Raw genomic sequence first — 72,089 nt, 5'->3', positions numbered from 1 at the left:
TTGGAGCATTTACTGAATATAAGGAAGTTGCAGAAGGAAGGAGTCTTAGAAATCTGTGTAGGTGTTTGCATGAGTTTTTCACCAAATTGTAAGCTGTGATTTGACAGAGCAAGGCTCCAGAAAGCTTGGCAGAGAACATAATTGAGGGGAAAAGGTGGGCTGGAGGTTGAATACAGATTCTGGAATTCATACAGTACTAGGACATACTGGAATTTCAACAAGAGGGAAAGGAAAGATCCTTTGAAATCCTTTGACATTGATTTTAAACCTTAGAAGGACCACACCACTGGAATAAGAGTATGTGGTGTGGTTTTGGTTTCATGAAATTAAGATTCAGTGTCGTGTGCTACTTGGGCACCTTAAAGTGAGAGTGTATTAAGAAGCCTAACCATGAGTTTCCCTGTTGCTACCAAATATGCCCCACATCTAGCAGAAAAGTCTCCCCTCACTAGTTCCCCTAACAGTGAAACCAACTGCATTCCAACTAATGGGTTTCATTTCCCTGCCAACTCATGAAATTACTCAAACAAGCCAGTCAAGTAGTCCTCTGAGAACAAGGGGGTAACCCCACCTCCTTGTTAATATAGAAGTTGCCTGCCATAACTCCTGCTTGTTCACTCTGTTCCCAAGTGCAACTCCTGTGTGTCCCTTGCTTGGCATGTGATCCTGTTTCCCCAGTCTGGGAGTACCTGTGGCCAGTATACTGTTGCCAGACTTTTATTTGCAATGTCAAGTGTCATGGTTTCACCCATCCCCATAACCTTGGGGTGGAACTCTCTCTTATGCCAATGGAGTGGATCAGAGACAATCATAAGAGACTACTGTAACACAGAAGTAAGGGCTAGTAAGCATCCACCCTAAAAAAACGCCTAAAACCAAGACAAGGATCTACCAATAAAATCAGCTGCCTGCCATGTCAAATCAGACTCTTTTTATGTAATACAGTATGACCGTGATTCTCAGTAACGTAGTGCCTACAGTGCCCATGGGCACATAAAAACAATAGACATATGAAAAATGCAAAAAATTAATCAGAGGAAAGCAAAACAATCAATGGAAAAAGTCTCAAGATGAACAGATTCTGGAATTAGAATAAAAGAACTCTAAAACAGCTGTGATAAGTATGTTCAGACACAAAGAAAAATATGGACATAAGCAGTCACACACATATGTGTATTTACGGTGTACAGATATGTAATCTAGCACCTTGGGGTACATTCCACCTTTTTCCCATTTGTTTGTTTGAACATGACTGTATGCTTTGTCAAAACTAATAGAATTGTAAACCACAAAGTATGAACTTTGTTGTATGAAAATTTTAAAAGGGGAAATAAAGTTGAGGGATCCCGTGATGGATGGCCAACTGTGAAAAAAATATTTCATCTGTATTACCAATACATGACATAATCTCACTGGGGGACATGAGGGGGAAAGGGGAAAGTAACTTTAGAAAAATGGTGTTTTAACTGGGCATTGTAAGTTTAAAGATAAAAAGAACTGCATACAAACACTGTACGTGAGTTTGTAAATGTGTTCCCGGAAGGAATATGGATTAATGACTTTGAAACTATTTTTATGCTACAAGGATAAAATGATGAGAAAATGAATTGTAGACAGTGGTATCCAGGTTTTTCACTGTCCAAGAAAGAAATTAAAAAATGAGAAATAATATTTTAAGGTAGTATAAGAAAAATATTCCTACAATTTATAATTCTAATCTAGTAAATTTCTAGGAAAAAAATAAGGTTTTTCGGGCTAAAAGAAAATGATATCAGGTACAAATTTGGACACACGCTAAGGAATGCAGAGAATTACATGAGTAAAGTAAAACTAAGTATAATTTTTCTCATTAATAATGTATTTACATGGTAATTTACTATGTAGTGCAAATCATTGTATATCCATAAAGTGAAATACTATTCATCAGTAAAAAGAATAATACATGAACCGCATAGATATATCACAATATAATCATGCTGAGAGAAAAAAGCAAGTGCAATAACAAAAAGAGCATATACTTTATGAATACATTTATGTAAAATTTTCGAAAGATGCAAACTAATCTGTAGTAACGAAACTAACTCAGTATTTGAGACAGTTTAGGTGGAGAAAGGTACTGGGGAAGGAGTACAAAAAAGCAACTTGATGGTGCTGATGATTTCATAGGTGCGTATTTATGTCAAATTTATCAAATTGGACACTGTAAAGATGTGCCATTTTTATATGTCAGTTATATCTCAAAGCAGTTAAAATTAAAATTTAGTGAACAGAGATACATGAGGTTATAAGATCATAAGCAAAGTCAGCTAACTTAACAGAGAGTGTATTAGGAGGGTAACAAAAGGTATCTGCAGTGTCTTAATAATATGTCATATGTGGGGTACAGTACAGGGATGCCAAAGGGGTTAGAGCATTGGACATTCCAGGTGGAGTTACAGGATGAACTAGGGTGAGATGTTAGAAACTACAACATGTTCATGGGCACTTCAACTATTTTTGTGTTTCTGGAATGCAGGATCTGTTGAAATGAAGTCAGAGCAAGAAAGGCTTTATTTGCTATGCTTAAATATTTTATTTTTTCTAGTCTCCACTTAAAACTCATTACCTCAAAGGTATGTCTCTGAATATCCCATTAATCAAATGGACACATCCTTCTTTGTGTCCTCACTCTTAGCTGTGCTATCTGCTACCAATGCACCTTGACTTAGTGGGAAATTATATGTTTACAATTTTGTTTCCGTTGATGATTTAAACTTTCACACCGAGGAAGTAATATCACAATTTATTTTCTTTATGCTTTGCATAGGAAGTGGCCCAGCACAGATGAATAAATATTATTTAAATGAATGGTTCTGTAGGGGAAAAATATCAAATATTGGTAATATGTTTCCTTTCTCTTTTTCATTCCAAAATTGTAAATAACTACAATACAATTTGATGCAAAGTATTAGCATGTAAGCAACAGACTTACTTGACCTATTACTGGTTATGCTTGTAATGGATCAATTCTATCAGAGAAGTTAAGCTGAAGGTTTATCCAGAAAGAAAGAGACCATAACTTAGAGAGCCAATCGGTTTCTTCAGCTTTGACTTGTTTGTGGAAGCCTAGTCACCTCTCATAAAAATGGTCTTCCAGAGTGACTACTTAGCTTATTTTTTAAATCTTCCTTAAAATTCAGAGAAAATTCAATTGTACATGGCATCCATCATTCAAAAACTATAGCATCTCATGGTAGTTATAAGGGCACAGAATATCCCATGTATCCATTAGAAGTAAGGAGCAGTGCTTTAACTATAATCAGAGGGCTGAAGAATGTTGAAGGCTGTATCCACCGGTCATATGTTATGGAGCTTAAAGAAATACTAAGCTGTATAATATTCACATTGTGACACACTTCAGTCTATTATGATAATTAATATCTTTATTTCTTTAAGTGCATTTAAATTTTTTGAAATAGTCTACTTGGCTTGTATATTCTAGTGTAAGTGACATGTATAGTTAGTATGCAAATCATAAGAAAAACACCTTTTTATTTTTTCATATTTTTAAATTTTCACTCATTAAATTTCACTCATTTATTTTCACTTATTATTTTTAATGAGGCTATCAGAATTTAAAATTACCAATGTTATTCATGTTGTATTTCTTTTTTTTAGTTTTTTTTTTTTTTTAATTGAAGCATAGTTGATTTACAATGTTGTGTTAATTTCTGGTGTATAGCATAGTGATTAATTTATACATATATATTATTTTAATGTTCTTTTTCATTTTAGGCCATTACAAAATATTGAGCATAGTTTCCTGTGCTATACAGTATAAACTTGTTGTTTATCTATTTTATACATAGTAGTTATTATCTGAAGATCTCAAACTGGTAACTGTAAGTTTGTTTTCTATATCTGTAAGTGTGTCTATGGCTTGGAAATAAATTCACTTGTGTCCTTCCTTTTTTTTTTTTTTTCTGGATTCCAATACCAACAATGGAATTTTTCTCTCTCTTCGTGGCTTCACTTAGTATGACAATCTCTAGGTCCATCCGTGTTGCTGCAAATGGCATTATTTTATTTATGGCTGAGTAGTATTCCATGTATAAATATACCACAATTTCTTTATCCAGTCATCTGTTGATGGACATTTAAGTTGCTTCCACATCTTTGCTATTGTAAATAGTGGGGTGCATGTGTCTTTTTGAATTAAGAGTTTCCTTCAGATATATACCCAGGAGTGGGATTGTTGGATCCTAGAGTTAAGTCTATTTCAGGAAAATAGACTTAACTCTAGGAAAAACATTTTTTTTAATTTCACATATTTGTCAAATTTTCAGAAAGTACAAGTGAGGCCCTCTTAGGTTTAATTTTTGTATGGTTCTAGGTTTTTAGTTGGAAAAGGTCTTAGATATCATTTTTGAACCCAACTCTTCTGATGTACTTGCCTTTACATGTAAATGATACTCTCAAGAGGCTGTCAGTTTCCTCTGTAACAATCTGAGTTTTTTGTAGACTGATAATGACGTTTGCAGAATAAGAAACATGTTTCTTTTTTATTTTTTTCATCAAACAGGCACTGCTTTGATGGCTTGAAAGACACCATAATGCATTTCAGTCTGTTTTGAATGATTAATTGTTAGATCCGATGGAAGGCACTCTCTGGCTCCTTTCTGAGATGTCTTCAGTCAGCAGGCTGATTATCACAATCACTATTTTATCCCTGTGGCTCAGAGCTTTTGAGGGTGGAGTATCTTCAGAATGCGAATTCGAATCTCTTTGGTTTTGACACTGTAGACAATTGGGTTGAGCATTGGAGGTACAAGAAAGTGCAGATAGGAGAGAAGCATGTATAGCTGAGCTGGCAGCTTCTTTTTCCCAAAGCGATGGATCATGGACAAGCTGACTAGTGGGGTATAAAATAATAGTACGGCACAAATGTGGGAAATGCAAGTGTTGAAGGATTTGAGCCGCTCAGCTTTGGAAGCAATATTCAATACTGTCTTCAGAATTAGCACATAGGAGAGGAGAATGAGTATAGCATCCATCCCCAACGTGGAGAGCATAATGAAGAGTCCAAAGGCACTGTTCACACGAGTGCTGGAACTGGCCAGCCTTAGAACATCAGGATGAACACAGTAAGAATGAGACAGAAGATTCACAGGCTGGCATTGCAGTCTTCTGAGGAGTACAGGCAGGGGCAGGTGAAGGGCAGCACTGCGGGTCACAGTGGCCAGCCCAATGGCCCTGATGCACTTGGTTGTGAGAATGGTGGCATAGCATAAGGGCTCTCGGATAGCCACCCAGCGGTCAAAAGCCATGGCCAATAGCACTGATGATTCAATGACTGAGAACGTGTGGATGAAGAAGAGTTGCATAAAGCAGGTTGCAGCTCCTACCTTCCTCTGGCCTAGGAGAAAGACAGCTGCCATGGATGGCAGTGTAGAAGCTGAGAGGCCCAAGTCAGCCATTGAGAGCATGGAGAGGAAGAGGTACATGCGGGTGTGGAGACTGGGCACAGACTTGACAACGTGCATGATGGTGATGTTGCCCAGCAAAGAGAGACCATAGATGGAGCAGATAGGAATAGCTGTCCAGCCATGAGCAGCCTCCAGTCCTGAGAGATCCATCAGTATGAAGAAGAAGCTGCTGGCATTGTTGTTGGTAGCAGTGGCCATAACTCCGAGAAGTTTGCCCTTAAAAATTTTCAAAACAGCAAAATTTTATTCTTTTGCAGCATTTTTTCTACCATTTCATCACATATGGCACCCATGGCCTGTCCCTGCAGGGTGATAGTGCTCTCCTCTTCTCAGAACTGAATCTTAGTTTTTAGACCCCCCCCCCCCCCGAAGGTAGTGCTTCCCCTCGTGGTGGTTTGCCTAGTTTACAGGAGCAAATTTGGCCTTTTAAATATAGAAAATTCCTTCCTAATATGATGATATTTTAAGGTTTAAAAATGCAAAGGGAAACCCTGTACTGAGAGCACAAGGCCATGTGCATTATCTAAATTTATTTTTGTACCATAATATAGGGTTCTAAAAAAACTGAGATATGGATAATTGTATTTAATGACTGCTTGGGAGCTAGAAAATAAAGTCCATATAAGAATGTTAATACTGTCTCTGAACTGATATTACCAGATGTATCCTTTGCCCTGAAAGACAGTCAGGATATAAAAAAATAGTATCTGTGACAAGAAGACATCAGGAAGACTGAGCTAGATTTGTATGTTGACTAGATATAAGTTCTTTCTTAATCGGCATTAAAGCTCTCTCAAATTGTTCTAAATAGCTGCTACCAACATGTGAGAGAAAGAAAATGAAGACTAGATAATATTTGTAAGTTGGAAATGCAGTATGTTCTCAGTGCCATCACACATTTACTGAGCTCTTGTTATGTGCTCAATTTCAGTAGTAAAATAACAAGCAGTGTATAGCTTATGTCTTTGAAGGTCGGGTAACCCACTGATTAACACAGAAACATTCATAAACTAGTTCATGTGGTCACTACCATGGATATATAAAATTTTATAACTGTGAATTAACATCCTGTTCTCCATGACTCACCTTTTTCATAGTCCTGGATAACTTCAAGGACAGTTACTTTTAAAAAATAAAGTAAAATGTAAAATCTGAGTACATAGAGTTCAAAAGAAACTTTGGTCACATATATAAAGTTCACACTGAATGATGATTTCCTTTGTCAACTTCTTGGGAAAATTCTCCTAACAATGAAGTTCTCAACATCTTCTGAGGTAGTCAGTTATGTGGCAGCTGTTATCAGTTAAATAATCCTCTTTATATTCTAATTATTTTTCATAAACTAACTATAATGCTGCCTTGTAAAGCCATAAGGAATACCCACAATCCCCATTTCCCATGTTAACTGTTAGTCTAAGGGAAACCAAATGAAGAAATTCTGTGAAAGGTCAACAATGGTATCAGCACCAAAACAAGCAAGGTAAATGAATACTAAAAAAATTCTGGCAGTAATTATAAGGCAAGCTAAGAAGAAAGTAGAAGTACCACCTGTAAAAAAAAAGAGGACAAGCAGATGCAGGCATATCTTATTTGAGAAAAGATGTGTTATAGAAAGAAGAAAATTGGGTTTTTGTGTGGGTACACTTATCAGGACGTGAGGGTGGGTGAGTCCTAGGAATCTATATTGTCCTAATACAAACTCTATGAATTGTGGTTACAGAGGGAGAGGTAGGTGATGAGTAGACTTTGTATCCATGAACCTGCTTCTGAAAAGTTTTATTTATAGACTTTTTACTATAGTGTTTTTTCAGCAAACAGGAAAGGCAACCCAACAAAATGTATAGACTGAAATTATCATAAATGTAGAAAATACATTGTTATTAATAAAAGTAAAACATCTAAGATCCAGCATGAATATTCCTGGAAGGATATTTAACACACTGGTATAAATAAAATAGCAAATCAACTCCTGAAACATCATAAGAGTAGGAAAGAAGATAATTTTATATTCAGAAGACGTAAGATGATATGTGACAAGCTGGTGATCAGTTCACAAACGGGGAAAGTCTTCGGGGCTACTGCGAAGGCTTTGATTTGACTCCACCTTCTAAGTATGTCAGGAAAAGAGAAACTGCTGCTCTCAGACTTTAAGCATAGACGTAGGGTGTAGATTCAGCCCATGTGTCTGATTCTGTCCAGGGAGAGGTACTGAACCATATAAAGACCCAGTCACATCAGAAATGCAATTTCCACCTTCCCAAGAAGAATGGATCCACAAAACATAAAACTGGGTGAGAAGAATCAGGGACACTTGGAATGCAGGGAATTACCTGAGACAGGAAAGCAAGGGAATAAAAACAATAGTAGGTACTGCATCTTGGAATGGTATGAACTAATTCTTTCAGCAAATTCAGTGACTATCCTGGGTTGACCACACTATCTGGACTTGCAGAGAGATAATAGGATACATGAAGCCAAATTCTGATCAAGCATAGTTATCCAAAGAACAGCACGTCACCCGAATTAGGTGTGAACATTAGTGGTGAGAAGAGAGAAGTATGCCTCAGTCATGTGGGAAGTGTTTAAGGACTCAGTAGATATAATCAGAGGTTAATAGCATTTCCCTGCTTACTTTTCCCATGCTGCCCCTGCTGAGTGTGAGCAGATGGGAATGTCATCCCTCCTGTATGAAAACTGGGCAAGATGTTTTCAGTCACGAAGTGAGCAACAAAAAATGCCATCTTTTAGTTTGAGCTTTGCTCCCCAAGAATCATAAAAAAAGTTTTTAATATTTTTCAGAGTCATCTTGTCCAACTTCTGCTAAACAGACTCTGCAACATCTCTAAAAAGAATGTGCAAGTCTGTCTTAGAAAGCCGTTCATTGTACTATGATAAGTAATGAAGGAATTCTACCTTCCTGAATTGAATCTGTGAATATTCTAAGCCTCACTTAATAACTGATTATCTAGATTTTACCTGTGTTGAAGGATTCCAGTCTGCATTCTTGTCTGAAAAAATCAGCCACTTGGATATTTTTTTTACTCCCATAATCAGAAAGGATTTTTGTATGTTTAATATTTAGTAAGGAGCAGCTATACACTTAAACGATTCATCTACATGTGGAGAAGAAACACACATTACAAAATGTCTGGATTTGCTCACAAAGAAATTCTAAAATGGTGGGAGTTACTTAGGAATGGAAGAGATGACACCTCGGGACAAAGGCCAGAGCTTGCATTGCAGGCCAAATGCACGTTTCTCTCTGGATAATGTTCCCTCTAAGTGTCTCATCATTAGAAACCAAACAGTTATGACATTTTGTTGGACAGTGTCTAATATGTGTAGAAGATAGTGTAAGTTTGACTTACAAAAGTCTTTTTTTTTTTTAAATGTACAACTTTCTGAGAAATTTTGCTACATTGCCTGTATGCTAGGAGGCTCTCGGGCTATGCAGATCTTTAAAGGTGCTAATGATGCTCCATAGCACTAAAGCCACCCAAATGGAGTCCAGGAGTTTCTTGCATGGCCCAAGAAACACTGCATTAAACTAGGTCATATCAGTTCTTCAGAGAATAAGTACAGACCTATTACGCTTATAAAAAATCTTATAGGCTAGATTCAGTAGTGTCAGTCCTTTAAATTATTTCTTTTAAGACAAGAAAGCTCCATAACTCTTCATCTTGAAAGGTTCATTGGTAAATATTTGGTGTTGCCTCTTTTACAGTGTAGTGTGAAATTTAAAAATCATATTTCCAGTTTTCTTTCTTTTCCTTCCTCTGTTCCTTTGTTTGCTTGTTCGTTGCTTTCTTCCTCCTCCCTCCCTTTCAGCCTTCCTACCTTCCTTCCCTTCCACCCATATCTAGACTAGCATGTGACTTCTCTTGACTCCCATCCTGAGTATAATACAACATGATGTGAGCTAAACTCGCTCAAGGTGTTTCTCTCACTCACCAGACCCAGGTCAGGGACACAACTTCTCTGGATGGTGGTGCAGCTAGGGATCCATGAGGCTTCCTGGCCTGAGCTCAGTGGCAAGTGAGCAGGTTTATAAAGCGCTGTTCTGGCTCTCCCTGAAGACTTACACCCAATCCCTGTAGTATAGGGTCTCAGAGAAGCATCAAATGTGCATGTGCCAGACAGAGTGGTCCAATGCTCATTTTGGTGGGTCTCTGCCAGCTCTCCAGATGACATAAGCTTAGAACACACACCCAGTTCTGCTTCAGGCTTGCTTTCTTCTGTTTCCAGACAAAGACCTTTTTAACTCTTAGAGATAGAATGTATCACATAGGTCATAGATATTCTAGACCTAGAAGCATCTGGCATGACATTTAGATCTTTGGGACATACAGTCCTTTATATCCTCCAACCCTCCTCCTCCAAATCAAGCAGTGTTTTTTCTTAAATTATAAACATCTTTTTTGAGTGAGAGTGGAGTATCTCCAGCATTAATCATAATATTAGATAATAATACAGCTCCTCCAAGATAAATTCATTTTGCACTGATCAGTCTTTGTTACAATAATATAGAGCTTACTTTCCCCTTGTGTTGTCCCTTCTGCCCTCCATCCCTCCTCAAAGTGAGTTCTTTATATTTACTGAGGAATGGATTTGAGGGGTAAGGAGATAAAAGTGTTTTATTAACAGCATATGAAATGAGGCTGGATTTTGTTTAGAAGCAAAGAGTGCTGTAAGACACAAATCTTGTGTGGAGATAGACAGGAATGTTCCAGACAAGTGAGGTAGGGACCACACTGGGCATGAAGTAGAAGAACCATCTCAGGGGTCCCACAACCATAAGCTGGTTCAGTGATTCACTAGAAACACTTATGCAGCTCAAAATAAAGTTATACTCATGGCTAAGATTTCATACAGCAAAGGACACCGTGTAGGAACAGCAGAAAAAAGGTATGCATAGAGGAAGGCTAGAGAAGTCACACACAGCCTTCCAAGTATCTCGTCTCTTTCTTCTAGGGTCACTGTAGCTACAAACCTCACAGACACATGAGAGATGTTTCTATCCAGGGAATCCTGCTTGGGTTTCTGAGTCCAGAGTTCTTAAAGGGAGCTGGTTACATCAACTGTCACATGACCAGAATATGTAGACCCCAAACCAGGCAACACATGTGATATTTGTAGTAAGTTCTAAGGTTATATGTGTGCTACAACTTGGTTCATCTTGACCTACAGCTTTGGGCATAGATAATGCTGTTATTACTCAATAACTATATGAAGATTCCAGAAGATTAGTTCTCAGAATCTGGTCAAGGACCAGCCATTGATATGACTACAGAGAACAGCAAGAACTGAATAAAACAGATCAGTTGCATTAACTTTTTTCTTATGCGGATCTTCTGTGCATTTTCAGGAGTTTGCCATGACCATACTGATCATGTGTTAGAAATGTTTTCATTCAGCATGTGTGAAACATGACTAGCTTCCAATATGACATAAAAATCATTCTAATCTTAGGTGACAAACTAGGACTGCAATTATCAATTCAAAACTAAGTGGCACTTTATGGGCCCTTAAAAAATAAGAAGAATATTTAAAGAAAAGAGTATTGCAGTAGCAATTGTAAGAGCTTGCTAGAGATAATCAGATGGTTAAATGGGAAAGTTACTCATTTCAGAGCATAGAATATATAGTCAGAGATGAACATGACAAGTTAGAAAATTATCAAAGAATAACAGACGTAGTTGTGTGCACAGACTAATCTGTAAGTGAAGAGGAGCAATGAAAAAGCTTAAACAAGTGTGCTCCATAATCATGTTTAGATTTGAAAGCTATTTACAGTTCTTCTTGGAGTTGGTTGAGAATGAAGGCAGAGAAGCCAACCAGCAGAACGGTTCAATAATCTGCTTAATTATTCAGGTCTAAATTGAGGCAGGAACAGTGGAATGTAAAAGTGAGCACTGACAGCAAAATACTAACAAAGAAAATCTACAATATTAGTAAGTGATTGGAAATTATGAGTGAGGGAGGGAGAGGACCACCTAGGAGATAATTCATACTTTTGGCTGGAGTGAAGAAGTGAATGGACATGCCATTCACACCAATGCAGAACTCAAAAGTGGGAGCATGAGGAAGTAGCACTGAGGACGGAGCAGGAGACAGGAAGTTGTATTTGGGGCTTTTGAGTTTAAGATTTCCGTGTAGCACACACAGGGAGTTATCCAGGAGTGAGGCAGTAACCTGCCTAGAATCCAGGGGAGAGGGTGAGTTTGGGATTGAGGGAAACATTTGTATTCAGGGGGCTGGCAGAAAATGCAGTAAGTAGAATTATCCAGAGAGATCAGAGAAGAACCAGAATGCAGAGATACTGGAGAAGCCAACAAAGCACAGATATTTAATAAGAAGTTAGCAGGCAATAGCATGAAGTATCAGCCAGAGGTCCAGTGATGAACAGGCAGGATTCCAAATAGGGTATTTGATTTTGGTCATTTAGAGTTCACTGGTGACCTTTGCCCAAGCAATTTCAATGGAGCAGTAGAGACAAAATATGATTGTACGTGGAGTGGAAGAGAAAACAATTTTTACTTCAGTTTAATTACAAGTAAACTATATTCTTTAAGGAGGTACACTTAAATAGTCACAATAAAAAATGAACACTATAAAAGTCAATATACTGATTTAATATAGTGACAGTGGTGAGGTTATATTCAGGAAAGCTGCAGAGGAAATTTGGATGTTGACAATTTATTATTTCCTTACTAAGGTGATATTTACATGGATTATCATTTTACAAAAATGCACATTTATCACATTTTGTCAGATTGCACGTTTATCACATGAAGTTCTCTGTATGTGTTTTATATTCCACCATAAGATATTTTAAAATGATTTGACAAGAAAAAGAGTAGAACAATTTATGCAAATGTTTTTATGTAGATTAATTGTGGGCCAAAGGGAAAAATTAGATTAAGTGCTTAGAGATGGCCATATGATTAATACAACTTTATCTGATGAAAAGTCCTAGATAAGTTTTTAAACTGTTGTGAAGGGGCTAGTGGAAAAGGGGTCACTGGAGATAATTTTTTTCTAGTTACAGAAGTGGAGTAAATTCAGCCTTGGTAAGAAAAATGTATTAATTTCCTGTTGCTGCTGATACAAATGGCCACAAACTCAGTGTCTAGAAACAACACAGTATTGTTATCTTGCAGTTCTGGAGATTAAATATCCACAATGAACCTTACTGGGCTAAAATCAAGGTACCTGTAGGACAAGCTCTTTCTGGAGACTATGGAGAAGAAACTGTTGTCTTTTTCAGATTCTCAGGAGTGTTTGCCTTCCTTGACTCATGGCCTCATTCCTCAACCTTCAGAACCATCAATGTAGTATCTTCTCTCTCTCAGACATCCTGCCTCCCTCTTATAAGAATCCTATGATTATCTCAAGCCCATTTAGTAAATTCAGGGTAATCTCATCTCAAGATCCTTAACTTAATCACATCTGCAAAGTTCCTTTTGCCATGTAGGTAACACATTCATTCTGATGTGGAGACATTTCATGGGCCAAGATTAAGCCTACTGCTGGAGGAAACTTTAGAGGCAGGATAAAAATTTGGTTGAAACAGCAGAATATAAGTCAAAAGGAATTTTATGCAGCCATATGAGAATTAAAGCCAATGGATGAGATGAGAGTCATATATACAGGAAGAGCAGGTATAATGAAATTACTCCAGAAGATCTCACCCAGAGATCAGGGCTGAGTCACAGGATGTTAAGCAGATGGGATGAATATGTAGAGTTCTAGGGACCTCTTCTATCCTACGAATGGTGATGTGCAGGGTAGAGAAAGAGGCAGGATTAGCTGGAGGAACTGAATCTCCAGAACTCCTTCTTGTATTCTGAACAACAGAGGAATGTTTACAACAATGAAAATGAATTTTTCATGTTGCATGTGACAATACAGGTGAAACTCAAAAACATATTTGTGACAAAAATACTTGGTGGTGACTTTTTGGGAAAGTGTTTAAAATAATGTTATATAGCATATATATTCTTTTTATATATGCTTATGCATATACTTGTTATACACACATACACACATATGCATTAAATATAATAAAACAAGGAAGGGAAGAACAAACAAGAAGATTAAATTTGTGTGATTACTTTTGTGACTTGACTTTGAGGTCTCTGATTTAGCAAGAAATCTTTTCCTTCATTGTAACTTGTTTTACTTAAGAAATTTGGACTCAGTTGGTGGCAAAATGTTCAATGGAACCAAGTAGAAAAATATATGCAGGTTGTTGTATCGTTTTATACATCTTTTGTATGCTTGAACTATTATGTAATAATATATAAACAAAAGAGAAAAAAGTATGGGGAGGCAGGCAAACATGAACACCTCTGATAATATTGAAATAAATGAATTCAAAAGTAGAGAAAGTTTGATCTTCTTTGAATAAAGGAGTTTAACAATACGTCTTTGATATGGGAAGGAAGAATTTGAGGGCACAGCTAGATAATAGATTCATTTACGTACGTCCTAGTGAAGAGTTGTGAACGTTTGAAATTGCTACTGTAGATTATGTAAAATGTCGTCAAGGGTTTAAAAAATATGTATTTAGGCACTGAAGGAAAAATTAAAGATAATTCATTTATACTTACTACAATATAAATATTAACATTTTTTAGTCTTAATTAGAATTCAAACACATGAGTGTAAGAGTAGGAAATATAAACATATTTAAATTGATTCCAAAGTTATGTTTAGAGTTGAAAAATATAAAACACAAGAAAGAATAAACATTGATGGCCTTTTTCTGGAGTATGTGTGATCTATAGCAAATATCAAAGACAATGAAATAACAATGGTTATCATAGACTTATAGAAGGTGAGGGTTTTGAAGGAGTGGGACTAGAGATCTCAAGGCCAAAGTCCAGATGCTGTGAAGTCAGTGAGAGCATACTTGAAAGACTGAATTTAAACATTATACATTTTTTATAAATGATGGTGGTTTTTAGAATCTGGTACTAGAAACTTTGATATATCAAAGTGTTGACATTGTAAATTTCATGGTTTTATAGTTCTTTTCAACAGCAATATTAGATGATTGTTTGTTTCTTTCATGTCATCTTCTACTTCAACATTAAGAAAACAAACCACTGTGAAAGCAAGAACTTTGTTTAATTCACAGTGTATCTCCAGCTCTTCAAAAAGTTAAGGATAAAGTAGATTCAGTAAATAGCTATCACCCTGTCAAGGGTGATACATACATAGATGGTAACAACGAGCACTTTGCTTTGCCCAGAATGAACTCTAAGACTACAAACTTCTCTGACTGAAATATATGAACCACTGGGCTAAGAAATAATGAGAAGAGTTACCTATTTCAAAGTTTATTTTACTGATAATATTGTTCAGTATATCTTCATTCAAATCATAGAGCAGAAATAGTTTTTGAGGTTATCCAACCTAATAGTCCATATAATTCAGAAGAATCAGTGGTCAAATAGAGTCTTTGCAGGCATTTGGAATATCAGCAAGCTCTTTGTTGCATGAGGCAGTCTTTCTCTGTTAGGATACTGCTCATTCATGTAATAAATGTGACTTGAGATTCTCCTGGTCCTTTTTTGATGACAAGTTTCAGAATTTTATCTCTTATCTGCTTGGTTTTCACCACGTACACAATGGGATTCATCACAGGAGGAATGAGAAAATGCATGTTGGCCATGGTCACGTAGACGTGGGCAGGAAGTTTTGGGCCAAAGCGGTGCAGAATAGAGAGGCATATCATGGGTGTGAAGAAGAGGATCACAGCAGAGAGGTGGGAAATACAGGTGTTGAGAGCTTTGAGGCGGCCACCGTGGGACGCGATGCTCAGTACAGTTTTCAGTATCAGAACGTATGAGAAGAGAATGAGAAGAAAATCAAGTCCCATGGTGGACAGTACCACAAACAGTCCAACAGTGCTATTGATCTTAGTGCTGGAGCATGAGAGCTTTAAGATATCAGGATGCAGGCAGTAGGAATGTGAAAGTACGTTGGAGTGACAGAAGCACAACCTCCTTAAGAGGATCGGGAGGGGCACCTGCACAGTCAAGGTTCGCACAAAAATTGCCAAACCAATCCTGGCAATTACACTGTTGGTGAGGATGGAGGAATAGTGCAGTGGACGAGAAATGGCCACATAGCGGTCAAAGGCCATTGCCAGTAGGATAGCAGACTCCAAATCTTGGAAAGTGTGAATGAAAAACATTTGGGTGGAGCAAACAGGGAACGTGAGCTCTCGAGCATCCAGCCAGAATATCCTCAGCATTGTGGGGAAAGTGAAGAGGGACAAACCCAGGTCAGAGACAGCTAGCATGGCCAGGAAGAGGTACATAGGCACATGGAGGGCGTGCTCCTTCCATATAAGTGTCATGATGGTCACATTGCCCACCACGGTCATCAAGAACATGGCACAGAAAGGTATGGAGATCCAGACGTGCACAGCTTCCAGCCCAGGGATGCCTGTCAGCAGGAAGGTGGAGAATATGGAGTTGGTGCTATTGGTAGGAAACATGATGCCAGGGCTGCATGCCTTTCCTAGAGTGAAATGCATTGTCAGACACAGACCTTAGAAATTGACTTGAGCATTCATATGACTACTGGTAATACTTCTTATTTTAATTCTTCTTATTTACCTGATATGTGTCTAATGAGAATAAGTGCTGTTTCCCAATACTGAGCATCTGAGCCTTTGGACTAGAAAACAGGACCTTCTTTTTCTGATCAAATTCCACAGATACTGTAATTTATGGAGAAAAATGAGAAAAAATACACTTGATATTAAGTTTACTTAAGTCATTTAATTGGTATAATGACATATTAAAAGGAGAAGCCAAAATAAATAATATACTTTAAATAAATTTCTTTTAAAAATGCATGCAAATTTATACCTATAATTTTAGTTATAGTAGTATATTGTTCTATGGTATTTCTTACTGCCTTGGTGAACATGATACAAATGAGATATTGCTACCCAAACTGAAGTTCAAGTTCACATTTTATATACTTTTTTTTTTTGCCATGAGATCAGTGTAGAAACTTAAAATAAACATTTGGAACTTTTGCATTGATTTGCTATAATAATTATGTTTGTTGAATTTAATAGTTATTATTAATATACAGTAATAAGATTGTATTTTGAATGTATTTTTATTTCATTTTTCTTACATATTTTTTAGTCGTATTTTAGAAAAATTATTCTATGATTTAAAGTTTTAAAAATGATCCTTCAGTGCATGATTTATGATTAACTATTATATGATTATTCATTGTTGAATACAAATGTTATTTTTTGTCAATTGACATAAATAAATAATATTTAGTTGTATTTGTTTCAAAAGCTAAAATCTTTAACAGATTATTTTTTAAAATCATGTTTATCTTTTTTTAGAAGTTTACAGTTTTTAATTTTAATTAAAAGGATCTAGGGACATTTTACACAGTTACTATGTATTACTGGTAGTAAATTGTCCATTTTTAGTAACAACAAAAATATTATATGATGCCTATTTTGTTGATCTAATTCAATATGATCTAATTCAATATTTTCTCAAAAATTCAATAACAATTAATTATTATTCTCTATATGCCTGGCTTTAGGCTTTATTTAAGATTAAAGCAAAGATCTAAAAAAGCACAATTAGCAATATTTACTAATGAGGTGAGAAGTCTGTTTAAGATTCAAATAAAATATACCATACATCAGAGATGAGACCAGTCATGGTCTATGTTACCCAAACTCATTTATTCAGATAAGATCAGTTGTGGATACATTGAGTCTACTTCCCTAGGCAGCAAAGTACAGATTTATTTTTTCTGAATCCATCCCTCACCATATTTTGTATTTATGAAACTAAATGGGTATTGCATACATACTCTTGTTCCCCACAAAAGATAAGCCTTACATTATTTGCATGTAAAAATTGTCCCAGTTCTCCCCAATCCTCACTCACTAATGTCATTATTTGTGTTGCTTGTGGACCATTGTAGAGATAAACACCTCAGAATCCCTATTCCCTGCTTGTAGCATGCATACAGATCTTCACTCTGGTGGCCTGAGTATTTCCCAGCTGCTCTGATTCAAATTTCCCCACAAGTCTAATCTTTGGTGAAGGTAAGATTCTTAGAAAATAAATAAAATCTTTTTTTTTTTTTTATATTTTAAAACCTCACTGCCTTGCCCTAGTACTGAGGACAAGAAACACAAGGATCCTATCCACTTGTCCCTGCTTTCTTTCACTCGGCAGGCTAGTTAGTTTTTCGAAAATCTCAACTGGAGTTAATTTAGACGATACTTTCAGAAATAATAATAAGGCAGCCACTACAGTTCTACACATTATCTTTAAAAATTAAGGAAATTGGAATTAGCCTCAGAAGATCTATTAGCTTTTTTTCTTTTTAAATCTTGACTTTTGTAAAAATATAGAAGGTGAGAGAGGGTCAAGAAAATTCATTCTTAAAAAAATTTTTTTAATTGAAGTATAGTTAATTTAGAATGTTTTGTTAGTTTCTGTTGTACAGCAGCAACATGGATGGATGATTACCATACCAAGTGACGTAAGCCAGAAAAAGAAAGACAAATACCATATGATATCATTTATATGTGGAATCTAAAAAAAAAATGACACAAATGACCTTATTTACATAATAGAAACAGACTCACAGGCATAGGAAACTTGCTTTTTGTTGGATAAGAGCATGTTCTGCTCAGATCAATCATTGTGCCCTGCAGTGTTAATGGTCTGGTGCCAGGTATCTTCTTAGTGCCTTTTCTTATTCATTGGTTTTTAAGCATTTTCAGAACCTGTATTCTGGTCTCAAAGAGTGTTTATGTTCAGGGAGAGGCTGAACTCCATGGTTAGTGTCAACACAGGTCTGGATAGTTCTGCTCGTCTCATGTTCAAGGTTGCACTAAATCTACTTCCTTTTATTTTGGTTCAGTCTAAACATCTCAGGTTCTTGAGGGAAATGAATCAGGGGTATTTTCACAGAAATACCTCTATACTCCTGTAATTCTTTGTATGACAGGCGAGAGTTTCTCTGGTAATTTATCCAAAGTATCTTTAATCTTAGTTTTGTTTGTTTGTTTTTGTTTATTTATTTTTTTCCAAATCCATGTAAACAATGTTTTTTATCTTACCTGTCATCTCAAGACAGAGTGTTTGCTAACGTCCTGCAGGGACAGCTTTCTTTTCCATGTGTCCTGGTTTGAATTTTTTTATTATTGATGCAGCTGTCTCCTGAGAAGAGTAATCTCCTGGGAAGTCCCTTATTGATTTAAAGTCTACTTTTCATTGCTTCCAAGGAATGCTCCACAAATGCCCCAAGGACTGGGTACTTTTTTGTATCAGGTGAACTGAAAACTATTCATTAAGTTTTGGAGTCATCACAGTTCACTCTGAATTTTTGTAATATAGTATCTACAATTTTAATGTAATATCTAAATTTGAGGGTTATTTATATTTTCTATCACGTATTTTATATTTCTATCACGTATTGCATTAAATTGAATTTTAATGCAATTCTCTAAAGTTAATTGCATTACAGGCATCTGTTTGAACTCTTTTTCAATTCATAGTATATGTTTTAAGACATGGAACCCAAGTGAATATATGTAGAAATTACCATAGAACTCTTAAATGATAAGCAATGTGTGTTTTCCTGTCATCATCCCACACCCTATCCGTACACATCCCACTTACTTTACATAAGCATAAACATGTAACTGAATGACAAGGGCTTTTTTTCAGTTATGATAGTTGTGCTGTTTAAAATTAAAGTATTCACATGATCTTTCAGGCTAGTAAAATACACAGATTCAATGACATTCACAAGAATGGTCAAATTGCCATGAATTCAGTTAGGAATATTGTAACTGTAGCAGGAGACTCTCCTTATGATGAGTCATGCTTGGGAATATAGAAAAGCAATTTCATATGTCTTTTATTGTTTACTTTTTTATGTATAAAGTTCTCAGATCAATTCAGTGAATTACTAGAGAAGACCCCATGGCAGGCAGTGTAGGATTCAAAGGTCATTCATGATCTAGAGCATTTTCCCCCCTAATAAAATATACTTTAAAAATAACATCAAAGTTATAATTTGCATATGTCTGAGTTTAAAACTCAAATATTCATAATTGCCCAAAACTCAACACAAATACCCATCAAATGGTGAATGAATAAACAAATCATGGTATAGCTACATATTGTAATACTATTTGGTAGTAAAAAATCAGTGAATTTTCTACACATGTAACAGCATGTATCATGCATCTTAAGAGAATAATGCAAAGTGAAGGAATCAAAATACAATAGCTATCTACTGTATATCTATTGTATATATCCACTTTTATGACATTCTGGAAAAGTATACACTATAAAGAAATAAAAGAAGTGGTTTCCAAAGTCAACACTCCATGAGGGAGTGGGTTCCTCAAAGCAGCATGTGGAACATTTTTGGTTGATTAAAATATACACATTTTGAACATCGTGATGTTCATGTGAAAGTATATGTATTTGCAGAAGGTCACAATGAGGCACCTAAAAATGGTGAGGTTTACTATATTTAGATTACATCTCACTATGCTGCTCTGAAAAAAAAAAGATAACTAACTATGAGTTTTACCACATAGTATTCCCCAGAATAATCTTAAATTCAAGTATTTTGTCACAATGGAAGCAGAATCAGAGAAAAGGCTATAAAGATACAGAGTGGTTTTGAGGGCTATTGTGAATGGGGTCCTGGTTTAGAAATTTGGATTTAATAATGTTTCCCAATCAATTACCTACGTGGACTCATTTTCTGAAAAATAATTGACTTGCCTCTATCTTATAAAGGTAGACCTGAGTTAATACTCCAGAAATAACCATTTGAATATTTTGAAATGCCTGGTTAGGCAATTTACAAAAGAAAATGCACAAAAGTCCAGCGATACATTAAAAAAAAATTCTTACCTTCACTAATCAATATAACAATATAAATTAAAGGAATAATAGTTCACTTTTTTATTTTTTGGTCTAGCATGTTAGAAAATTTAAGAGATTGACAAGTGGGAAGAAAAAGCAGACAAATCATAGTTCTGTGCATGTAAACTTATTTAACATTTTTGAAAGGAAATTTGACAGGGATGAAATATATAAAATTGATTGACTTTGGTCCAGCAATTTAACTTGAGCATTTTCTCTGATGGAAATACACAAGTGCACAAAATTATATGTGCCAAGATCGTGTGATTATTCATATTGATGAAGTATAAACAATCTAAAATTTAGGGAAATAGCTAATGCATTTTATTACATTGCTATTAAGCAATAGTAAGATCTTTTTAAAACTCAGAGGGACTTTTTATACTGCCCAAAATATGCTTTTGATAAATTCTTGAAAGAATAAAACAAGGTATGCCTTGTACTAAATCACTTTATTTTATTATCTATTCAAAAAGATAAATTTAGACAGTTTTCTGGGGAAAAGAATTGGTGTTTTTGCTCCCAAATTACAAGAAACAATTCTCTATGTTTTAAGTTTTGACAATGTGTGCGTACATATTTGTATTAAGTACTTTTAGTTAGTATTTGCTAAATAGCTTAACATTTCCTAAACAGTCCATCTCATCTAAACATAGTTCTATATATATGTTTTCACTCCAATTTGCTTTTCATACAATGAAGAAAGAAATGGTTCAGACCCACTGGGTTCCAATAAAATGAGAGCTTTTGGTTTCTCCAGTACACAAGGATGCTCTAAGATGTATCATATTTAAGATATACTCTGTTGTTTCTTAATGATCCCTTGGGGTGAAAATAATTTTAAGCCCTTGGCTGGATAGCTGGGAACTCCCAGGGCTTTTTAAATTTCAGCAGAGCTTTCCAGATACCTGGGAGACCTGCTCTTGGTTTGTAAAGTGCCATTAAATCACCAAGTCCTCGAAGTAAGGCTCTAATTCCCCACACTGAGCCATGGAGTTCAATGTATTACAGTAATCCTGCCAACAGATATATCTGACAGTAAAAAGAAATTACTAGAGTTTGTTTTAAAACAACAATGACTAAGATGAAGAACAATGGTGAGATTTAATAATAAAAGCCTCTGGTTAAACAGTATTTACTACAGTGAGGCATTATTTTCAGTTATTTCACATTAGAACCCTAGGGAGAGTAGGCACTATTAGTCTCATTTTACAAAGAGGGAAGTAAGCACGGAGAGATGACTTAGCGAATGATAAACAACTAGTGAGAACAGGACCATCATTTGAACTCAGACAATCTGGCTCCTGGCTTTTCATAACTACAATATCAACAGTAAAATAAACAGGCATTGCATATGTGATTGTCTCATCAATACTATTTCTGAATATAATACATAAGTTGTAAGGGTTGTGAAGGGTTACATTAACTCTTACGCTTAGGGCATATGTTTGAATTCCTGTGAGGCAACTGGGTAGAGATGTTTATGGGTCTTTTGAACACTTGTTCAGAAAAGGTATGTGGATAGAGTATGACAGTTTGGGAGTTAACTGGAGACTTGAGAGAATTCAAATTTCTCAGAAATTTTATATGAATCAGAACAGAAGAGAAGCAGCAGAAATGTAAGCCAATGAGAAACACAGAATTTTTAAATTTGTAAGGAAGAGGATAAATGTAGAAAGTTAGCACTCTTTGAAATAGAGAAAGAATGAAAAAGGCACTGTTGACAAAAATGGATAGAGTTAATTTTCTTTTCTGTGTAGTCTGTGAACCATTTAGTGGGAATCAGATAGGTGAATAAAATAAAATAGCCTGGTACCCATCCCAGATATAATCAACTCCTGGTAATCGGGGATCAAGTTATTTCACAAACTAGAGTGACATGTCCTTTATGAATGTGTTGAAGGGAAGGAATTGGGGTGGGGGGAATCCTAAAGAGATACATTTTAATAAGCTACAATTTTATGACTTGTAAATAATGTGTAAAATCATATAATTAGTACATGAGCCATAGTATGGAACATTTTGATCTCCCTAAAGGTTAGTTCATACCTGTTTGTAGCCAATCTCTTCATACTCCCTGCTCACCTCTGAAATCTCTGATCAACTATCACTGACTTTGTCTTTTCTAGAATTACATACAATTGAGATCATACACTATTTGGTATTTTGTGTTTGCCTTCTTTCACAGGGTATAAGTGATCCATTCATGCTGTTGCATCTCAGTAATTATGTCCTTTTAAATTTAAAGTATATGGATATTCACAGTTTGTTTATCCATTCAATATTGCATATATATTTGGATTTATTTCCTTTTCTTTTTTTGCTGTCATGAATAAAGCTATTTTGACTGTCTTTACATGGACATGAGTCTTTGTGTGGACATGTGTTTTTATTTCTTGGGCAAATTGTTAGGAGTGAAATTGTTGAATGATGCTAACTGTATGATAAGTATGTGTGTGACTTCATATGAAGTCGCCAAGCTGTTTTCCAAAGAGGCTCCACCATCTGTATGCCACCAGAGTTCCAGTTATTTCACATCCTCACCAACACATGGCACTTGTAGTCATTTTAATTCTAGCCATTCTAATGGTATCTTGTATTTCTCATTTAAATTTTCCAAATAAATGGTGATGTTGAGCATCTTTTCATGCTTACCGTCTATATAGCAAGAGAAATAATTTTGAAGTTATACATATAAACTAAATCTTGAGTTCTCCATATCCTAATTCTATAACTCTAGGTATGAACAATCTATTTACTTTTAATTTGGTTTTTGAGTTTCCTGACACATGATTTCTCTTTTATAGGGCCAAAAGCATCCTGGACTTCAGTCCTACCCACATCTTACCATGCTGGCTTTTAATAACACTGCTTCTAATTGGCCCACCTTCTCCTTCATTGGTATTCCTGGTCTGGAGGCTGCCCAATGGATCTCCATTCCTTTCTGTCTCCTCTACCTCATAGCCCTTGTGGGCAATGCTCTTCTGTTCATCCTTGTTAGAGCAGAATGGAATCTTCATGAACCTCAGTTCTGTTTTGTGGCCATGCTCGCCCTTACTGACCTAGGCCTTTCATTGTCTACCATGCCTAGTGTCTTGGCCGTCTTCTGGTTTGGTGTCCACCACATTGGCCTGGATGCCTGCTTAACCCAAACGTTCTTCATTCACACCCTCTTCTGTATAGAATTAGGTGTCCTAGTGGCCATGGCTTTTGACTGCTTGGTAGCTATCTGTGCTCCACTAAACTACACCAGGATCCTGACCCACTATACTGTTGCCTGCCTTAGTGTAGCTGTTCTCATACGAGGTGCCACCCTGCTGGCCCCTCTGCCTTTTTTCCTTAGGACCTTTCCTTTCTGTGGGGCCAGCATCCTCTCACACTCTTACTGCTACTACCCAGATATGCTGAACTTGGCCTGCGGGGATGTCACTTTTAGCAGTGCCTACGGCTTGGTTTTTGATTCTGCACATTTGCAGCAGATGTTGTCTTCATCCTAGCTTCATATGTGAAGATCTTAGGCACTATTCTGAAACTGGGGACTCAAGACAGAAACTGGAAATCACTGCATACCTGTGCCTGTCACCTATGCACAGTGCTTGTGTTTTACCTGCCCCTCATCAGCTTGGCAGTGCTGCATCATTACACCCAGAACACTTCCCCAGTTCTCTACACCACCATGAGTAATGCCTGCCTCCTCATGACACCGCTGCTCAACCCTCTTGTTTACAGCCTCTAATCTCAGCAGATCTAGGCTGCTTTGTGCAAGCGTTTTTTGGTACAACGTGTCTTTGCTGGAGAATGAAATTTTCTCTATATCAGAAGAGATAACCAATGGAAAAAAAAATGCTATTTATGATCCACTATGTGCCAAATAGAATGTTAGGCACCATGAATTAAAAAATAAAAAATACTCAGGTCTTCCTCTCAAGAAGTACCTAATCTAACCAAGGGGGAAGGAAAGGCAGAAGGCTTAAATAAATGGTTGTAATTGTGATCATGAGTGATGACTGTTTGGTAGTGGTGAGGAGAAATGGCAACAGATGCTTTTGGTTATATGTGTTGAATGAAAGTCACATTTTCCCAGCTGCTAAATTGAGGACTCTGACTCTAGACTATAAAAGATCAATGAGGGGCTGGTTTTATCAGGAAAACAATTGTCCATGTTGATTCTTAATTGTCCATGTTGTTGAAATTGAGGCATTAGAATTTTTAAATGATAAATTTATGACTATATATGTTTAATACTTCTGACTGTTTCTTGTAGTTGGAATAGTGGTTGATATCTGAATATGCCTGGTCATTAAAAAAAAAAAAAAAAGGAGCTTCCTGAAAAGAAATAATATATAAGAAGCTGAGAAATGGCTATTCTTACTCATCTTGCTACTTCATTTCAGAATTCATACTTGATTTTTGTTTATTTATTTTTTTGTTTCCTATTCCATACTGAAGTAGATATGGTGATGTCTTGAGTTCTGAAACAAGGATGCATCTCCTTTCTTTAACTTTCCAAGGGGAAAAATGAGTTAGTTTATTCTTGGGGTCAACTCTTGAAGTTAGAGTCATAAACAAATGAAGAATTGTCCTACTGGATCAGCGTAGGAAGCAAGTGAAAGAGACAGTTCCTGATGGCAGTGAATGAACATGTGGTAGCTTTAGCAAGAATTTTAAGCTACTTTAGGAAAGTTCTAAATGAACTTCTAAATGAAAGCTCAAGTAATCAATTCAAAAATACTTTTTAATATATGTCTGGCATACTTAGTAGGCATCAGAGTCATTCAGATGATGTAAATATAACATTCATATAGCTTGCATTCTACTACTGGAAATCATGGAACAGCAGCAGACCATGTAACCAAACATAATTAGTGAATCGGGGGCTTGGTTTGAGTTGTTACGTGAATTCAGAGGAAAATAAGCCCGTGAAGGCTGGGTTTACTAAGAACTTCTGCCTGCAAGATTGAAAAAATCATGAAAAGACCATGGAAACTTGAAATCTATCTCAATTTCAGAAGCATTCACTTAGTTGTGATCTGCTAGATATTCACAGGATAGAGGGAGTAAAAGTAAATAAGTAAATACATATATGGTCTTTGCTTTTGCTGAGAGCTCATTTGAGAAATGTAATGAATAGCTTCAAAACATAAAATGAAATTCTGATTCTTAAGCCATTCCTACAGTTTTTAAAGACCTGATGTAATATTTTTCTTTCTTGACTCTTTCCAGTCAAAAACCTCTTATCTCTGACATTCTTAAGCATGATTATAAAGAAGTGGGGGTCATTTCTCAGCAATTGTTCCCTTTTTTAAAAACAGCAGACAGACTTCCTTTGAGGAACTTCTTACCTCTCTCTGTAGTTTGGGTTAGACCAATAATATCAGCATTCTAAAAAGTACCTCTCCTGATCTTTCAGCTGCAGAGATTAAAAACTGAAGAAAAAAAATTTCCCCTTCACATTTTATGCTAAAGCTAGTGTGAAGGGTTCCCCATTCTGTTTGGAATACTGGAAGGACAACAAACCACTCATGGTCATCTTCTTCCCTAGTTATGTGGAAGCTAATGCCAGTCTACATTGGGGGAAAAATGAGTACAAACCAACATAAAAGCAGCTATGAGAGATTGCTTCAGAAAGAAAAAGTAACAAGACAATGTTGAGTCCTTAAGCTTGGGTCCCTGAAATCCTTTCATTGAAACTTTGACCTATTCTAGTATTTTGGTTTACTTGCTTTACTTATAAATTAAATAATGAGGCAACTTAATGGCATGTACTGTCTACTATGAGGTGGACTAGATCTTTTTAAAAATTCTGTCTTGAAGTATGGCAAATTTCTGTCTGTCTTATCTCACTCACTGGGTAGTTAATTCCCTAAACGATATCATTTTTAACTGATTCATCTGTCCCCTGATATGTGGCATATAGTGAATATCAAGAAAAGCTGTGTAAAGATGTAAAATAAAGAGAATTGTAGGGAAAGTATAAGGAATAAAGGACAGAAGGTGATAAATAAGAAGCAATATCCATGACTATCGAATCAATGAAGAAAAGATTTATGACTTAATGTCCACATAACGACTAAAAATGGGTGGGCTAGTGACATCTGCTTCCACTCTTAGATAATTAATTTTGAGGCATCATTTGTATATATAATTAATTTGATGCCTGCCCCTGATCTGCAATGACAATATTGAGCAGATAAACATATTTACTACCTTAAATATACATGATTATTTTAATTGTGTAAACCTAGTCTGCACCCTTTAAAACATTTGCAAGCACACATATTTTACATTTAAAAATATTTTAAAATATATAAAAAAGGAACTCTAAATATGTCTTTGAACTTCAGAACAACTATATTCTTTGTGATATCACATCTGAGTAGCAGAGAGTTTATTTTGCATTTATCTTTAAAACCTAGCTTGGCCTTTGTCCTTGATCATATTTTGGCTTGTAATATAATAGTTACTGTTTATTAAGCATTTACTATACACCAGACTTTGTTGTAAACATATTGCATAAGTTATGTGTAACTATTGTTTTTCTTCTTACAATGTCCTTAAAAAGTAGGTCCATTATTAACTCCTTTTCACTAATGGGAATTTCAACTATTTATTTATTTATTTATTGAAGTATAGTTGATTTACAATGTTATGTGAGTTTCAGGTGAACAGCAAAGTGATTCAGTTATACATATATATATATTACATATATGTATATTCTTTTTCAGATTCTTTTCTATATAGGTTATTACAAGATATTGAATATAGTTCCCTGTGCTATTGTTGTTGTTGTTTATCTATTTTATATATAGTGGTGTGTATATGTTAATCCTAAACTCCTGATTTATCTCTCCCCCTATTTTCCCCTTTGGTATGTTTTCTATGTCTGTGAGTCTGTTTCTGGTTTGTAGATAAGTTCATCTGTATCATTTCTTTTTTAGAATCCACATATAAGCGATACATGATATTTGTCTTTCTCTTTCTGACTTACTTTACTTAATATGATAATCTCTAAGTCCATCCATGTTTTTGTAAATGACATTATTTCATTTTTTATGGCTGAGTAACATTCCATTCTGTGTGTGTGTGTACATATATATACATATATATATACCACATCTTCTTTATCCAGTCATCTGTTGATGAATATTTAGTTTGCTTCCATGTCTTGGCTATTGTAAATAGTGCTGCTATGAACATTGAGATGCATGCAACTTTTTGAATTAAGTTTTCTTCGAATATATGCCCAGGAGTGGGATTGCTGGATCATATGGTAACTCTATTTTCAGTTTTTTAACAAATGTCCATAGTGTTCTCCATAGTGGCTGCATGAATTTATATTTCCACCAACAGTGTAGGAAGACTCCTTTCTCTCCACATCTTCTCCAGCATTTAGCATTTGTGGACTTCTTAATGATGACAATTCTGACTGGTGTGAGGTGATACCTCATTGTAGTTTTGATTTGCATTTCTCTAATAATTAGTGATACTGAGTATCTTTTCATGTGCTTGTTGACCATCTGTATGTCTTCTTTGGAGAAACATCTGTTTAGGTTTTCTGCCCATTCTTTGACTGGTTTGTTTGTTTGTTTTTGATATTAAGTTGTATGAGCTGTTTGTATATTTTGGAAATTAATCCCTTGTCAGTCTTGTCATTTGATAATATTTTCTCCCATTCCATAAGTTGTCTTTTCATTTTTTTTTATGGTTTCCTATGTTGTGCAAAAGCTTTTAAGTTTAATTAGGAACACTTATGCACAGAGAGCCTTGATCACTTTGTTCTCTGGATACATAGCAGATACATTAGAGTCCTGATTTTAGTTTAAACAGCATACTTATCTTCAACTAAATGTGAAATCCAATTTAATATACCCTGAGGAAATTAATTATTCATTACATAGATGGTAAATTTTAGATGTAGTGCTTTGTTATATTTTTCTTTAATCTCTTACTGAATTTTTGTGTTGGGGGTTAGATTAGGGTGCTTTCAGAAAAAGAGTCATAAAGCATAAACAGATTTAAATAAAAAATATAAAAATAAAACCTCTCATCTTTCATTTGGAATATTTCCCTCTGTAACATCTCAAACTCCCCAAAGATAATAAATGTCTATGTAATAATATAAATATCTTTTTTTAAAATCAGATTTGAGCCATATAGCTATTTACAAGGGGGTATTCTGTAGAAAATATTTGTAAGACTATTTGGATAGAAATGGGGCTCACAGGTAAGTGGCGTGAACTCTATGGATGAGAAACATAAAGTAAAAGCCCAGGAACGTTTAGAAATATATTTCCTGATCTAATATTTGAAGTTAAAAGGGAAGCTCATAATTCCAGAAAGATTGTAGTAAAACCATACAGCAGTGTACCAAAGGACATCAACACACAGGAAAAGAATCTCCTTCTTTCTTCAACATCCCTCATACCTTTTTTTTTTTGTACTTGAGAGCTACTTTTTTTGTTGTTGCTGTTTCTCAAAACACTCTTATCTTGAGTGGGAACAGTCTACATAGTGCACTTCTAATCTGTTTTGTTTTCACACTATAAACTAATGGGTTAAGCACAGGTGTGAGAAAAAGGAAAATGTTGGACATGGTGACATGGGGGAGAGGGGAGTTGTACCGGCCTATCCTGTGGATCAGAGCTAAGGCAATAAGTGGGACATAGAAAGTGAGGGCAGTGAGAATATGGGAAACACAAGTGTTGAGTGCCTTAAAGCGTCCCTCCCTGGAAGCAATGCTCAGGACTGTCTTCAAGATTAGAGCATAGGACAGAACAATATAGAGTCAACCTCAAAGGAGCAGAGCACCAAGGCCAGCCCATAGATAATGTTCACACGAATAGACCCACAGGGTAGCTTCATCACATCAGGGTGGAAGCAGAATGAGTGGGATAGAATGATGTTCTTACAGAAGGGAAGCCATTTGAGCAGGATGGGCAAGGGGGCCATCAGTGCCACTCCTCAAGCCACAGCAGCCAGTCCCATCTGAGTAATGTGGGAGTGGGTCAGGACTGCAGTATAGTGCAGGGGGTTGCGTATGGCCACAAAGCGGTCAAAGGCCATGGCCAGCAGCATGGCTGACTCCATGGAAGAACACGTGTGGATGAAGAACATTTGGGCCAGGCAGCTGTGGAACTCAATCTCTCGGTGGTTGAGAAGAAAGACATTAAGAACAGTGGGCAGTGCAGATGTTGACATGCCTGTGTTGGTGGCTGCTAACATGGACAAGAATACATACTGAGGCTCGTGAAGGCTGGGATTCTTGTGTACTATGTGAACGATGATGCCATTGCCCAGGATGGCAATCACATACATGATGCTCAATGGGATGGAGATCCAGGTATGAGATGCTTCCAGCCCTGGGATTCCCGAAAGAAGGAAGAAGGGTGGCTGAGAGTGGGTGCCATTGAACAGAGACATGATGGTGAGATCTGAAAAAGAGAACATGTGTAGGAAAGTCAAGCAGTAAAGTTAATTCAGGTTCATTCAATGGTTGAAGAGAGAATTTAGAGGTACAGGCAAGCTAAGTATCTGTTGTGTTTAGAGAAAATTCAATAGGGTTGAATTCAGTTTAATTCAGAAAGCCTAGGTGGATATTTTTAGGTGATTTATAACAGCCATTTTGTGGGTATATTTGTTGAGACAGTGGTAGCCACCAAACACCCCCGGATAAACTATGCCAAAAGATTTTAAACAGAAAGTTCTCATAGAACAAATGAAGGTTCACAAATCATGTGGTTAATTTAGTCAATTTAAAACATGCAGTGGGGAGCAGGAAGACGGAGGGGGTTGATTAATACACTTAAAATAGTATACAAGTGGGGAGGAAGGTCCATGGTATCTGAGTGCTAGATTATGCAATAGTAATATGTTCTGTCTCTCTGCTGATGGTGTTAGAAAGACGAGAGATGGTTTGGGCAAGGAGACCCAACAGGTGGAAGATACCTGGACCCAACACTCACACTTACTCTGCCAGACAGACAGCATCATGTAAACATGGCCACAGCTTTAATTTACCAATAAGACTGTTGGACATCTGTGAGTTTTGCCCATATCTTTTGTGCTGAGAACATGAGAGACCATAACAAAACCACAAAGGGTTTCATTAATGGGTGATTGATTTAGGTATAACATAACTGTCATTCTAGACATGGCATTATCATACCTTATGACTTTTTTTCCTATTTATTTTTATCTATAAATGACTCTTTTGTTTGTTCTATAATATATTTCACATATTCTGTATTTAACATGTCCTACAACTTACCTACAATCCACAACTTACTATAACTTATTATGTTGCTTATATCTTATAAGTTACTTGTTTGTTCTTCAAAACTGTACTTAACAAATATCATGCATCCTACCTATTTCTCAAAAAGGACTAGTTTATTCAATATCTGTGTTTAATGCATCTCATGGGTTTTGTGTATTCCATTGTCTTTTTTTTCTATACTTGAATTGAATATTTTCAAATAATACAACAAATATCCATGACTACTTCTGGGGATATAAAGCTTCTTATTTTTTTTTTTAAATAGGAACAGATTGTATAAACAAAAGAAACAATAAAAGAAGATTTATATAGACAAAACTGATCAAGGAGAAATAAAGATTAGCCATTTCTTATGACCAAACTCTTTCAAATAAGTACAATGAGAGACAGAACAATAGAAAGCTGAGTAACACAGAGGGTTGCCAAATATTTTTTGAGTACTTAATTTGTGATATGAGTGACATGCAGCTTATGATCCTTTCTCTAAAGTTCCTTGTAGAGTATGATCTATTTGGTGGAAGAAGTGTCAATTCAAAACTATGAACAAGGAAAGACATTATATTATGACCTCTCATAAATAACATAACTTTAATCAATATTTTTCCCTCAAACATTATTTTATTTGATAATGACTTCACCCCATCAAGGAGGAAGCAAGGCTTATTTTATCAAAGCCAAAACAAAAATAAAAGCAAACAAACAAGAAAAGAGCAAAGGTATGGTCATCAGAATAAGACTTATTGAGGAAGGGCACTAGAAATATTTTCATGAATTAAATGAAGAGTTGTAAAAGAGAGGGAAAGGAAAATAAGATCGAATAGGTAGAACTGAGTTTTGTTAGACACCATAAGGTCTGGTAAAGAGGGTATGGTATCATGAGGATAACTAAGTATCAGAATGCAAAGTCATTAGTATTAAAGGCAGTTTGGATTCAGTGCAAAGTTCTTGGCAACTTTTACAGCTGCTAAGAGGTCAAGTGGTGAGAACCTACACAAAAGTGTTTGATATACCAGAGAGAAACATAGGCAAGGGGATTTTTGAGGAGAGGGAGAAAAAGCAAACAAGACTCAGTTAACTAAATAAAGGGGAAGAAGCCCCCCACGTCTCATTTTACATCAAGGTTTTTAGCCTGGTTTCTTGGCTTAGAGAATGATACGAAAGGACATTTCAGACAGTTCATAGCAAGAGCTATACTTTTTCAAAGATAGAGTTGGGGAAAAAGTCTATTTTGAAAACATTTAAAGTTATTTGCTTGCATTATCTCTAATGCCTCTTGTTAGTTTGAAGCACTGGATTGGACATAGAGGTAGAACTTATGGTGAAGGGGGCATCACTCACGTGGGGATCATAGCCGTCGTCCAGGAAGCGGAATTCCCCCCTTCCCTCCTGGGTTCTTTTAGCTGTTCTAAAAACTAAATTGCCACAAAACAGATTAACAGGAAAACAATTTAGTGTGTATGGAGGTCTCCTTTATATGGGACCCAAGGAACAGCCACTGTAGGCAATTTTTATACTTTTTAGACAAAGAAACAATACATTTGTGAGGAATTAACACAGACAAAGAAACTTAGGCTTGGGTGCTTAATTAATAAAGAAACTAAATAGAGTTCGGGCTTGGAATAGTAAATTAGTAAGAAAGTAACAAGGTTTATTTATATAGTCTTCTTGGCCCTGAGTTTCCTGCCTCTGATGATAGGATGTCCATCTACCTCCTGGTTTAGGGAGGGTACCTTTCACATGGGAGATTTTTTTCCTGCTTTCAGTGGGCATTGTCTTCTTACAATGGCTGTTTCTCAAGTAAATTTAATTCAAAATAATCAATATGCCATTGTGGCAAATTTTGGGGAGGCCTGCCCTGAGCCCCAACACTATAATTTGGAATAGATGATGCCCACAATGGAAAGTTTAGTCAAGAGGATTAGGGTTGATGATGCTTAATAGATGTCCATTACAGGAACTTGGAGAAGGAAAAAGAAATAGTAATTAAGAATTGATTAATAGTAGTAAATTAAGGGGGAAAAAAAGAACTGAATAGTGAAATGTCCTAGGAATCAAAGAGTGAGAGGGTGCTTCTGCACAGCAAAGGAAACCATAAGTAAAACAAAACGACAACCTATGGAATGGGAGAAAATTTTTGCAAACGATGAAACTGACAGAAGCTTAATCTCCAGAATACATAAGCAGCTCATACGACATAATAAGAAAAAAAACAAACAACCCAATCCAAAAATAGGCAGAAGATCTAAACAAGCAATTCTCCAAGGAATACATACAAATGATCAATAGGCACATGAAAAAATGCTCAGTATCACTAATTATCAGAGAAATGCAAATCAAAACTACGATGAGGTATCACCTCACACCAGTCAGAATGGCCATCATTCAAAAGTCCACAAATGACAAATGCTGGAGAGGCTGTGGAGAAAAGGGAACCCTCCTACACTGCTGGTGGGAATGCAGTTTGGTGCAGCCACTGTGGAAAACAGTATGGAGATTCCTCAAAAGACTAGGAATAGATTTACCATATGACCCAGGAATCCCACTCCTGGGCATATATACAGAAGGAACCCTACTTCTAAAAGACACCTGCACCCCAGTGTTCATAGCAGCACTATTTACAATAGCCAAGACATGGAAACAGCCTAAATGTCCATCAGCAGATGACTGGATAAAGAAAAAGTGGTATATTTATACAATATATGGAATACTATTCAGCCATAAAAACCGACAACATAACACCATTTGCAGCAAAATGGATGCTCCTGGAGAATGTCATTCTAAGTGAAGTAAGCCAGAAACAGAAAGAAAAATACCATATGAGATTGCTCATATGTGGAATCTAAAAAAAAAAAAAAAAAAAAAAAAAAAGAATATAAATACAAAGCAGAAACAGACTCATAGACATAGAATACAAACTTGTGGTTGCCAAGGGGGCTGGGGGTGGGAAAAGACAGACTAGGATTTCAAAATTTGTAGATACTGACAGGCATATACAGAATAGATAAACAAGATTATACTGTATAGCACAGGGAAATATATACAAGATCTTGTGGTAGCTCACAGCGAAAAAAAATGTGACAATGAATATATGTATGTTCATGTATAACTGAAAAATTGTGCTCTACACTGGAATTTGACACAACATTGTAAAATGACTATAACTCAATAAAAAAATGTTAAAAAATAAAAAAGAGTGAGAGGGTTTCAGCAAATAGTCAATGGAAGAAAATGTTCTATAATTGAAGTTGGAGAGCTGAGAAATCCCCCATGTTGTAGTTGATAATTAGAAGGTTGTTGGTAAAAGCAGTTTTGGAATAGAACACCAGAAATCAGGAATGAGAGGAGGCACCTAGGATTGAATGGATAGTGAGAAACTGGTAGCAGAAAAATATAAACTATAAAATATAAATAGTAAAAACAGTACTAGAGTTTTTTGCAAGATAACAGAGATAAGAAAGGCAATTTGAACAGAGTTTAAGAGTTTAAGCTCTGAAATCAGAAATACCCAAATCAGAATCCTACTACCACCACCCCAGCAATATACTAGATTTGTGATCTTAGACCAGTGGCTGAACCAGTCTGTTCCTCTGTATTCTCTTCTGTAAAATAAATCCATGGGTTCTATCACATTGCCATTAGGGGAAGACTTTAAATGAAGAAAGCAAGCAGAGAGTGCACTGTTGGAAGTAAGGAACTGTGAGAAGGAAGTAAGGTAGATAGAGCTTAAGAAGAAAGATGATGATTTGGAAAGAGAGAACATCTTCCTTGCAAAGCCCTAGTTCTGTAAAGTCCTTCCATTGCAGAATACAAAAGAACAACTGCATTGTTATTTACCAGCTGTCATTTGTCATTCTGCACAATATACACGGACTTGCTTTCTCTTCTAGAGTATACCTGTACATTCAGAAAATACAGTGTATCGCATATTTGCCCTGGGAAAGAGTGACAAAAAGGAGACACTTAGGTATGGCATCTTATCTTCTGCAAGTCATCTTAGGGCCATGGAACAATTGTCTCTCTGAACTATTCCTGGGTCAGGGGTGGGGAAGACTTTATTGGTTGTTATAGGGAAGAAACTTCTCCATGGATCAGGCATGAGGAACAATGAGACCAAATTACCTAGTAACTCTCATCTGATACATTATCCTCAAATATCCCTGCAAAATAAAGAAAGTGATATTCTGCCTCACTTTCATAAGAGAGGGTAAATAGTACTATGGTAAACCATCTCTGTGACATTTAACATTTGGATAATTTAGTAAAACTCTTGAACTCAGTTGCTGCCATAGATAGTAAAGAATTAACAATAGGAAAAATAAAAATGTTTGGGAAACAAAAATAATGGATTAATGGGAAGCCTGTGGAAATGGAGATGTTAAAAAAAAAGAAAGAAAGAAAAGAAAGCAGAGTAGGAAGTATATCAGCCTCAGCAGTACTTCAGGGGATGGGAAGACATGCAAAGTAAAGGCGACCATGATAAACAGTCTTGATCTGGCTCAGCTAAATGAGGGAACAAACAATCTTAATGGTTTGTTTAACCCTAAACTCAGCCATCAAAAGAGTGTCTTTCTTTCCAGCTTTAACAAACCTATGCCCATCTTCCAGGAACTTCCCCTGAACTGTAATAACTTACTGCTTTCAGGTCTTCATATTTAAAGTTTAGTCAAATAAGTCCTGGGTCACATTTGGGGCCAAGACCCCTGGGAAGAGTTGCATCTGCCTGGACTCTGAATAGTGGTTGGATTTTTTATTCACGTGCTCCAGTATGTTGACACTGCTGGTGCATTTTCCAGGTGGAAAAACTTAGTTACAAAGCTGTTGGTGTGTCCACCTCCCTTGAGGATTGGCCAAGTCTTATGATGTCTTAGGAGATCTCAGAAACCGTCAGAGAATAAGGTTGGCAAGCTAAAAGTGAAGAAAATGGGCCAAAAAAAAAAAAAAAAGTCCTCTCATTTTCCTTGTATGGGATCATTTCTAGCAAAAACATTCCTCTGCAGATAATGTCAGTAGCTAGATCTACAGTAAGATTTAGTGTTGTGTCTGCATTTGTGTGTGTCTGTGAGTGGAAGGGTGTGAGGACAAGAGATTACAATTTATTATTTTAGTAAAAAATTTGTTTTTCAAGCACCTTCTTTCAAAATGTCATTATCAATCATACTCAATGTGAAAAACACTGTCACACATTTGGGACAATGAAAGTGTATAGAATAACAGTTGAGCCAGATCAATTTGAAGAGAAAATTTAAAGCATGCTAGATAGTTTTGTTTTGGATAAATTAACAAACTCAAGATTGTTGGAAGAAAATCCTCCCTGCCCCCAAAAACAAACAAACAAAACTATGCCAACTCAGTTATCAACAAGTCTTCTCTTAGAGGCATACCCACATAAAATGTTAGAACAAAAAGGGATTATAGAGACCATCATTATAGATTTCTCATTTTGTAGATACGAGACACTGAGCAGAGACATGAATTGTCCATGTTCATACGGCATGTTTATAGAGAAGTTAAGAACATAAATCCAAGTTTTTTACTGAGTTTAGTTTCGAGAGTCACTGAGAAGCAATTAAAAGCTCAGCTCCTGCTGCTGGACTGCCTGGAGTCAAAGCTCCACCAGACTTGGCCACTTATCTTTGGTGTCCTTTAACACCTCACTATGCTTTTGTGTGCTTATCTATAAAATGAGTATTTGTGAGTAATAATGCATTAATACATGTAAAGAACATAGTACATGTGGCAGTGAGTATTGTCTAAGCCTTATGACCATGGAACACAGCTGTTAACCTAAAACAATAAAACAGCCAGTTATTTTATGAGCAAAACAGGTCTATCCAGAAGCAGCAAAGAATTGCAGTTTGGAACATGAAACTGTGACAAGCCACATGCAAGTTCCATAAAGCGAAAGAGAGGAAACTTTTTATAGAGAAGGGGAAGTTGGGGGTGAGGGGTGTTGTAAACAAAAAATCCATTGGAGGAAACTGGGAATTTGAAGCAGAGGCTTTTCATTAGCTGAGTTGTAGCAGTGGCTAATTCACTGAGCTCTTGTCAGGCAAGGAGAAACTTTTTCTTCCTCCTGCTAACAATAGTAAATTAGTGTCACTTCCTGCCAGAGATGCAAGGTATGCCTCTCCCTGTTGGGATCTGTATTGACATCAAGTGATATGTTCATGAGAGGTTCCCCTTTTGCCCTTCCACTTGCATTTTTGCAAGGTTTCCCTTTATTAATTTTCTCACAGCAAAGGTTAACAATTCCCTACACAATAGTTAAGGAAACTGTTTACACCAAGGAACCACATTTCCCCAAATGACATAGATAAGCTTCAGTGATGCCTTCTTTTTTACTTGTGACAAGGCCAGACACACACCATTTAAATTCCCATTTTTAAAAAATCTCATTAATGATCAGCTGAACTGTTCTGTCTCCACTGATCAATCTTTCCTCCCTTTGCAATAATCCTTTAAAATAAATTCAGATTTGTTTTATACTTGAAAATTTCCTGGCACATATTAAGCACTACAAAAGTGTTACTTATAATTTTTACTATCTGATGTTATTATTATCAGAAAAACTGAAACTTTATAAAAGAGGCTTACAGACTTTTAACCTAAGATTTTTAATGTAAATTATGGAAAATTTAAATTATTTAAGATAACATAACTGAAGTTTTAGATGACAATTATAAAAAATAACATTTACTAGAAGCCTGGAGAATTTAAAAGTGTCTGAATCACTCAAAATCTCCCCATTTCTAACAGAATTATTATCATTCTTGGTATCACCTTTTTATAGACAGTTTATTTTAGTTTCAATCATAAATATATACTTTTAAGAACTCTTCAAATTTTTATGCTTATGAACTAAAGAATAACTATGAAATTCACATACCATTGTACCCTTTTAAAGTGCACAATTCATGGTTTTCTGTATTTCAAAACGTTAAACATACATTTTTAAGTTACCTTTAAACAAACACAGACCCCTATTGCAACAGCAATGAAGATAGGAGTTGATAGGTTTTGATGTCTGATTTTGAAGGGACAACGGATCCTGCTTTCACCATAAAGGAGATATAAACACAATAGTATGTCATCGTTGATTTGAATTATAACTGCTTGAGTTCCAACTGGAGGTCCCATTCTCAGGTGCTAAAGCAATTTGGAGAAAGGGAAGAGTTCAAATTTTCTTCATAAATACCCTCTCCCTTAAATGTAGATCAAGAGCACATCTCTCAGAACAAAAAACAAAAAACCCACAAGAATTTGAAGAAGTGTGGGATTTTTTTTTCCTTTTTTTTACCTCAGGGAAAGAGATACGTGTATGTGTGTTAACTAGGCATATTTGCTTGCCTAGCAAACAATTGTCACCTCATCAAGACCCTCTCCAAGACCCTTAACTCACAGGATCTGTCAACCCTAATCTATTATATCATGAATTTTGCTCAATCTTAATCTCTAGATTGACTTTACACTTAAAATCATTACTTTCAGATAGAGTCACATCTTATCTAGGGATTAATTTTCTCCTATAGAGTTCTAATATAACGATTACTGTGCCATTTGAAGGAGGAAGTTTTTAAAGTCCAGGTAAAACCTCCCTTTTTCTTGCACTCCACAGTTACATAATATCATGATATATTTTACTTTGCTTCAAATTTGGACATTAACTTTATCTGAGTAGATAGAATTTATTTTATGTGGAATTTCTAATTAATAATTCCTTTTTGTTGAAGAAGAAACATAAACTTCCTTTATTATAACCCTGTTGCTATCTGCCAATTGCACCCTTCATTCTATTATATTTCTTATTTTTCTTCTTTTTGAAAACAAAACAAAAATTTCTCAAGTTTATTAAGATTTGACATATAATATGTGTAAATGTAAAGTATACAATGTGTTTATTTGATATACTTATATATTGCAGAATTATTATCATAGTAGAGATAGTACCTCCATCATGTCACATAGTTATCATTTCTTTTTTTGTGGTGAGAACATTTAAAATCTACTCTAAGCAATTTTCAAGTATATAATACAGTATAGTTAACTATAATCACCATGTTTTATATTAGATCCCCAGAGCTTACTTATTTCATAATTAGAAGTTTGCACACTTTGACCAGCATTTCTCTATTTCCTCAACCCTCTAGCTCCTGTCAACCACTGTTCTACTCTATGTTTTAATCAGTTCAGCTTTTTATATAACACATCCTTGATTACTTAAGCAAATTTCCCCTACCCTTGAATATCTTGTGCACCACAGATCTTAACTGTTTGGTTTTTAGGCTATAAACCAAGGGGTTAAGGATAGGGGTCAAGAAGAGGAAGAGGCTAGCCATGGTGACATGGAGAAGAGGAGATGTGAAAGTACCAAACCTATGAATTAGAGCCAGCACAATGAGTGGCACATAAAAGATACAGACTGTGAAAATGTGGGAAACACATGTATTAAGTGCCTTAAGCTGACCATCTTTGGAGGCAATGCCCAGCACTGTTTTTAAAATCAGGATGTATGAAATGACGATGAACAGAGAGTCAACTCCAAAGGAGCAGAGGACAAGGGACATCCCATAGATGATGTTGACTCTGATAGGGCCACAAGCCAGCTTCATAACATCTGGGTGGTAGCAGTAACAGTGCAATAGAGTGACATCCTTGCAGAAGGGCAATCACTTCAGCAGAATTGGCAAAGGTGCCATCAGTACCACACCCCTAACCATGGCTGCAAGCCCTATCCCAGTAATCCGAGGAGGAGTTAAGACCCCAGCATAGTGCAGCGGGTTGCAAATAGCTACAAATCAATCAAAGGCCATGGCCAGCAGGATGGCTGACTACATGGAGGAGAAGATGTGGATGAAGAACATCTGCGTTAGGCAAGAGTGGAACTCAATCTCTCTGTGATTCAGGAGGAAGACACTAAGTACTGTGGATAGAGTTGATAAAGACAGACCGACATCTGTGGCTGCCAGCATAGACAGAAAGATGTACTGAGGCTCATGAAGGCTGGAGGTGCTTTTGATCACAAAGAGGATGGTGCCGTTCCCTAGGAGGGCAGTTAGGTACATGACACGCAGTGGGACTGAGATCCATATCTGTACAGCTTCCAGTCTAGGAATGCCTGTTAGAAGGAGAGCAGGTGGCTGGAACCAGCTACCATTTATAAGCCCCATAAAGATGTTTCTTGGCATCCAGCCTGGGTGAACTTTTAAATGTTTCTATTGGGAGAAAAATACAGATTTTAAGATAGGAGGATATAATGCATTTGACTCCTCTGGGGCAGCATTAATCCCAGCCATGTTCACATCAAGAAATTGTTCCTTAGAATGTTTCCAAGCCTTTCTGAATAACTACCTGGAGTTAGGGCAATGGACAACTGCTATCAAAGTGTAAGAGCTACTAGACTTCCTTTGGCCTAGAACACTTCAATCATTGATGAAGTGACAAAATTAAGAATTCATTTTTCATTTTTATCCCAATGCTTAGAAAAATTTCATTCTCAGTACTCTTATTTCTTATTGAATTATGTTTGTGAATACTTATATTTTTAGTCATCTTAGCCAAAACTCTGAAAGAAGTTTCTGTACTTTCCCCACATTAACAGCATACCTATAAAAATATTCAACATCTGGAAACTTGGGCATTTTTCCTATTATTTGTACCTGCAGAAATAAAGCATAGGTTATTTCAATAACCCACATAAACCCCAAGTCATTTTTAAAAATTTCATGAGATGCCATTCATTTTTATAATTAATTTCTAGGTTGTTTATTGTATTATTTTTAAATAATATGTTGATTTTTTTCTAAATGTGAGTGAGTAGTAAAATCATCAAAGTGGGTATTGTGTTACTTCTTAGCTGGTGCAAAAATAGTATCAAACATTAAGAAATAATTTCTTGAATAAAATTTTAACTATATTTCAATACACACAAATAATACACTAGGAAATAATAAACACCAATACTTTAGTAAATATCTTAAAAATAGCATAACTGGAGGAACTTGTTAGCATTTATGTCTTTAGCCTACAAAGAAGAGTAGGAAGAGATTATATATGATTGAATACAATTAAACTTAAGTGTTTTATTTAAAATTATAAGCAGAAACAAAATAGATAGATGATAGATAATATATAGTTATCCCCCCAAATTTACATCTACAATAATTTCTCTATTTATCTACTTACTGAAAATCATGAATGCACACAAATACAACCTTGAATCCAGTATCAAAAATTTTCTCCCCTTTCACATTTGTGACTCCCTTATTTTTCAGTGAAAAATCTTATACACTTTAGCTTCAATCACATTCTTCATATGATAATTTTTTTGTATGTAACCAGTCTAGCATTGCTAAGGTCCTTTGCCCAGTGCAGATGGGTTCTGACATCCTGCATAGGTTCCCTATGTGGGTGACTCCTGCCATGTGGGTGACTCCTCACCCTACTTGGATTACAACACTTTATGTCAGGCTGCCATCTCCTTTTGTGGGAACACCCTTCTCAGCTCACACAGTTTCACCCCTCATTTCAGAACACCTCCCACGAGTGTCCACTCACCCCACTCTGCTCAGGCTCTGTCTCTCATCACTAGACCTCTACTTCATTAGGACCATATTTCAAATCCAGTTTCATGCCGGGCTAACACCCTCTCGTCCATACCCATCTGAACATCCTCTATGCTCTCTTGTTCTGACATCCTGTGCTGGTCTACTCCTCACAAGGACACCCTCCTCATGACTCTCAGGGTCCAACACCCTGTTTTGATCTATTGGTCATACCCACTCCCTGACCCCACGCACACCAGCATAGATGTCTACACAGCTGTGCTTCAATCAGTGGTTTTAGGACAAAATCATTCAGGATGTGAAAGAAAATAAAAGGAAGGGAAGGAAAGGGAAACAAAAGAGAAAGAGGAAGGGAAGAGCTAACTTTGTTTATATTAAATACAGTGTTTTATTTTACTACTCATTTTTATTAGGTTGATTTTGAGTTGAAGAATAACTTTATACGCCTTGACAATCAAGCCATTGTGTGATAGATATGTTTCCAGTTTATTCTGAGAATTGCTTCCTTAAAATTGACATTTTTTTTCCTATGTTGCCTTGAGCTAAGCATGAGCCTTCATATATCTTTAGTAATACAATCAATGCTTTTTTAAGTTAGAGCTTCTGGGTTTATATCATGAAGTGAAAGGGGTTCCAATAGTTATAAAAGTATACTCTGATACAATATACTGATTTTATAGCTAACTTTATGTTCACAACTTTTATTAATATTGGTAGTAAAAATTAGTTGATGCTTTCTGTATGTCAAGCACTGCTGTAATAGTTTGCATTTTTTCTCAGTTAATCCTGACAGAATTTGTACTACTATTATTTCTACTTTACAGAGAAGGAATCTGAGGACTAGAGAGGTTAAGTAACATTAATAAATGATGGTGGAGGAATATTGACCCAGGAAGTGTGGATTCAGAATCAGCTGTTGGAGCCATTGTATTCTAGCTTCTTAGGTTGGTTGTGTCATTATAACTGCATATAATTCTCATTTTTTCTTATGGCATGATGAAAAATCTTACGTTATTCATTTAAGGATTTTTCAGATGATTAACCCACTTAACAAATCATTTAAGGATATAATACCAACTTTTTAATAAGCTAAATTCTTATAGTTAACAGTGTTAAAAATGTTCAACTAAATCTCAATAATTAGGCAGCCTTTTTTTTTTTCAAATTTTATAGTACTGTTCTCAACTTGATCATTGTTGATGTGTATGTAATAGCAAGTAGAGGTTTCCATGAAATAATCTCCTGTTTAAGGATTAAATCATGTCCTCTGAGTTAAAGAAAGCCTTTGCTAACCTTAAACAATCTTGCCATGAATAAATTCAGTCAACTCAAATTTGAATCCCTATATTGAAACCTTTTCCTTCTAAAAATTTAATTACACTAAAAGGAAAAATCAACATGAAATACTGTTATTACTGCTTAATACTTCCTTAGATCATAACACCCACTGCTGAATCTTCTGTAGCTTGTGTATCTTGTCCAAGTTTAATAATAAAATAACAGCAAAAAAAAACCAAACCCCAAAAAACCCACTGGTGTCATTGACCCACTCCTTACCTTGGTTCTTTGTAGCTTTACTGAAACTCACTAATGATTTCAAGGAAGGTTGGCTATCCAGTGAATAGACCTTGGCTTTAAGATCGTTGTCCTTCTCAATTTGGCACTCACCTAGCAAGTTCAGGGCAGCACTCCCAGCTCTCTTAAACTACCTTCAGTGAGGTTCCTAAGGGTCCCTGTTTCACATGGTTGCCATATGAAAGTGAAGGGAAATTCAGTAATTGCTGTTTCAGATACCCCTAAACATGACACATACCATTTATATTCTTAAGACAACTGTTTCATGCTAGCTCACAGCTGCCTGTAAACCAGTTTTATTCCAAATTTCTAATCTGAAACTGGACCATTTGCATTCAGTGCCTCCCTTAATATATCAGGTATTTATTAACATGTCCACGAAATCCATGACTGAAGACCAGAGGAGAGGAGAACTCTGGGCTTCATCTTCTTCTACTTTTTATTCTCCTTTAAAATTAACACCATCATTGTTCACAAGAAGGACTTTTTCCTCTTTGTATCTGGTAAGAATTTTCCTATACGACATCCACTGGATCCCTATGCTAGAACTGCTTTTACTCTAAGTGACATGCATCATACTCTTCCCTTGGAAATTAATCCACAAGACTTTACTACAGAAGGAAACAAACAATTTAGAAGAAAGAAAACATACACCAATATTCTTCAATTATCTTTCCTTAGTATTTTACCTACCTATTTAGAAGTTCAACATACCTAGACTTTCACTGAAAAGCCTGCTTGAGCTTTTGAAATTTGATGGAAATCTTCTTTAAGGACCTCCACTGTGCTAAGGAAGTTGCTCTGCTCCATTCTGTGCTTTATCCAAATACATTCATCCTAAGGTTACAGTACACATATGAAGGGATCTTTGGACTCGTTTACAAAGAAAGTAACTCATTGGAGATTTCAGTTCTTTCTCTATCTGTAATTAAACTTTAATCTGGCTTCTCAACACCAATATCTCATTTCTGACAGTGTTGAATGGCAGCAGGACACCAGCCAACGTTACACTTGTATCTGGCTTTACTATACGGAAGAATTTTACTCTCCAGGGAATTCCTGGCTCTCTCACTGGAGGCTAGTATAAATCCCATAACAGTGGTTTCCATCAGGGCCACTCCTGAGATGTGAAAGTTATGGGAAAGTATATTTAATTGGTGTAGGGTCTTGTTAGTGTAAACAATTTGATTCTAAAAATGCAATACAAAATCCATGGGTCCACATGAGGCATAGTTAATTATCAATGAAGATTTAGAATAATGAGTAGAGAAAAAGAACTTATATATTGTTTATTGTCTATATCAATGCATGAGAAGATTTTTCACAGTGTTGAAGCTCTACCTCTTTATTTTCAGGTCCAAGAACTATCTCTTTGTGTTCTTTACTATCACATGTCCTCTTCCTTGCTAATTTCATATCTTCTACCATAAGAGAAGGGAAAGGTAGTGACACAATTACAACTTTTAATATCTTGGCTCTTTAAGAATTGCTTTATATTTATGAACAATAGATCCTGCTGCCCTTTCAGTTCCATAAAACCACTAGTTACTGTTGGCTGCATCATTAGTCATGACCCCACATCATCCATTATGCTGCTGGAATATATTGGATTCCTGAAGACAAACCACATGTGGACATCAGAAAGAACCAGGGGTTGAGTTATGGCATAGGGCAGAGACAATCTCTGAGTATACCTAGGCAGTGATATTTATATAGAGATATATAGATAGATCTATTTTCACACTTATTTATCCCACTTCTTTCAAATTGGGGTCCTTCTTCTTAATCTTACAGTTCTGGGTGAGGTGGATGTGTAAAGGGGTGTTGAATCTTTGTCATATAGTGTAAATATAATCCATACACTCCTATACTCTGTGTAGTATTTCACATATAAAAAATAATAAATTGCACCTGAATACTTCCTGGCTTTAAACAAATTATTTTGATTCTATTGGAGAAGCAGTTCTTTTGATTGATCACTCTTTTTTTTTTTAATTGATAACAGAGTGTTGTCTAAGAAGAGCATGAGATTTGACAAAGGCAAACCTTCACTTAATTTTCAGCTTGATTTCTTACTATACGCACAGGTGAACTTTCAAGATGTCAATGTCCTCATCTAGTCATTGGGAAAATAATCGTATCAGGAATCACTGTGGTTTTAAAAGAACTGATACATCAGAAATGTGTTTTAAACTTGAGAAGTTCTATGGCAATGATGGTTGATCCTAAAGGCTGATTTCCTCCCATTATACATAGTGCATAGCTCCTTTCCTATACTAGACAGCAGGGGCTGAGGGTTGTATTATATATACTTATTTTTGACTCAGATTTAATAAGAAAAATGTTCTTAGAAATATTTGATGATAAATTGCTCTATTTTTCCCCCACATGGATTTTGTACTATTTTTCAGGAGATAGTAAATTCCTAAGGAGTGTGTTCCCTCAACACTAAAAGACAGACCCTCTAACTTTCACAAAAATCCATACATTTAATAAGTGGAACCTCAACAATACCCCATATTTCTATGATTTGTTTGCGTCTGTCAGAGCAGTCTCAGTATGGGTTGCTGCCAGTGATAGGGCTCTTGTTAATTCCCCAGGATTGTCTAAGAAGTACACTCTTCCCATAAGCCTATTTATCCATTCAGTGGGTCTTTCCTAGCCTTAATAAAAGGATCAGGGGCTCAGAGGACCACAGATAATTTTCTGGATTCCCCAGTTCTCTTGAGTTTTAGTTCTCCTGGTAAAGTGAAACACTGTAGAACCAGTCTCTGAGCCAGCATTGGGACCTAGATCAGGGACAGACTGCCTATCATGTGCAATGTCTGTGAGTTAACAATTGTGAAATAAAGACGGTAATAAGCACCTGGTATTCCATATTGGACGGTAAGTGACTGCTGGGTTCTGAAGGTGACCCATGTGTCTCAGATATCAGATCAGGCACACTCCTGGTCTGGAGGAAAGGACCTATGATTTTTCTCCCTGCCACCTATGCCCATATTACAGCACCTGGCCGGGGCCATGGCATAAACAGATCCACAGCTGGTGGGTGGAGGCATGTCCCCTGCCTGTGAAATAACATTTGTTATCAATGGGAATGTCTGGCTACCTGGCCAAATCATGATCTTTTGAGATAATAAAGGGTCCACTGAATGGTGGTTTATGACTCTTGAAATAGCCAATCTCTCTGAGGAAGAGTTATTTCAGAATGTGAAAGTTGGGATAATTTCAAAGTGGGAGGTCAGCAGAAGAAATAGGACTGGGATTTCATTGCCTTGACTGCAGTTACTCATAGATAAGATTTTCTGTAAGTGAAGAGAGATCCCTGATTTGTTTTTGGGGGGGGGCGGTTTAGGTTATATCTCATAGGTTTTTGTGTGGTTTTCTTTATTCACTGTCAGCTTGCCGGTTAAAAATCTCTTTGAACAATTTAGTGCAGAAGGGGTTTACCTCATGTCATCCAAAACAGAAAAGATGTTGAGACACAAAGTTAGGTGCCATGGGTGTGGAAGCCAGTTTCACAAGATGGTAAGTACTGGAATCTCAGGAGGCTCTGAGCTTTGCTTTGCTTTGCTTTGCTTTGCTTTGCTTTGCTTTTCCTTTTTTGAGTGGGGGGTAATGTTTATCTGTCTGTTTGGAACAGGGTAGAATTAGGGTAATAAAGAAAATGGAAATGAGAAAATATGACATAAATCGCAAGCTAAGGGTATAAGAAAGAAAAATACTCAAGGTTGGGAAGAAGGAGGAAAATAAATTTGAAGGAGAGCATTTAGTGAAACTCCCTTCTTGGTGAGTGATGAGCCCTGTTGGACTGCACTTGTCTGATGACATTCTGAAGTTTCTCAAATCAGTTGGCTTGCTCTTTATAGCTTCTCCTTCTGCCGTAGTTTGTGAGTCTGATCCCACAGCTGCAATGGGACGTTGCTTTGAGTGATGTAAGAGTGGGTATTAGGGAGAAAGGGAAATGATGTAAATTATAATAGAAAATACTGGGGTTCTGCATGACTTTTAGAATAGAACTGAATGACTGAAGGTGAGGAAGGAAGCCCAGACTGCAGACTGAGAGGACCATGCCATCTCTGCTTATCCTATGAATGGTTTTCAAGTTGATATCTAAACTGGTTTCTTGGGTCTGATGTACAGTTTTAATAAATGCTTGCAGCTCTTAGACCTTTTTTAATCAATGAAGCACTTTTTAAATTAATATTTTTCTTTGTAGGTAAAGGAGGAACAGTTACTCTCCATAGCTGTACATGTAACACTTTTCTTCTAAAGAGGAGTTAGTCAGTGCTCCTATATTTTTCATTTTTTCTCAAAAGCAAGAAGTAAATACTTCAGAACTGTTAAATATATAAATAAAGTAAATAAAGTTTTTTTTTTAAGTTCCTGAGGCCTGGATATTGTGAACAATGGATATTATGATATATGGATATTGTGAACAATAATACCTTTACAGATTTTATTTTAATATATTAGTACGTGTTCATTTAAAACGTGGTATCCTCATTACTTCTGAAAGGAAAGTGATCCTCATTACTTCTGAAAGGAAAGTGAATAGAGTGGGCACAAGAGAAAAAGATATGAATGAGGAAGCTCAACTGCAGACCCGCAGTCAGAGAGGAAAGAGGTTGGAAGGACCCAGGACAGAATCTCTTACCTGATTAGTGTCAGATGAAGAGGGCAAAACATCACACCCTGAACAAACCTGCTCTTTCTCTTTTGGTTCCTTGGCATCTTATTGATCTTTAAGAACCACTTGTCCATCTACTCATCATTTCCTTCAAGTGCTAGACAAACAATGCTCTCCTGTGATTAGGCCCCTTCTCTCTTTCTGTTTAATTTTTCTTGATTCTGGAAAATTGAATACCTGGTGAAGAAAAATCAGTTGACTCTGGTCATGTGTAGCCTCTTCTGCCAGGATGCCGTCAGCTCTACTAAAAATCTTTCTCTCGCCTCCATTCAGTAGCCTTCACCGCTGTTGGACAATTGTTTATTCATTCATTTCTGTTCTATACACCTTTTCCTCAATTGTATCTCTTTTGTATCTCTCTCTCTCTCCTTTTTTTTTTTTTTCACATAAGTTTTGGCACTAACTCTAATAAACATTGCCTTTTATTTTATTATAAAGATCTGGATCAAATGTGAGTCTTTTGAAAATCTCCCATATGCTCCTTATCATTTTTCTGACTCCTTTTTGCCTCAGAAGAAGCAGCAGAACACCCACAAAATAACCTGAATGATTTGTATTTTGTCATGATGGGAACTTAATCCACAAGTTGTTCACTTTCTTCCTTCAAATTCTTCTTCACTACCAGACTCTCTGACCTTAACAGACATGTTTATCTTTTTTGTTCAAAAGCAGATTTCCCAGTACCTTTTGATCCTGTTTATTACTGTTTTCTTTTCCTTCAGCCCCAGTCTTCTCAAAAGTTGCTTATTACTGCTGTTTTCAGCTGTTACACATCCAGCATCTTGCAATCTGTGGTCAGACTTCATCCTCACTAATTCCTTGCAATTGGACTAGACACTAGTGAAGACCTAATATTTTTCACTAGGTGCTAGTGAAGTTCTAATATTTTTGACACCTTACTCTCAACACAGGAAGTGGCACTGAATAATAATAATGATGATAATAACATCAACAGTGCAAATAGTAGTAAGAACAGCACTGGAAAAAAAAAAAAAACAAAACTGAGAATGTAGTAGGAAGACAGGAATATAATGGGACCAAGGAAACCAAATGAGAAGAAAGTTTAAAGAAGGGGTTGGTCAAAAGTGAGAAATGAAGTGGTATTAAAGGTATTTTACAGCAAGACAATCTAAGTTTGAATCTCTCCACTTAGTTAGATACTAGCTGTGACCCTGGACAAGTTATTCAACCTACTCCATAGTTTCCTCATGTGTGAAATGGAGAGCATACTAGTAGCCATTTTGTTGGGTGGTTATTATAAGTAAATGGTATTTTGTGAGCACCAAATTGTATAAAGTAATTAACACAGGACATAATTCATTTTTAAGTTCCTGGACATGTCTTCCTGTGGAGCTAAGTACCTCACAAGCTCTTATCACCCTGTCACATATTAGTTCACAGATTTAAATTACAGCTGTATTGTTAGCCACAGACATTGATAGCAAATAACAGTTCACAAGCACAGACCTTCTGGAGCCTTGGATAAGCTTCGGTTATAGCTCTGGGTGGGTGCTGCAGTGTTGGTGTACAAGGCAGGAGAAAAAGTCACAGGAAATACCCTCCTTAGGAGCATGCGTTAGCAGGTTCAGAATCCCCAATATCCTTTCTTCTTAAACTCAGATCCAGAATCTCATAAACATCAGTATTCTTGAAGATTAAACGAAATGGATAAAGCATGGATCACTGTCAAACACCATGCCTATTTGGCACAGTGTGAACCCTCTAGATGTTTTCTTTAAATTGATAAAATCCAAAGAGTATTCTTCAGGGATCCTCCAGGTTTACAGAGAAGCTAAAAAAATCTGGAAGTAAGATCATCCACTGGTAAGATAATAAAAATAAAAAGGGGAGTAATTTAATTAGAATTGTAGAACCAGGTTAAAGAAACAGGCTACTAGTTACAGAGGCAATGATTCTAAAGAAGGCTAGTCCATGATCCAACTGCATGTTTTTAAAAACAATAGGATTGGAATGGTAAGGGGTAAAATGGCCGTGTAGACATAGACACAGGGAGGGTTGTGAGAACTAATGACTGAGTAACAGAATCAGTGAGGTCTCAGAAGGAGAATATTGTCCAAGTGGATCCAGCAAGTGCAAAGATTTACCATTCCAAGAGGAAAGAACCAGCCCTAGAAAATTCAGCAGGAATTCAGAAAAAATAGAGTTCTCTACAAAGAGAAGACGAGTTAGTGTCTTGGAACTATGTAAGGGTTCTCGTAGGAATCTACTGATTCCTTGCTTAGGCATCTTAATACAGCAGTCTATAAAAAGTATCCTAGATATATAGATATCATATTACTTAAAATGAACTTTAGAATGTACATCTGACATATCAGGGGGAAACTAAAGAAATGTATTTCATAAAAGGACTATTAATAGAGGAGTCAGGGAAATGTAATTGCCGTTGGAGATTACAAGACAAAATAGTGGAGAATACATAGGCTCGTAGTAAAACTTAAGAATGGCAAAGCATAGCACTTTAAATAATTTTAGTGAGTGCAATCATTTTCATGTAATTAATCAGGAAGTACTAGTTTCAGGCATTAGGGCACAGTATAAGCTTGCAACTAAGAGGACAGTCTCTGGAGTCTGACTTCCAGTAATCAAATCTCTGCTGCACTGTTTCTAACTACAAATTCTTAGGAAAGTTGCTTTATATATGTACCCATTTTCTTTAAATTGAGGAAATATATAAGAAGCACTTATAATAATATCCAGAACATAATAAATGTTAGTAATAATTTATAAATATAGTAATAAAATTTAGTTTGCACATTTGCAGAGTCATGTTGGGGTGGGAATTGATTTAAATGTGGTATAGTGAGAAGAAAGCTTAACTTATGCCAAAAATGCATTAGCATTATTTTTTAATAAGTAGAAGTTGCTAAAATTGGGATGTATTACTATAAGGAAAGAATTATTTGAAATCAGTCAGAATATATATATATACACACACACACACAAACACATATACATAGACACATACTATATATAGTGGATATATATATGATGTTTATTATATTATTAATAGGAAATATATGAGCATTAAAAATAAACTATACCAATACTAGAGAAATAGTTTTATAATCATATGGTATATATGTTTTATAACTGCTTTATTCAAAATCAAAACTATAAGATGCTAAAATGTCCATCAATTAATGAATAAATAAACTGTTTGCTGTATGTGATACAATGGAGTAGGATTCAACCATAAAAATAAGCTGTGGATACAGGCAACAACAGGAATCAATCTCAAAACTATTTTTGCAAGTGAAAGAATCCAGACATAAAAGATTACATTATTTATGACTGAATTTACATGACCTTCTCTTAAAAGCAAAATGGGGTACTTGTAGGGTGATGGAAATATTCTGTATCTTGATTGATTATGGTGGTGATCACATGACAGTAAACTTTTTTCAGAGCTCATCAGACTGTTCATGTACATCTAAACAGAGTGAAATTACCATTTGAAATTACATTTCAAAAAAACTTGCCTTAAATATATATAGTAGACTATTTAAGAATCATTATAACAATATTTTAAGTAATTTTACACATACCAGCAGAGTCCAAATGAGTGCATATTACCATCCATAATTTACTTTATTATTTTTTCGCTTTTATTTATTTTATAAATTTTTGTGACGGTTGCAGAACCATTTAACCAATTTTATATTAAAACTTACAGAGGGAAGATAAGAAAGAGTTTTCACGTAATTTGAAAATAAAACAGAGAATATATCCAAATCTGATCCCCTACCACCTCCTAAAAATTTGACATATCGTTTAACCTTTGCGTGTTTTGAACTATCCACGTGTGTAATAGAAAATGGTATTCACCACAGTCTTGATGGGGAGATAAATTAGAACCATATTTACATTACTTGAACATAGTAACACTCTATGCATTCTCTCTCTCTCTCTCTCTCTCTCCTTTAATAACATAGATAGAGGATTTAAATAAGCTATGGACTCATAGGAAACACTTTCAAATAGTTTTCAAGTGGAATGGCTATTTGTATTATTATTTGGATAAAAAAACTAATCACAAAAGTCTATTTTTTTCCTACTCTGGCAATTACTGATTGTGCTTCCAGTTCAATTACACTTCATAGGATGAGAGTGGAGTAAGATTGTTTGGCTGATTGTTTGGATAACCCAGCATTAAGATTAGTTTTCTATTGTTTGTTTATTTGACTAATTTTTAAATTAGCCAAATAGCCTAAACTCTCTATGATGTTTACTCAATTACATGACCATGTGGCTAAACTGCATAGCAGGGACAATGGCTAAACTATAAACAAGAATGTTGCCTAGAGTAGTGAAAATCAACTGAAATAATTGTTGATCTTTTGGTAATTATTTTAAGGACTTTAATCAGCAAAACTTACGTTTTTCATATTGAATGAATTCCAAATTATCTTCCCTCAACTGGCCATTGTAAGGTGAATTTTAATAGCTAATCTGCCTCATACATCATTATGATTCTGAGCCTATTATATGTGTATTTTCTGATTTACAGAATTAAACACAGCATAACCCATCTCAATTTCACTGACATGATAATTACAGAAAAAATACAGAGAAAGATATTTGTAACATGAAAAGCATCATACAAATTAAAGTCATTAAATATATTTTAATTATTTACTGACTCTTACCCTTTTGAGCTCCAGTTGTTGACTTTTAAATACATCCACATTTGATGTCAAGACTTACATTCCTTTCAAGTGAAACAATCTCTGGACCCTCCTTCGTATTTGCTGGGTCTTGATACTGTAAATAATGGGGTTCATCAAGGGTGGGAAAAGGATGTAGATGTTGCCCATAAGGACATGAACCAAAGGTGAGAGGTGTCTCCCAAAACGATGAACCATGGTCAGACCAATGATTGGGATGTAGAATACCAAAACAGCACAGATGTGAGATACACAGGTCTGCAAAGATTTGATTCTCTCCTCTCGTGATGCAATAGCTAAGACTGCATGTAAGATCATGATATAGGAGATAATTATGAGCACTGCATCCAACAACAGGTTACTGATCACCAGGGCCAGACCATAGATGCTGTTGAAGCGAATATCTGAACAGGCCATTCGTATTAAGTCTTGGTGCAGGCAGAAAGAGTGAGAAAGGATGTGGGGACGACAATAATTTAAGAACTTCAGGCGGATAATGACTGGAGGTATGAGTAAAGAACTCCTACATAAGATTGCCAACCCAACTTTGATAATTTTGTCATTAGTTAAGATGGAGTTGTAGCGTAGAGGGTTGCAAATGGCAATGTAGCGGTCAAAAGCCATAGTGAGGAGAACAGAGGACTCCATGAAGGACAGACCATGGATGAAATAGGACTGGGCAATGCAGGAATCCAGAGTGATCTCTTGAATGAGCCCCCACAGAATTCCCAGCACTGTGTGCATGGTGGACAGCCCCACACACAGGTCAGTAAGGGCCAGCATGGCTAGGAAGTAGAACATGGGCTGGTGGAGGCTCGACTCAGTCCGGATCACATGGAGCACCATGCAGTTCCCCAGGAAAACCATAGCATAGATGGAGGAGAAAGGGATGGAGAGCCAAAGATAATGAACTTCTAGGCCAGGAAAACCAGTGAGAATAAATCTGGAACTACTGAAGTTCAAGGTAGAGATAGCAGACATTAATAGAGGCTTAAAAATCTTCCTAGAGAGGTATTAAAAGTTAGATCAGTTTATGATCCTCTAATTTCTAGTAATTGTCTGCTTTTGAGAAGAAAATAAAATATAATACAGTTTCCTTAAATGTTATGAACATTTGATTGTTTATTCCTTAGGGCAAGAATCAGTTGTCTGAACATGGATTTCCCAGTGCTAGTGACTGAGAATACCAGCAAACTAGAGGGTTTTATGCAGAAACAATAATGTTAACAGGGTCATGGGATTTGCTGGGAGACTTCTGAGATCTGTTTATTTGTAAAGGAAGATAATATATGCCCACAGGTGTGTACTGCTGCCATGGCTGGCAGTATCATCAGGAAAGTGTGAAATGCATGGGTAATTTTTCTCTTGGGTACCACAGTGCTTCTTTTACTATCACCAAAGTATCATAAGATCCCAAAGGAAATGGGCTGGCTAAAGTAACCTAACTTCACATAAAGCAAAATTAGCCAAGAGGAACCTAACTAAGTGAAATCAGAATGCTTTTGTCACATTCCACACTTTTTAGCCACTCTGTAAGTTGTTTACCTATTTTATTGTTGTACTTTATTTCTGTTCTCTATTTTCATGTATCACTTTATCCTGTACAAGATTTCTATCTTTTCTGACCCTCACAATATTTTTATCTCTTTTATCTTTCTACAAGATATAAAAAGGCTTACACTTTAAACAGTAAAGCACTAACCCAATATTTGACCCTGAGTAATAACTAGGAATGAAATGGCTAGATCATATGGTAGATATTTATTTAACTCTATGAAATACAGTTTTAAAAAAATTTTGATAGAGGCCAGTTTTTTAAGGATTGTACTGTTTTTGTCATACCTACAAACTCATTGTCAAACCCAAGATCACAAGATTTTCTTGTATGTTTTCTTCTAAAATTTTTATATTTTACCTCTAGGGCCCATTTTGTACATAAGGTGTCAAGATTATTTTTGTCTTACAACAACATTTTTTGAAAAGACTCTCCTTTCTCAATTGAATTATCTTTGAACTTTTTCCAAAAATCGGTTTAATATATTGATGCAATCTATCTGAGCTCCCTGTTCTATTAAGTGTCTATCCTTTCACAAATAACACATGCCTTGACTACTGTTGCTTTATTTTGAAAAAGTCTTAAATCTAATAGAGCAAGTTCTCCAAATTTGTTCTTCTTTTCCAAATTTGTTCCTGCTATTATAATTTATTTACCTTTACATATAAATATTAGAATGCACTTGTCAATATGTGCATAAAACATGCTGACATTTTGACTGAGAATGTGTTGAAACTAAAAATCAAACTGAGAAGAATTTATATATCTTTTAATTCATGAAAATGTAGTATTTATTAATTTACTTGTATATTCTTTGATTTTTCCATTAGTATTGTGGAGTTTGCACTGTACAAATTTAGTACAATTTTTTTCACATTTAACCTTGAATATTTGATTTTTTTAAGTGTAATTAGAATTGTATTTTTATTTTTTGATTTCAAAATCAAGTTGTTAGATTCGTGCTTTTAGTTCTGACATACAGAGACTCGAAGTTATCACATTCATTTTTATAGGAGAAATAACAAAAAACACAAACAAACTAAAAATCATGACTTTTCTTGAACCCACCAGAGTGTAAAGTCCCAGGATGAACCACCACCCAGAAATAGAGAGAAACATAAATAAATATATAATATTTATATTTTATATATTATAATATTTATTTTCTATAAATAAAGAGAATGACAACCAACATCAGTTTCCCTAGAACAGAGACTGAGGGAACCATAAACTTGTAGAAATACTTAACCAGCATTTTATATAAATTTCTGGGGGCTCAGTATGGCTTAACATGAGAGTTAAAGGCTTCTGGGGCCTGTAATATTATGGTGGCATACTTTCATGAACTTTACTTCCAGAAGCCCCCTAAAGTTCTCAAGATGAAAATCAAATTAAAAAATAATCTTGCAGCTCTAGCAGGTTGAGGGTAAAGGTAAACATTTTAAAATGTACCCAGTGTGTTGTCCACAATAAAGGCCTACTCTCCAGTGAAAAAATCTTTATCAGATCCTGTCTCTATTAGGTGAAAGAAAGAAAGAGAATTACTAATTTTAACCTCTTTAGCATTCTTGTCTCATGTAAAAGGAAGGGAGCTGTAAATAAACCCTGGTGAATGCTACAACCTGAAGACTCAGGCCCACCAAAAATCAGAGATTTACCATAAGATTATAGAATGCTTTCCCTAACCCACTCTTTACCACAATATCAATAGGACTCAGTATATTAACAGTGGTTTACAGCTGAAAAAGCTGCAAGACACAGATTCTATGTAGGGAGTTCTTAGAAAACCCAAAGACAATAATGGAGACAAACAAAAAAATAGAGGAATTTGGAGACCTTAGCACATGCAGCTATAGCAAATGTTAAACAGTCCAAATTGTATGCAGATTAACATAAAATCACATATTAAATATTTTCATACCTTAGTACCTATTACTCAATATATTTTGTCCATCTTTTTAAAAAAATTTACAAATCATGCTTAGAAGCAAGAAAATATTCTGAGGAAATAAAGACAACATCAGAACCAGATTCATATATGAGTCACATTCATAGACAAGGAATTGAAAATTACTATGATTAATGTGGTAAGGGAACTAATAGAAAAAGTATATGATGTAGAGGAACAGATGGATAATGTAAGCAGGAAGATGGAAATTTTATAAAAGAATCAAAAGGAAATGTCAGAAATTAATAAAAAAGACATGATAGAAATAAAGGATGACTTTGATGAACACATAAATAGAGTGGAAATGCTGAGGAATAAATTGATGAATTATATATGCCAATAGAAATTTCTAAAACTTAAGTACAAAGACAGTGTAAAAAATTAATGAACAAAACACTCTAGAGAGTTAGGAAACCAGAAGGGAGAACGTCCATGCTCTGTGAAGATAACCCAACAGGAATAAGACAGGCTCCTTCTTCTTTACTAGTAAAGACTCAACCAATGAAAAGCCATTGACTTTTTGTTTACTGTAGTCCTCACAACTTCCTTTTCCCTTTTATAAAAGAGCTCTCTTTCCCTTGTGAGGGTGTTCACGCATGTAGCTCGCCAGGGTTGCAAATGCCAAATTGCAATTCTCTGCTGATCTCGAATAAACCCATCTTTTCTGGAGAAATATCTAGCAGTTTATTTGTTCTAGATGAACATTTTGGTGGCCTATAGAGGGCCCAGAAAAAAACCCAAAGGTTCTGGAGCTGGTGAGCAAACAGGTGTAATACCCATAATTGAGCTCACTGAGCTCACTGCTTTAGTTGCCAACCCTGGAGTTTGAAGGTATGTATTTCTCCTGGATCTGAGCTCATCCCTTCTTTATATTTGAAGCTCTTCAGGCTTTATTTGGAATCTATTTTAAGGTTTTATCCTTTCTGGTTAAGATCTTGTTCTGTGTGTGAGTACTCATTGGATACTTCAGTCTGATCAGATTATTTCAACTGAAACTGGCTCAGAGCCTCAGCTCAATCCTTTGGAAACAGGGGCAATTTCACTGAAACTGTACCAGTTCAACCATTGGCTTATTCCTTTGGAATAGGGGCTGTTCTGTGGAAATAAGCTGAAAAGTCTGACTCCTTCTGGACTAAGCTGTTCCCCTAAGAGCTGGCTGGTATTAGGCCTGCAGGCTGTTTGAGCTGCAAGCTGTTTAAGCTGTTTGAACATTGTTATTTAACTCTAGAGAAAAATGCCTGAGAAATAGGATCCCATTAATAAAATATTTCGAGGGTGCCTCGCCTACAGGGACTCTGGCCAAGTTTATATTTAAGAACTGCAATCCTTCCTCATGCATATATCTAACTAAATGTACCAACCTAACCAAAAGCAATTTAGGATATCAATAGCCAATATGGGGATCTTTTGAAATCCATAAACCTAATTTTCCTAAAAACCATTGGAGTACAATAGCTTTAGAATTTCCAGAAATGAATGGAATGCCTATTTCAATTGATTTCATACAAACAGAACCACATAAGCGTGTTCTTTTGTGTCTGACGTTAACTGAGCATAAAGTTTTTCAGGTTCATCCATGTTGTAGCACATATCACTTATCACTACTTCGTTTCTTTTTATCCTGGCAAATTGGCTGTTAGATGTATATGAAACACTTTTTCTTAATGATCGAAGGGTTAATGTTTATTCACCAAAAGCTGTGACCATTTTCTAGTATTATTTGCATATGTTATAATATAGGCACAGAAAGAAGGAAACTTTAAATTGTTGTTAAAGAGTTTCTTTTTCCTATTTAAACATAATGCTATCTCTGTGATTACCATCAGCAGCAGCACTCTTACCATGATTATTAGCTTTATCAGTTCATATTTAAAGTTTTTTCAGTCATTTCTCTAATATTTAAATTTTTGGAGTATTGCAGTCTTCCTTAATTAATATACTATAATATAAACAGACCAGCATCAATCTTACCCAGCATTATTATACATACATATTTCCGTGGGATTGTTTGTTTGTTTGTTTTTGTGGTTTTTTTTTTTTTTTTTTTTTTGCTTAGGGAACTTAAAGAAATAAATTAACATGTTAAAAAAAGCAAGCAAAATTTTGCTCATATATTTTATAGTTAGTAAAAGAGTAGGATTAAAAACAAGTCTATATAGTTATATACTATTCACACAATAGAGGCATGAATTGCATAAAATTTCTCGTAAGTCATGTGGCTTAAAATCCTAGTTTGAAGAGAAAAATACTGTGAATGATAGTACTAAAGTAAGATTTATTTAGGCCTTATAAAGCGATCGAAGAAAAATAGCTGTCTGAGTTTTATGGACTCTAGGGACCCTCTCATGATAACTTTGACCTAACAGACATGATTCTCATGGGGAAACCTCAAAATAATTCAGATACACTGGTGACCACCCCGCCAATACACACACACACATGCCCATAACTGCCCACTTCTAAACATAATTTTAGGAGCATTCCCCATACACTTACGATCTCAAAGTACTGGTCTACCTGGTGGAAAACCAGATATCTCTTTTGTTTCTAATTGGGGTTCCAGGAAAAAAAAGAAGTTTTAAAACTTGTAATTCTTAACCCTAGATTTCATTTCCTCTTCAAGTCCATTTGTATAATTAGATCAAGGCCTTTGGAAAGTGGCTTTCTTTTGAGATCTTTGGTTCACTGTACCTTTTCTAAAGATGTAAATTTCTCTCTGATTCACCTGATTTCCAGAATGACCAATGGAGATGTTAGATACAAACAACAGATCATCAGTAAACAGACAGGAATTCCATGTCATCATTATAGGAGAATTTCTTGGAATCTTATTTATAAAATTTATGATCCTCAAATTTCTCCTACTTGTTTCTGCAGGCCACAACACAGATACAGGTGACATATTTTGTTTTTAAATATAGCAAAGAAACATGTGGTACTCTACTGAGAAATACTATTAATAACCAATATTTCTGAGAAGATTCTATGTACAGGGCTGGATTTTAAATTCTTAATATAAATCATCTAATCTACCCTCACTGAACTCCTATATTATAGGTACTATTACTGTTACTGTCCATAATTTATAGGTTTAAAACTTAGACTTGAGGAGAATAAATTTATCACCCAAGGCCATGCAACTATTGAACCCAAGCAGAACCTATTTTTTGTTTGTTTATGTGTAATAATAGAGTTAATTAAGGAGATCAACACTCAGTCTGGCAAAATTCATGGACTGCACACTTTCTTTTCTCCACTTAATTAAATTCTGTCCTACTGCTTAATAGTTATCTCTGAGGAAAGTCTCTTTACTTCTCTAAATCTGATACTTCATCTGAAAAATAAGTAAAGTAGAAATTTTTACATAGGAGTTTCATAAACTTCGTGCAGATAATCTTAAAAAGTGTTACAGTCCTGGGGGCATAGTAGTATTCCTTTCAGTTGATGTTAGCTATCAGTATAAATCACAGTTCCCTTGAAACAGGGAAATAACCTTATTGAGAATAATAAAATATGCCCATGTAATTAACTGACCACAGTGCAAGTAAAGTTATCTATAAAAAGCATGAATGTGATCATACCATTGACCATCTCAAAACTCACACACTCATGCCCTCAAAATCAGTACCTTTATATTTATTTATTTGGGAATTATGTAAGAATGTCTTAAGATTACTTACTTCTCCTGCCTTGTTTCATAATACTTCTTAAATCAATCATTCATCCACATCCAAAAATCTATTCTGCAAATTACTATAGATTCCAAAACTTTTCATCCCCTGCTTTGTCTCATGGATTTTCTCCTTTTCTTTCCTTTCTCACTTCACAACCCCATATCGGCATTTTTTTCCCACCCTTAATATCTCAGCTTAAATGGTACCTTCCAGAGAGCTTTCTCTGATATCTCACACATGTACTTCCACAGTATTAATCAGTCTATATTTTGACAACAAAAAACAATGTCTAGAATGGGCAGTTTTGTAAGCACATAATCATTTATATATATACATACATATATATGTTTATATTGGTAAATAAACATCAGTATAGTCAAGTAGATATTTATGGCAAGAAGATTATTTATCTAACTCCACACCATTAAAATATTTTAAAATTAAAAAATACTTATTTATGAGAATAGAAGCAGTGTAGCCAACATCATGTTGCTAGTGTCAGATGTAGGAATAGAGTATGGATTTCCTGATCCCCAGTCTTGCTCTTTGGTCCACACTTTTAAAATTAAGTTGAGGGAGAAAGAAAAAAATTCAGAAAAAGTGGAGCCAGAATTTTATTTTAACATGACTCTGGGATTATGTATCAGTAGAGGAAGATTCTAATTTAATCATTTAATCATATGAGGCTGTTTTCCCTGAAAAGATATGGACTCTGTAGGAATGACATTCATGTTTTCCTGTTTCCATCACTCAATATACTTAATGAACATGAAAAGAGAGAATAAGCCTAAGTATAAGGGAGAGGTTTTCCTACTTCCTACCTCTTCCCCTAGTTTAATCTTGAAACTAGTTTTAGGTGGTCCTCTCATAGCATCCATAACATATATTATATTAAAAATTGAAGATAATTTCAGAAACACTAGATACATACGATATTTCATGTATTGAGTAAAACAGTGCTATGTCGGGAAAGTAAATAGCTAATATGAGTTTCATATTATAATTTGTGTATAAAACTTTGAGTGCCTGTATGTTTCTCTTTGACTATAGCTTTGGAAAGGTGGTGAAGGGGATTTATGTAGTAACCAGCATAAGCACATCAGCCCATAGACTCTTGTTTTTAGTAAAAGAAATAAATGTGGCCATAGATGAAAAGACTATAATAAATATGCAGAAGATAAAGATAGAACAGGGAAAAGAAGTCCTAGAGAGAAGGATACACTGGAGAAATACATAAGGAAGTAGATGATACAAATTATCCTCTCTGATCCCCTTTTTCCTCCTCCTCTACATCTGGTCCAACAGCAAACTTTGTTGGTTATACCTTAAGTTGGTCTCAAATCATTTCATTCACTTTATCTTGACAACCATCATCTGAATTCAAACCACTATTATTTTCTTCTGGTGTACCCCAGTAGTCAATCATCCATTTGCTCCTGCCTCAAACTTAATGGTCATCCTTGATTCCTTTTTGTTCTTCACAATCACTTCATACATTTAACTCCAAAACAGATGCATAATCCATTCATGTTTCTTTATATTTTAGCTACCTTAGAAAACTTGACATCATCTTAAACCTGGTCTTTCAAAATAGCCTTAGTATGGACTTTGTTTCCACTTTTGACATCCTATAGCAGTTCTCTAGAGAGGAGATCAAGTTACACATTGCTGAAAAAAAAATGGTATCTTATTGTGCTTAGACTGAAATTAAGCTTTTTTCTTTGATCTCTAAGGTCTGAATGACCAGGCCTGTGCCTCCTTTTACCTTCCCAAGTACCCTCCTTCCCTTTGTGTACCTTGTTTCAGGTATCCTACCCTTTTTCTCCCCCTCAGTACTTAGCAAGAATTTTCCCCCGGTGTACAAGGTACTATTTCCATCATTTCTTTTTCTTGCAGTATTCTTCCTCAGTTTTTTGAATGGCTGGTGATTGCTTATTATCCAGGTCTCAATTCAATCATTACCTCCAACAGACTTCTCTCCTGATCCTTTTTCTATGCTCTTCTACCTCTAGTCAGTCTCTATTACATCACCTCTTAACTCCATCAAAGAACCTTATTTCCTGAAACATTACAATTTTTAAAGTTTATTATTGACTTTTTACACTACAAGAAATATTCCTAATATGAAGGACCTTGTGTGCTTTATTGTATTCCTAGTAACTAGAATATTACTGATTACCTAATGTGTAGAAAGAAGTCAATTTAATGAATAAAAGAGTTGTTTTCATGAATAAATGCAGTAATGTGAAAAAAGCTCCATGTGAATGTTGTGCAGTAAGAGATCACAAAGCTTCTTTGCACAGTCACGTTCAGAGCAGTAGATGCTCATAATTTTGTTTTTTCTTTATTTGTATTATTTCTGTCACACTTACCTAAAGAATTAATCTTCATATTTCTTCCTAATCATTGAAATGATTAAATAACACATTTGTTCAGGAACTGGAAAATGGTTAAATAAATTATGGAATATACATTCAGTGATATATTTTGTGACCTTAAAATTATAATGATGAAAACTTTAACATTAAAAGAAAGATCTTCGTTGTATATTTTCTCATAGGAAATTAGGAATTATGTATACTTAGCCAAGTCAAAAATTGTTACTTGAAGCCTATGTGGTTATAAATTTGAAACAATTTTGTGAAAAAACTATATATGTAAATTAATTATTTTGACCAACCAGTATGTCCCCAGAAAAATAGTTTTACAGTAAAAGAGATTCCACTGGAGAAATTATCTGTTTATTCCTAACTTCCAGGATCTTTAAGGAAAATAGCAGGAGGAAAACTGAGGACTTGTTTCTGTCTTCTGCTCAAAAATCTCCGCTCTGGCATATGCTGGGCTCCACAGGAAACCCATGCACACCTGGGCCACTTTCTTGGCTCCTGGGAGGCCGTGGCTCTAGAACCATTAAAATAGTTGAGGTTAGCTGAGAAAGCAGTAGATTATAATGAAGACAGACCGGGAGCTTCTGGCGATACACGACAGGTGAGGTTGAGGATAACACAACCACCTCAATATCTCCCTTCATCACCAAAGGTATGGGGCAGGAGGCCCTGGGTTTTTCATCAGGGCCAAAGAGAATCAGAAAACGGAATGATACTGGAAGATTAAAAGCAGTGCAAGGGGTGAGTAAATGACATGGCGATGATGATAGTATCTTCTAGTAAGGAAACTCCTCATCAAGTCAAGAAGATGCCATAAAATCTTTTTTTATTACAGCTTTCTTCTTATTTTCTGTCCATCAATTCAGGGTCTGAATCAACAGTGGTATTTCTTGAATCACCAGATCTTACTTCTCTAGGATTTTCTTTTTCTCCAGAAGCTTTATATTCTTCCCATTTGATCTTATCTCTAGGAAAGAATGTCATTCAGTTGAGGTTTTCTATGGATAATTAATGCCAGAGGAGACACCAAAGTAACAGTCCATTGACCCCACCCTGTTCAATCAAACTGTAGGGCAGAATAAACACATCAGCATTTGGTATGTATCACAGATGCAAGAATAAGCCAGGTTATTGAAGATATTTATCCAGGACCTGAGACTGAAGAATTCTAGGCTGTGCTACAGAAAGAACTAGCTAGGGGGAGAATGTGTTTACTTTCTTTTCCAATTCTGCAAGCTCAGGAATGCTACCTACACATGTCAATTCTAAATTATATATTATTGTTGCTGAAGTAAGAAGCAGAGGCTTTGTGATCTATTGAAGAGAAGTCAGTTCCTGTAGTGGCAATGAGCCAAGAAAGAAATTCTAAGCAAGTATGGTGTCCAGGTGGCTTCTGGGGAAATAGACTAAATGATGGTGTCCTAAATACAGCCCAGGCTGTCTGACTCTTTGCTTTATCACACTCCACTGTAAAAATATCTTGATCTGAATTTTTAATTGAGGGCTTATTCACTAAATCTCCAGAAGTAAATGCCATAAAACTGTGAGTCTGAGGGTTGATGAATATAGAAAGAAAATCTGGGCACAAAAGAATATCCTTTTGGCAGAAAAATAGTGAGCCACTGTATGGACCATTTAATCCCCTAAACTGCAATGTGTGTAGGATTTCACATTAAATATACTATTTGCTATTCTGCACTTCTAAGTTTGCTTAATTGGCTTTTATAGTTTTTCTTAAACTTGGTACTATTTTGCCAGGTTTGATCCTCTTCTAAATGGCACTCTCTTACTTTTTTACATTTCTGCTAAATCCCATTTTTTTTCTTCTCACTATATCCTTTCTCCTGTTTTTCTTGGGATTATTGTTGGTGTTGTTTTACAATTCTTAATTCAGAGTTTCTTTATTAAATTCATTTTTATCATTCATCAAAAAGCATAAGCAATGTAGTTAAGAAATTTATTACAAATATCAGAATTATAATTATGCCATTCACATGGCATATGTTCTCATATTTTATAATTATATAAGTGGGTATTACTTTGAACTTGGTTTACTCTTTAATTGAAGAGTTGTTCTGAAAAGCAAATTTCATTGCACAAACATGGGTGTGCTTTACCTATACTTTGTATATTAATATCTAGTTTCTAAACTACTATTTTATTTGCTTTAGTAGAGCTGCTATTATTCAAAATAAATCTTGAACCATATGTATCAACCAATTTCCTATTTTATTACCAAATAATTTTAGATTTTCCTTTTGCCTTTTCTCTGTTTCGTTTTCTAATGAGAAGTATCTGCCCATGCTCAGTGGTTGTCAGCTCCAAAATTGAGAGATATGTCTACTTCTCTCATGCCACCCTCGAGGCTTTAGGACTTGTCGCCCTTTTTAGCTCTCTCACCTGCACTTGAAAGAGATGTTGAGGAGCACAGCTCTGAGAAGTTACGCGTCTTCTGTGTATTTCCTAATGGAGGTGGGCTTTTCTGCTTAATCACCTTTTTGATCAAATTAGAATAATAGTGGTAGACTGCAAATTTTTTTTTTTGAAAAGGGTGAGTTTCCTAGATCTTCTCTCGGCTTCTCTATTTTTACAAAATTCAAGATTAAAAAAAGCTAATAAAGCTTCTGAAGCTAATTACAATTTTCTTAAGTTTTAAAGATAATGTGTAGAATTGTAGTGGATGCCTTCTTACTATCTCCAAAAGAATCGTCCAAATTCACTCCGATTGTGATTAAAAAATTTTAGGCCTCTAATTAAAATAAGATGGATATGATTTTAAAAAATAAATAACATGTTAAAGATTTTAGTTTTTAAAACAAATAAAACTAAATTATCATTTATATATGAACTGACAAAAAATAATATGTTAGTATTCAACAATGAATTATATAACAGTGCTTCATAAACTGTATAGTGAAGGATCATTTCCACAACTTTCAATCAATCACAAAATAATTTTTTGTAAAATACATCTAAAGTGATATTTAAGAAAAATGAAATAAAAATACATCCAAAAGCAAATAATTACCTTATTATTGTATATTAATAATAACTGTTACTATGTATAAGAAATATAATTATTATGTCAAATTAATGCAAAAGTTTCTAGTGTTTATTTTAAATTTCTACACTGACCTCATGGCAGACAAAATAGGATATAAAGTGTAACCTTGAACTTCAGTTAGTAGTAGCAACATCTTATATGTATCGTGTTGACCAAGGCAGTAAGAAATACCATAGAATGATATATTACTGTAATTATAATTACAGGAATGAATTTGCATGAATTTTTAAAAGAAATTTATTTTAAGCACATTACTTTGGGCTTTTTATTTTAAAGTGTTATTTATCAATTAAATGACTTATGGAAATTAAATATCACAGGTATTTTTTCCTCAGTTTTTCTTCAATAAATTATAATCTCTGTGAAATTTGATCAGAAACAAAAAAGATCTTGTTTTCTAGTTCAAAGGCTCAGATGCTCAGTATTGGGAAACAGCACTTATTCTCATTAGACACATATCAGGTAAATAAGAAGAATTAAAATAAGAAGTATTACCAGTAGTCATATAAAAGCTCAAGTCAATTTCTAAGGTCTGTGTCTGACAATGCATTTCACTGTAGGAAAGGCATGCAGCCCTGGCATCATGTTTCCTACCAATAGCACCAACTCCATATTCTCCACCTTCCTGCTGACAGGCATCCCTGGGTTAGAAGCTGTGCACGTCTGGATCTCCATACCTTTCTGTGCCATGTTCTTGATGACCGTGGTGGGCAATGTGACCATCATGACACTTATATGGAAGGAGCACGCCCTCCATGTGCCTATGTACCTCTTCCTGGCCATGCTAGCTGTCTCTGACCTGGGTTTGTCCCTCTTCACTTTCCCCACAATGCTGAGGATATTCTGGCTGGATGCTCGAGAGCTCACGTTCCCTGTTTGCTCCACCCAAATGTTTTTCATTCACACTTTCCAAGATTTGGAGTCTGCTATCCTACTGGCAATGGCCTTTGACCGCTATGTGGCCATTTCTCGTCCACTGCACTATTCCTCCATCCTCACCAACAGTGTAATTGCCAGGATTGGTTTGGCAATTTTTGTGCGAACCTTGACTGTGCAGGTGCCCCTCCCGATCCTCTTAAGGAGGTTGTGCTTCTGTCACTCCAACGTACTTTCACATTCCTACTGCCTGCATCCTGATATCTTAAAGCTCTCATGCTCCAGCACTAAGATCAATAGCACTGTTGGACTGTTTGTGGTACTGTCCACCATGGGACTTGATTTTCTTCTCATTCTCTTCTCATACGTTCTGATACTGAAAACTGTACTGAGCATCGCGTCCCACGGTGGCCGCCTCAAAGCTCTCAACACCTGTATTTCCCACCTCTCTGCTGTGATCCTCTTCTTCACACCCATGATATGCCTCTCTATTCTGCACCGCTTTGGCCCAAAACTTCCTGCCCACGTCTACGTGACCATGGCCAACATGCATTTTCTCATTCCTCCTGTGATGAATCCCATTGTGTACGTGGTGAAAACCAAGCAGATACGAGATAAAATTCTGAAACTTGTCATCAAAAAGGACCAGGAGAATCTCAAGTCACATTTATTACATGAATGAGCAGTATCCTAACAGAGAAAGACTGCCTCATGCAACAAAGAGCTTGCTGATATTCCAAATGCCTGCAAAGACTCTATTTGACCACTGATTCTTCTGAATTATATGGACTATTAGGTTGGATAACCTCAAAAACTATTTCTGCTCTATGATTTGAATGAAGATATACTGAACAATATTATCAGTAAAATAAACTTTGAAATAGGTAACTCTTCTCATTATTTCTTAGCCCAGTGGTTCATATATTTCAGTCAGAGAAGTTTGTAGTCTTAGAGTTCATTCTGGGCAAAGCAAAGTGCTCGTTGTTACCATCTATGTATGTATCACCCTTGACAGGGTGATAGCTATTTACTGAATCTACTTTATCCTTAACTTTTTGAAGAGCTGGAGATACACTGTGAATTAAACAAAGTTCTTGCTTTCACAGTGGTTTGTTTTCTTAATGTTGAAGTAGAAGATGACATGAAAGAAACAAACAATCATCTAATATTGCTGTTGAAAAGAACTATAAAACCATGAAATTTACAATGTCAACACTTTGATATATCAAAGTTTCTAGTACCAGATTCTAAAAACCACCATCATTTATAAAAAATGTATAATGTTTAAATTCAGTCTTTCAAGTATGCTCTCACTGACTTCACAGCATCTGGACTTTGGCCTTGAGATCTCTAGTCCCACTCCTTCAAAACCCTCACCTTCTATAAGTCTATGATAACCATTGTTATTTCATTGTCTTTGATATTTGCTATAGATCACACATACTCCAGAAAAAGGCCATCAATGTTTATTCTTTCTTGTGTTTTATATTTTTCAACTCTAAACATAACTTTGGAATCAATTTAAATATGTTTATATTTCCTACTCTTACACTCATGTGTTTGAATTCTAATTAAGACTAAAAAATGTTAATATTTATATTGTAGTAAGTATAAATGAATTATCTTTAATTTTTCCTTCAGTGCCTAAATACATATTTTTTAAACCCTTGACGACATTTTACATAATCTACAGTAGCAATTTCAAACGTTCACAACTCTTCACTAGGACGTACGTAAATGAATCTATTATCTAGCTGTGCCCTCAAATTCTTCCTTCCCATATCAAAGACGTATTGTTAAACTCCTTTATTCAAAGAAGATCAAACTTTCTCTACTTTTGAATTCATTTATTTCAATATTATCAGAGGTGTTCATGTTTGCCTGCCTCCCCATACTTTTTTCTCTTTTGTTTATATATTATTACATAATAGTTCAAGCATACAAAAGATGTATAAAACGATACAACAACCTGCATATATTTTTCTACTTGGTTCCATTGAACATTTTGCCACCAACTGAGTCCAAATTTCTTAAGTAAAACAAGTTACAATGAAGGAAAAGATTTCTTGCTAAATCAGAGACCTCAAAGTCAAGTCACAAAAGTAATCACACAAATTTAATCTTCTTGTTTGTTCTTCCCTTCCTTGTTTTATTATATTTAATGCATATGTGTGTATGTGTGTATAACAAGTATATGCATAAGCATATATAAAAAGAATATATATGCTATATAACATTATTTTAAACACTTTCCCAAAAAGTCACCACCAAGTATTTTTGTCACAAATATGTTTTTGAGTTTCACCTGTATTGTCACATGCAACATGAAAAATTCATTTTCATTGTTGTAAACATTCCTCTGTTGTTCAGAATACAAGAAGGAGTTCTGGAGATTCAGTTCCTCCAGCTAATCCTGCCTCTTTCTCTACCCTGCACATCACCATTCGTAGGATAGAAGAGGTCCCTAGAACTCTACATATTCATCCCATCTGCTTAACATCCTGTGACTCAGCCCTGATCTCTGGGTGAGATCTTCTGGAGTAATTTCATTATACCTGCTCTTCCTGTATATATGACTCTCATCTCATCCATTGGCTTTAATTCTCATATGGCTGCATAAAATTCCTTTTGACTTATATTCTGCTGTTTCAACCAAATTTTTATCCTGCCTCTAAAGTTTCCTCCAGCAGTAGGCTTAATCTTGGCCCATGAAATGTCTCCACATCAGAATGAATGTGTTACCTACATGGCAAAAGGAACTTTGCAGATGTGATTAAGTTAAGGATCTTGAGATGAGATTACCCTGAATTTACTAAATGGGCTTGAGATAATCATAGGATTCTTATAAGAGGGAGGCAGGATGTCTGAGAGAGAGAAGATACTACATTGATGGTTCTGAAGGTTGAGGAATGAGGCCATGAGTCAAGGAAGGCAAACACTCCTGAGAATCTGAAAAAGACAACAGTTTCTTCTCCATAGTCTCCAGAAAGAGCTTGTCCTACAGGTACCTTGATTTTAGCCCAGTAAGGTTCATTGTGGATATTTAATCTCCAGAACTGCAAGATAACAATACTGTGTTGTTTCTAGACACTGAGTTTGTGGCCATTTGTATCAGCAGCAACAGGAAATTAATACATTTTTCTTACCAAGGCTGAATTTACTCCACTTCTGTAACTAGAAAAAAATTATCTCCAGTGACCCCTTTTCCACTAGCCCCTTCACAACAGTTTAAAAACTTATCTAGGACTTTTCATCAGATAAAGTTGTATTAATCATATGGCCATCTCTAAGCACTTAATCTAATTTTTCCCTTTGGCCCACAATTAATCTACATAAAAACATTTGCATAAATTGTTCTACTCTTTTTCTTGTCAAATCATTTTAAAATATCTTATGGTGGAATATAAAACACATACAGAGAACTTCATGTGATAAACGTGCAATCTGACAAAATGTGATAAATGTGCATTTTTGTAAAATGATAATCCATGTAAATATCACCTTAGTAAGGAAATAATAAATTGTCAACATCCAAATTTCCTCTGCAGCTTTCCTGAATATAACCTCACCACTGTCACTATATTAAATCAGTATATTGACTTTTATAGTGTTCATTTTTTATTGTGACTATTTAAGTGTACCTCCTTAAAGAATATAGTTTACTTGTAATTAAACTGAAGTAAAAATTGTTTTCTCTTCCACTCCACGTACAATCATATTTTGTCTCTACTGCTCCATTGAAATTGCTTGGGCAAAGGTCACCAGTGAACTCTAAATGACCAAAATCAAATACCCTATTTGGAATCCTGCCTGTTCATCACTGGACCTCTGGCTGATACTTCATGCTATTGCCTGCTAACTTCTTATTAAATATCTGTGCTTTGTTGGCTTCTCCAGTATCTCTGCATTCTGGTTCTTCTCTGATCTCTCTGGATAATTCTACTTACTGCATTTTCTGCCAGCCCCCTGAATACAAATGTTTCCCTCCTCAATCCCAAACTCACCCTCTCTCCTGGATTCTAGGCAGGTTACTGCCTCACTCCTGGATAACTCCCTGTGTGTGCTACACAGAAATCTTAAACTCAAAAGCCCCAAATACAACTTCCTGTCTCCTGCTCCGTCCTCAGTGCTACTTCCTCATGCTCCCACTTTTGAGTTCTGCATTGGTGTGAATGGCATGTCCATTCACTTCTTCACTCCAGCCATAAGTATGAATTATCTCCTAGGTGGTCCTCTCCCTCCCTCACTCATAATTTCCAATCACTTACTAATATTGTAGATTTTCTTTCTTAGTATTTTGCCGTCAGTGCTCACTTTTACATTCCACTGTTCCTGCCTCAATTTAGACCTGAATAATTAAGCAGATTATTGAACCGTTCTGCTGGTTGGCTTCTCTGCCTTCATTCTCAACCAACTCCAAGAAGAACTGTAAATAGCTTTCAAATCTAAACATGATTATGGAGCACACTTGTTTAAGCTTTTTCATTGCTCCTCTTCACTTACAGATTAGTCTGTGCACACAACTACATCTGTTATTCTTTGATAATTTTCTAACTTGTCATGTTCATCTCTGACTATATATTCTATGCTCTGAAATGAATAACTTTCCCATTTAACCATGTGATTATCTCTAGCAAGCTCTTACAATTGCTACTGCAATACTCTTTTCTTTAAATATTCTTCTTATTTTTTAAGGGCCCATAAAGTGCCACTTAGTTTTGAATTGATAATTGCAGTCCTAGTTTGTCACCTAAGATTAGAATGATTTTTATGTCATATTGGAAGCTAGTCATGTTTCACACATGCTGAATGAAAACATTTCTAACACATGATCAGTATGGTCATGGCAAACTCCTGAAAATGCACAGAAGATCCGCATAAGAAAAAAGTTAATGCAACTGATCTGTTTTACTCAGCTCTTGCTTTTCTCTGTAGCCATATCAATGGCTGGTCCTTGACCAGATTCTGAGAACTAATCTTCTGCAATCTTCATATAGTCAGTGAGTAATAACAGCATTATTTATGCCCAAAACATTAGGTCAGGATGAACCAAGTTAGTAGCATGCATAGGATATCATAGAACTTATTACAAATATCACATGTGTTGCCTGGTTTGGGGTCTGCATATTCTGGTCATATGACGGTTGACATAACCAGCTTCCTTTAAGAACTCTGGAATCAGAGACCCAAGCAGACTTCCCTGGATAGAAACATCTCTCATGCGTCTCTGAAGTTTGTAGCTAGAGTGACCCTAGAAGAAAGAGAGGAGATACTTGGAAGGCTGTGTGTGACTTCTCCAGCCTTCCTCTATACTTACCTTTTTTCTGCTGTTCCTACATGGTGTCCTTTGCTGTATGAAATCTTAGCCATGAGTATAACTTTATTTTGAGCTGCACGAGTGTTTCTAGTGAATCACTGAACCAGCTCATGGTTGTGGGACCCCTGAGATGGTTCTTCTACTTCATGCCCAGTGTGGTCCCTACCTCACTTTTCTGGAACATTCCTGTCTATCTCCACACAAGATTTCTGTCTTACAGCACTCTTCCCTCTTCTTCTAAACAAAATCCAGCCTCATTTCATATGCTGTTAATAAAACATTTTATCTTCTCACCCCAAACCATTCCTCAGTAAATATAAAGAACTCACTTTGAGGAGGGATGGAGGGCAGATGGGACAACACAAGGGGAAAGTAAGCTCTATGTTATTGTAACAAAGACCAGTTCAGTGTAAATGAATTTATTTTGGAGGAGCTGTATTAATAGTATCTAATATTATGATTAGTGCTGGAGATACTCCACTCTCACTCAGAAAAGATGTTTATAATTCAAGGAAAAACACTGCTTGATTTGGAGGAGGAGGGTTGGAGGATATAAAGGACTGTATGTCCCAAAGATCTAAATGTCATGCCAGATGCTTCTAGGTCTAGAATATCTATGACCTATGTGATACATTCTATCTCTAAGAGTTAAAAAGGTCTTTGTCTGGAAACAGAAGAAAGCAAGCCTGAAGCAGAACTGGGTGTGTGTTCTAAGCTTATGTCATCTGGAGAGCAGGCAGAGACCCACCAAAATGAACTATGGACCACTGTATCTGGCACATGCACGTTTGATGCTTCTCTCAGACCCTATAGTACAGGGATTGGGTGTAAGTCTTCAGGGAGAGCCAGAACAGTGCTTTATAAACCTGCTCACTTGCCACTGAGCTCAGGCCAGGGAGCCTCATGGATCCCCAGCTGCACCACCATCCACAGAGGTTGTGTCCCTGACCTGGGTCTGGTGAGTGACAGAAATATCTTAAGTAAGTTTAGCTCATATCATGTTGTAAGTATACTCGGGATGGGAGTCAAGAGAAGTCACACGCTAGTCTAGA

General features: G+C 35.8%; 4 protein-coding genes and 3 pseudogenes across 4 annotated transcripts; 2 read left to right on the top strand and 5 right to left on the bottom strand.

Moving 5' to 3' along the window:
* Nucleotides 1-4,715: 4,715 nt before the first annotated feature.
* LOC105098024 (olfactory receptor 51G1) lies at nt 4,716-5,663 on the bottom strand. Its single transcript, XM_010990646.3, has one exon. It carries the CDS (start codon nt 5,661-5,663, stop codon nt 4,716-4,718), a length of 948 nt encoding a protein of 315 aa, XP_010988948.2.
* A 9,340-nt stretch (nt 5,664-15,003) lies between these two features.
* LOC116155254 (olfactory receptor 51G2) lies at nt 15,004-16,189 on the bottom strand. The gene has a single exon (XM_031459381.2). The coding sequence runs from the start codon at nt 16,012-16,014 to the stop codon at nt 15,004-15,006; it is 1,011 nt and encodes a 336-aa protein (XP_031315241.2). The 5' UTR covers nt 16,015-16,189.
* Nucleotides 16,190-23,177: 6,988 nt separating this feature from the next.
* LOC105098023 (olfactory receptor 51I1-like) lies at nt 23,178-24,230 on the top strand (annotated as a pseudogene).
* Nucleotides 24,231-28,901: 4,671 nt separating this feature from the next.
* LOC105098022 (olfactory receptor 51I2-like) lies at nt 28,902-29,983 on the bottom strand (annotated as a pseudogene).
* An 8,918-nt stretch (nt 29,984-38,901) lies between these two features.
* Nucleotides 38,902-39,872, bottom strand: LOC105097956 (olfactory receptor 51A4-like; annotated as a pseudogene).
* Nucleotides 39,873-52,252: 12,380 nt separating this feature from the next.
* Nucleotides 52,253-53,197, bottom strand: LOC105097955 (olfactory receptor 51V1). The gene has a single exon (XM_010990590.3). The coding sequence runs from the start codon at nt 53,195-53,197 to the stop codon at nt 52,253-52,255; it is 945 nt and encodes a 314-aa protein (XP_010988892.1).
* Nucleotides 53,198-65,250: 12,053 nt separating this feature from the next.
* On the top strand, nt 65,251-66,402 carry LOC105097958 (olfactory receptor 51G2). Its single transcript, XM_010990591.3, has one exon. The coding sequence runs from the start codon at nt 65,389-65,391 to the stop codon at nt 66,400-66,402; it is 1,014 nt and encodes a 337-aa protein (XP_010988893.3). The 5' UTR covers nt 65,251-65,388.
* Nucleotides 66,403-72,089: the final 5,687 nt, after the last annotated feature.

Source organism: Camelus dromedarius, chromosome 12 (genome assembly GCF_036321535.1).
Source record: "Camelus dromedarius isolate mCamDro1 chromosome 12, mCamDro1.pat, whole genome shotgun sequence".
Classification (NCBI taxonomy): domain Eukaryota; kingdom Metazoa; phylum Chordata; class Mammalia; order Artiodactyla; family Camelidae; genus Camelus; species Camelus dromedarius.
Note: the sequence above shows the minus strand (reverse complement) of the source record. Positions and strands in the feature narration are given on the sequence as shown.

Bases quoted from the DNA above. Each gene is read 5' to 3' on its own strand.
- LOC105097955 (XM_010990590.3), bottom strand. From the start codon at position 53,197: ATGTCTGCTATCTCTACCTTGAACTTCAGTAGTTCCAGATTTATTCTC.
- LOC116155254 (XM_031459381.2), bottom strand. From the start codon at position 16,014: ATGCATTTCACTCTAGGAAAGGCATGCAGCCCTGGCATCATGTTTCCT.
- LOC105098024 (XM_010990646.3), bottom strand. From the start codon at position 5,663: ATGGCCACTGCTACCAACAACAATGCCAGCAGCTTCTTCTTCATACTG.
- LOC105097958 (XM_010990591.3), top strand. From the start codon at position 65,389: ATGCATTTCACTGTAGGAAAGGCATGCAGCCCTGGCATCATGTTTCCT.